Below are 72,089 nucleotides of genomic sequence, written 5' to 3'. Positions count from 1 at the left end.
AAAATTGATGATACCCTTTGACCCAGCAATACCAATATTACACCTATATCCTGAAGAAATCATAAAAAATGGGAAAAGTCCCACATGTTTGAAAAATATTCATAGCAGTTTTTTTGGCAAAGAATTGGAAATTGAGGAGATGCCCATCAATTGGAGAATGGTTGAACAAATTTTGTTATATGAATGTTATGGAGTACTATTGTTGTATAAGAAACCATGAATGGTTAGACTCTAGAGAAGCATGGAATGAATTACAGGAACTGATGCTGAGTGAAGGGAATAGAACCAAGAGAACAATGCACACATTAACAGCAGCATTGTGAGTTGATCAACCTTGATGAAAACAGCTTCTTTCTGCTGTCCAGAGAGTTAGGACAACCCTAGGAGACCTGTTATGGACAATGCTCTCCACATCCAGAAGAAGAAAAACAAAACAAAATAAAGAAAAACCTACAGAATCTGAATGAACACAAAATTCACTTTTTAAAAAATGATTATGTTTTTCTTTCCTATCTCATGGTTTTCTTTTTTTACCTTAGTCCTAATTCCTTATACAGAAAATAACTAATCTCTAAGCATGTTAAACATAAATGTATATGTACAATGTTTACCAGACCGCTGAGGGGAGGGCAGAAGGAAATTATCTTATATAAATATGCATATGCATATGGATGAATGTTGAAAAAAATTTCATAACATGTAATTGGAAAAATAATTTAAAATAAAATATATATTTAAAAAAGACAAAGAGGGCCAATGACATTACAGGGTGATGACTTGTGAGTTGTATTTAAGTAAGGCAACATTGACAAAGTTGTCAGTCTCTCTTTCAGAATCATTGGCAAGTCCAATGGCAACACAAAACTCAGAATGACAGCCAATTGCCCAGAATGCAGTGGATGATCTTGGAGTCTTCACTGAGTCTTGGTTGAAATTCCACCTTCCAAGAAGAAGGTTTTTCTATCTTCTTTAATTTTAGTGTCTTCCCTCTAAGATTACCTTCAATTTATCCTGTCTAAATTTTGATTACATGTAGTTGTTGGCATGTTGTGAGCTTCTTGAGACCAGGTAGGTACCGTTGTTTTTGTTTTAATTAAAAAAATTTTTCTTTATATCTCCAGTAATTAACACTGTCTGGCAGGTACTTAAACACATATTGACTGACTAATTAACTTAAAGTCAGAGTTCTTTTTTTCTTTACAGTCATTTTAATTGTATAAATAAGTTTTCTATTTAAAAAAACAATGTTAAAATTTGCTTTTACATGGAAACTTGGAAAAAACTTTAATGCAAAAAAAATTGTTTTATTGGTTCTCACTTTTCTTTGAATCAGTACATATAAGTCTTCCCCAGGTTCTCTGAAACTATACCTTTCATTATTTCTTAGAGCACAATAATATTCTTTTTTTTTTTTTTTTAGGTTTTTGCAAGGCAAATGGGGTTAAGTGGTTTGCCCAAGGCCACACAGCTAGGTAATTATTAAGTGTTTGAGACCAGATTTGAACCCAGGTACTCCTGATTCCAGGGCTGGTGCTTTATCCACTGCGTCACCTAGCCGCCCCGCACAATAATATTCTATCACATTCCTATACCATAATTTGTTCAGTCATTCCCAATTGATAGGCATCTTCTTAGTTTCCATTTCTTTTCCATTATAAAAAATATGGTACAAATATGCTTGGACATATAGATCTTTTTAAAAAATATTCTATGGATTTGGTCATCACATTAAACTTCTTACAAATTTGGTTTATATTTTACTACTTATTACATAAGGTAATACTATTTATAATTTTTCAATTTTCCTCTCTGTTGTTTGTTGTTCAATCATTTCCATCATGTCTGACACTTTTTGACTCCTTTTTGGGAAGTTCTTGACAAAGATACTGGAGTGGTTTGCTATTTTCTTCTCTTGATCATTTTACAGATGAGGAAACTGAAGCAAGCGGGGTTAAGTGACTTACCTAGGATCACATAACTAATAGGTATCTGAAGCCAGATTTGAACACAGGAAATTCCTGACCTTAGGCCTGGCTCTCTGTCTACTGGGTCACCTAACTGCCAACATCTCTATAACATCTTGAAAATTAGTTTATATTCTGAACAGGAATTGCCTCTAGCTTTCTACATAGAAAGAAGATCAAGTATTTGTTGATGAAATGTTTTCTGGACTCCTTGAGGCTCTAAAATGTAGCAAATGCTTTAATAGACTTGAAGTTTCACTTATGAATGAATAAATTTCCGCTACCAATTTAGCCAGGCACCTTTCTCTGCAACTTCTACTCTTTGGAAGTTGCCTCGGGGCTCCAGTGACCTACCCAAGGTCTAACAGCTAGGAAGCACTCAGAGTCCAGCTCTGTATCCATTACACCATACTGGCTCTCAGTAACTGCTTTCTATTAGTTAAACTCCTGTGCAAAAAAGGTGGGGATGAAGGTTGTTATTCAGTAATCCTTATATCAGTTGCCTTCTAATTCTTTTTCTTAAAAAAATTTATTTATTTAAGACAGTAGGGTTAAGTAACTTGCCCAAGGTCATACAGCTAGGGAATTATTAAGTATCCGAGGCTGGATTTGACCTCAGGTCCTCCTGACTCTAGGGCTGGTGCTCTATCCACTGTACCATCTAGCCGCCCCTTAATTCTTTTTCTAAAGAAAATATCAATTGGTCACAAATGGAAAATTTCTGTATCATTAAAAGTCTTTGGACTTCCTTCATTTCTTAACACTAAATAATACTTTCCCATTGCTTTAAAAAAAAAATCTCCCTTTTCTGTTTCCACCTTTGCACTGAAGTCCCAGAATCTCAGGAGTGAAGAGACTCAAGTAGGGATTCTCTCAATAGTATCCCCAACAAGTGTTCACCCAGCTTCCATTTAAAGACCTCAAAGAATGTAGAGGACACACCAGAGGTGCAATGCATAGAACTTTGGACCTGGAGTCAAGAAGTCCTAGGTTCAAATTTAACCTCAGATGTTTCCTAACCATAAAAACCCTGCAAAAGTCACTTCATCTGTTGGCCTCAGTTTCATTAACTGTAAAATGGGGATGATAATGACAGTATCTATCACCCCAGGATATTTGAGGATCAAATAAGATAATATTTGTAAAGTGCTTACTTGTAAAGTGTGTCAACTTCTAAGCCTGAGAACTGCAGAACCATTCCAAGTCTGCTCCCTTGGTTGGGCTCTGAGGCAACAGTGTTCTTTTTAAACCAAAAGCATTTCCTCCAAGTGTGATATCTGTTTTTCCAACTCTTTGGTTGAGCTCTAAGGGGTTTCCTGTATCTCAGGCAGTTTAGAAAGGGTAAAGGAAGGACCTTTTCCCTCAAACTATTTTTCCTTCAATCAGCTCTGCCAAGCAGCAAGGCTTTTCTTTCAATCTGCCCTGGGAAGCAGTTTTTCTTGCAAAAAACTCTTCCCAGGAGCAGGTGACAGTTCAAGCCTTCTTGTGAGCAGATCCTATGGTGACCCTTCTCTGAAGTTGATTTTTGCATCTAATTCCAAGGATCTTCCAAAGACACTTATATGTCTTATCCTTTAGAGAGCTGTTCTGGAGGAATCCTACTATTCCAAAGCAAGTATAATTCCATGTGAAATGAATCACTTCTATTTGATGGTAAGAAATCAAAATCTCTTTTTATGTCCCTCAAACTACAAGTAGGCAATGTCTGATAGTTCCTAAACAGTTCTAATTATTAGAGTTTCCCAGATATCAACATTGAAGTCCTTGTATTAGTCAAATGTAAACTAAATGCTTGGAAGCTGAGGGCCAGAGGGGAAAAATGACTTCTCCAAGGTCAAACCCAGAAGTGAATAGAACTAGGAGAATATTGTGCATTGTAAAAACAATATTGCATAATAATCAATTCTGAAAGTCTTAGCTACTATGATCAATATAATGATCCACAATTCCAAAGGACACATGATGAAAAATGCTGTTGACTCCAGTGAGAGAACTGATGAATAGATAGGATTTTTTCACTTAATTTTTTCAGATTTTTTGCAATATATCTAATATAGAAATATATTTTATATGACTTGACATGTATAATAGGTATCATCTTGTTTGTCTTTTCAAGGGATAGGAAAGGATCTGATGAAAGGGAGCGAATTTGTAATGCAAAATAAAAATCAATGTTAAAAAAGGACAATGCTAGATAATTTTGAAAGAAATATAAAGTTATTATAAATTTATTTTTTGGAAAACTTGAATAGTATGGGATGGAGGATTAGTTTCATATATGATCTTCATTTATGTTCTGCATAGAAATATGGTTTTTTTGGTGTTGAAGTTAAAAGAAGTTTTAGAAAGTGAAAAAAAAACAAAAGAATCAAAATTCAAATTCAAAAGAGAATAAATTCAAAGTTACATAGGGAGTAAGCATCAGTGAAAGGATTTGAATCCAGACCCTATGATTCTTGACTTGATGCTCTTTGTTTTGTATTGTGTTGCTTCCCAGACACAGTCTGTCATCAGGCCCATCCTTGATGTCTTTCCAGTTTGGAAGAAATTGCTAAAATTTATTCTGTTATTGTAGCCATGTATAACCAGGTTCATCTCCATGCCCATAGAAAGCAAGAAAAGAAGTAGTTCCAAATAACTATATTATTGTAGATTAGCCAGGCTGCCATGTTGATTTATGTAACTCTCTATTTTCATGGGTGTAACTTTCATTTCCATTCCTCTAGTTTCTGCCTGTACCTTTTCCAGGGAAAATAAAACAGAAAATAAACAGGAATAAAATGAAATACTTAGAACTGAAGGTGACAGGAATGTCACGAACTGTCATACTGAGCAGGGCTTTTAAAAACACAATTGATTTCTTGGAGGCATCCACAACAAAGCCACAGCAAGTTACCAGATAGGGCCAAAACACATTGAGAATGTAATCACTGAATAGGGGTTACCTTGCCTTGGAAAGGACTACCCATCTCTTTCTCGGGCAGTTGGGAATCATAGACCACAGCCATCTAGAATGCTAGATATGAGAGACCTGCTGGAAGCTAGCCAGAAAGGAAAAAGAGATGGTGGAGACAGTAAGGCTGGTTGCTGAGAAGGAATTCAAGAAAAATGATCCAGATGGCTCCTGATCCTGACTCAGCTAATGCATTTGCTTAACAAGTCAGATGGGGTACCATGAGATGGTTTTTTCCACCACTCTGTGACTGTGACATTGACTGGAAATGAATGCTACCTCTCCTCTGTCACTGGCTTTAGCAAGTCATTTAAAAGGTAAAAGGGGTGAACTCAGCTATTTCTTGGGGAGCTGCTGGATTGTATGGACACCAGATCTTATAATTGATTGGAATTGGAACTTTACTATCACATCTTTTTAAAACTTAAGCACACACACACACACAAATACAAATACACACACACACACAAATACAAATACACACACAGACACACAGACACCAATTAAATGTAAGTTCCCTGAGGATTTTGTTTTTGTTACTCTGGTACCTGTCACAAAGTAGGTGTTTGAAAAGTGACTGTTGACAGAAGGATAGATTTTACTGCAGCAAAGGTATATTAAGCCATAAAATGAGTGTGTTTCTGGTGAGTCAAATAGAATGGGGAAGGACATTTCAATGTCAATGGAAACAAGACACTAGCCATATCTGATGATGTTTGCTCTTCGTCCTCAAAGAAGACCATAACATCAGGGAGGTGATACCATGAGATGGTATCTATCTATGCTGAGTCACCAGCCTCACTTTCTCCTCCAGAGTCATCTGGGTACATTGACCAGATATGAATCAGGATGACTGGAGATGGTCCTGGATGCGAGGCAATCAGGGTTAAGTGACTTGCCCAAGGTCACACAACTAAGTTAACACTTAGTTAATGTCTGAGGTCAAATTTGAACTCAAGTCTTCCTGACTCCAGGGCTATAACTGCCCCAACTGCCAGGGAAATGAGGTATATTCTCTACTCACCCTACCTTTACACAAAACCCTTATCTCTTTGAAAGTGTTTTTATGACTAATTTACTTAAAATACCTGTTTTCTCCTGTCCTTTTCTCACTAAATCATAGTCAAAAGTCATCTCACAGTTTAGCCTAAGCCAAACTGGAGCATACATCTCCCTTTCAATTATCTTTGACGAATGGCTTAGAGATCTCACTTCTTCCTGAATAGTTTAGGGATTGAACTAAAAATCTGTTTCCCTAAAAACTTTTCCTGTATTTCTCCTGGATCTGCCTGCTAAGGTAGGGCAAAAGGACCCCATTGTAACTCATCCTATGATAGCCCAGATCACTAAAAAACTTGGTGTCTGATTTAGCCATTCATCAGATAGATGTTACAAGGATTAGAGGTGCAGCAGATTGAGTATCAGCTTTGAAGTCAGGAGAACCTAAGTTTAAATCTGACCTTAGACACTTGACAGGTACTAACTGTGTGACCTTGGGCAAGTCACTTAACCCTGATAGTTTCCCATCAAGAGCCATCTCCAATCATCCTGGAGGAGAAAGTGAGACTACCTTACTCAAATCCAAATCATGTGTGTGCCATGGTATCACCTCCCTGATGTCATGGTCTTCTTTGAGAACAAAGGACAAATAGCAACAACAACAATAAGGGATAGAAAACACTGGATATGGGATAGGAAAATCTGAGATCAAATGCTGCTTCAGATACTTATTAACTATGTGACCCTGGACAAGTCACTTAATCTCTCTTTACCTCAATTTCCTCATCTATAAAGTCGAGAAAATAATCGTACATATGTCCCATGATTATGATGGGGATCCAGTGAGATAATATTTGTAAAGTGCTTAAAGCATGTCATAAACGCTAGTTGTGAATATTGTCTTTGAATTTGACTAAAGGAGTCCTCCAAAGACTGATCTTCCCTAAGTGCACTGATAAGATCAGGTTCCTGAGCCTGGGATAGTGGTGGTGAAATAACAGATTCCATACCTTTTGCTCAGTACTCTAAGATCTAGGGAAGAAAAAGAGCCTTCAGAAATCTGCCATGTTGAATATGAAGCATTTGGCCTCCCTAAAGAGTCATACTGTGGAAATGTGTCTAACATAGTTGTACATGTATAACACGTCCCATATCAGGAAGGGGAAAGGAAGGGAGGGAGAAAAATGTGGAATTCAAAACAGTATAAAAAATGAATGTTGAAAACTAATTGGAAAAATAAATTGATAAGAAAAAAGAGGAACTTAGAATAGGGGGGAAAAAGCCATAAAGAAAAATGTATTCCCCCAGTAGACTGTGGACCTCATGAAAGTAGGGTCTGTCTTATTTTTCTATTTTTAATCTCAGAACTCAGACTCAGACTGGGCATATGAAGATTATTTGGTTAATATTTCTTGAAAAATTTCAGGGGGAGAGGGAGAAGAGAAGAACTTTTTTTAAAAAAAAGCTTGAGAACACTCAGATTTGTGAATCATTTCTCATTTTTTTATACCAACTCCCCTCAGATTCCATATTTGCTTTTGCTTACATAATATTATGTTTTAGACTTAACTGCATCTGGTCTTATTGCTCCACTAGACTGTAAACTAGAAGATGTCTCTGTCTCTCCAAATCCTTTTCTTTCTTCCAAGTTTTATCAGGCAATGCTCTGACACATGATCTCTAGTTCTAGCACTCCCCAGCCTTTGTTTGCAATTGTGCTCCCCCCCAGTTACTGTCTTTTCCTTTGCAAGATGACTGGAGATCACATCACAACTCACAAAATATGGAAATTGTTCTTTGAGGATTAGTACTAGGACTCATCATTCATTCAATCCAAAGGCACAAAGTATAAATGCAATGGACCGGCCTCAGCCTCTCCATCACCACTCACTTTCCCCACGTTCCCAGACCTTTTAGCAATTCAAACCTGAAGGTTGGAAATCCTCCTTGAGATTACCTAGAGATGTGTACCTAAGCATACTCCCACTGACTCATGCTTTAAATCATAACTCACTAATAAACAGTCACACCAAGCAACACTCCCTCACTTTCCACGTGGTCGTATTATCTAATCTCCCTTGATCATTCAAACTAAACACTAACTTTGCATCCTCCATACACTCAAGCTGTGTTCTCAACACATGCCATTATTAAAAAAAACACAAAAAACAAACCATGGGCCAGCTTCCAGATACTCCCACTCCACCTATTACCAGCATCAGGAAAATGTTCTGATGTTCTCTTCTTTCCTAGGGGTAAGAGGATTGGAACTGTTTGCTAGATTGCAAGAAGCTGAGGAACTTTATTTTTTTAACTTGTCAAAGAAATCTTCCAATCCTTTCAGTTCAAGGTCTTCTCTGAGAAACCTTCCCTGATTTTTTTTCCAGATGAAATTCAATTCAATAAACAGTTATTAAATGCTTACTATGTGCCAAAAATATGTGATAGGTAGGCACTATACTAAATAGATACAAATCAAACAGGTTCTACCTCCCCCTCCCCCAGAGCTTATTTTCTACTGGTGGGGAAACAACTCACACTTAGGTAAGTAAATAAAAAATATATATAGCCCTCCCTCTGGGCTTATTCTCCCAACTCCCACTCTTGGGCTGGCTGTTTATTGATCAGGATTCTAGGAGGTAACCCTCCAGGGATGGGGCTTCTAATATAGTTGCTCCTTATTATCAATCACCCCGTAAAACTCTTAGCTTTTAGAAAGGGGTATTTGCTGAGGAGGTGTTTCCTTTGGATATAACTCTCTGTCAGACCCCAAGGATAGGTACCTTTCTACAATCTATAGTTAACATTTCTCTCTGTCAAGAGGAGTCATAATGCCTGAAACTGCCTCATCCTCATCAGACCATCTTTTTGTTCTCCACTGCAATGTTTTCTATGTCATCAGTCACTACCCATTGAGCAGACTACAAATGATTCCTGTCTGATGAATATCCTGATCCCCTGGGCACTCCCTTCCATGAAGACCCATTTACTTAAAATTAGGAAACAACAAGCACAAAAGAAGCAGAGATGCCATATGCTGACAGACACATAGAAGTCAGTGGAAGAGAAGACATTAAAGGTGGCTAGGTGGTGCACTGGATAGAGCACTGGCCCTGGAGTCAGGAGTAACTGAGTTCAAATCTGGTCTTAGACACTTAATGATTACCTAGCTGTGTGGCCTTGGGCAAGCCACTTAACCCCATTGCCTTGCAAAAACCTTAAGAGAGAGAGAGAGAGAGAGAGAGAGAAGAGAAGACATTGCCGTTCTCCTCACCAGCAGTTCACTGTAACTACCACACTCACCTTCAGGAAGGAAAAGAAGCAAAAAGAGAGCTGACAGAGGAGCAGATCACTCCTTCATATGCCCATTCAGTTCTGGATTAGTAACTAAATGAATTATCAATCCTTCCAGCTCCTTACTCAACCAGAAGACTTTTGCCAACACACAATACCGTCCCTCAAACATTTGTGGCTAGAAGTGGAGTCACCAAGTCTCCATGTTTTAGATTTGAATAAGGTAAGGGATATCTGTATGTGCTTTGACTAGCCCACTAGGAAGGTCAAATCTGTTTTTTTGTTTGTTTGTTTTGTTGGGTTTTTTTTTTAGGCTTTTGTTTTGTTGTTTTGGAGGATTTTGGAGAGGCAATTGGTGTTTAGTGACTTGCCCAGGGTCACACAGTTAATGTCAAGTATCTGAATTCATGTCCTCTTGACTCCTGGGTTAGTGCTTTATCTACTGCACCATCAAGTCCCAAGGAAGGACAAATCTAAGCATGATCTAAGGGTTGGGTCCTCATTCACTAGTTTCCTCTTCCCTGCTAAACCCTCCATTGTCCCCTAACCCTCACTGATTATATATACAAAATAACTTCAGAGTAATTTTTATGGAGGAGGACTATAAATTAGGGAAATCAGGAAAGACATTGTAGAGAGTAGCTCTTTAACTGAGTCTTTCAGGAAGCTAGCAATTCCAAGAAATAGAGGTAAGCAAGGAAAGATCACAAGAATGGAAATAACCTGTGCAAAGGCATACAGGAAACATCATTGTTGCCTAGTTTGGTTAAAAAAAAAAACTAACATCATGGCAATTTCTGGCAAATAGAAGGAGAAGAAATAGAAGCAGTTGTCAGATTTTGTATTCCTGGATTAGATTGTTATTGCTTGTCCTTAATTCTCAAAGAAAATAATGACATCATGGAGATGCATGTGGTATTGGATTTGAGTGAGAGGGTGCTGTGCTAAGTCAACAGCCTCACTTTTTCCTTCTGGAGTTATTTGGGTTCAATGACCAGATTAGAATCAGGAGTTTGTCCTGGATGGGAGGCAATTCAGGCAATTCAGGTTGAGTGACTTGCCCAGTGTCACACAGCTACTAGGTGTCAAGTGTCTGAAGCTGGATTTGAACTTAGGTTCTCCAGACTTCAGGACCAGTTGTCTATCCACTGCTCCACCTAGCTGCCACTCAAAGATCACTACAAATGGCAACTACAGCCACGGAATTAAGAGATACCGACTCCTCGGAAGGAAAGTTAAGACAAATCTGGAAAGCTATTACAAAGCAGAAATATCACCTTGCTGACTAAAGGCTATCTAATCAAAGCTATAGTTTTTCCAGTAGAAATGGATGACTGTGAGAGTTGTTCTATAAGGAAAGCTAAGAACTTCAGAATGGATGCTTTCAAATGGTGGTGCTGGAGAAGACTTTTTGAGAGTCTCTTGGACAGCAAGATGAAACCAATCAATACTTAAAGAAATTAAGACTTTATTGGAGGGACAAATATTGAAACTGGTGATTAAATACTTTGGACATATAATGAAAAGATGGGATTCATTGGAAATACCCTGATGTTGGGAAAGATTGAAGTCAAAAGGAGAAGGGGAAGGCAGAGGATGAGATGGATAATTAGTGCCATGGAAAGAATGAACATGAGCTTGGATAGACTCCAGGAACCAGTGGAGGATAGAAGAGTCTGATGTGCTATGTTCCTTGAGATCATGAAGAATTGGACATGTTGGAATGCATGAACAACAAAGTTTCTTGAGCAGGGGGCTGGAATGATCAGACTTGGCTGTTATGAGGAAAATGCATTTGAAAGGGAAGAAATTGTAGGCTGGGAGATTAATTTGAAAGCTATTGTAATAATCATGGTCAGTGGTAATATGGATCTGAATTAGAGTGGTGGCTATGTAAATAGAGATAAGGGGATAGACACAAGAGATGTTGTGTAGGTAGAAAGGACAATGTTTGGCAACTGATTGCATATAAAGGGAAAGGAAGAAGGAAGGGTCAAGAATGAATTCAGTGTTGCAAACCTGAGTGACTGGAAGGAAGACAGTGCCAAAGACAGAGAACAGTCTGGGAGAAGGGGGAAGAAGGTTAGGAGGAAGGGTAAAGATAAGCGTGTTTTGATTACATTGAATATAAAATGCTTTGCAATACCCAAGTAAAGATGTCTAGTAGGCAATTGATTTGAGAGTGAAGAACGAGAGAGATAAAAAGCTTACTATGTAGATATGGTAATCACATGCATATAGATGATAGGGGGCTGACAAGAATGCTAAGAGAAAATGTAGTGAAAGAAGAGGCAGAGGCAACTAGGTGACACAGTGCATAATCAATTCTAAAGTTCTTAAGAGAGACCTTCAGAGACCTGGTATCCTTCTTCTGACCCCTTTGGGAGCACTTGCCCTGTATGAGTTCTCCATAAAATAGTCTTTTTGGCAAATGCATGTTTGGCATTCTAATAATATGGTCAGTTCATTGTAGTTGTGCTCTCTGTAGTGATGTTTGAATGCTTGGAAGTTTAGCTCAGGAAAGGACCTCAGTTTTCTCAGATAAAAATGTTATCTAGTGATATGTTCTCCATCTTGTAGTAAGTAATGTATTTTATTTTATATTTATCCCTCATTAGGTTGAAATCTTTTTGAATTCTAATACTGCTGACCAATGTGTTAGCTAGTGTGGGAGGCAAAGTTCTAATATCATCTAGGTTGAGGTTGGATTTGGGAATAAAAAGTCATGTCATTGAACATTTAACAAAGGAGGTTTTTACTTTGCCACAACACAGCAAAAATATACAACAAAATTTCAGTGGCACTTAGATTCTGTGGACATGGCCCCTTTATCTTCATCTGGAAATATGTCTGGTCAATCATTCATCAGAGTATGGAGAGTCACTTGGTCTTGGGAACTCACCAAGTCTGAAAGGTACAGATTCAGTGTGGTTGAGATTTTTTTAATATCCATAGATGACAGAAAGTTGCATCAGGGAAGTCAGAGTCAATCAGGTCCCAGGGGCAGCTTTGTCTTGGGCTGACCCCATGTTGACCAGATGAAGGATTGGAGGTGAGGCTGAGTCAGGGAAGCTGAGGCCAATTAGATTCTGAGGACAATTTGTCTTCTTTTAGTTAAAACCTTTAAGTTCCATGAGGGAAACACAGGTCCTATCCCAGTTAACCATCCCAGCTTTGTGACATCTTTAAATTTGATAAGCATATCATTTAGGCCTTTATCCAAATAATTGATTTAAAAAAATGTGGCAGGGTTAAACACAAATCACTGGAATATTCCATTAAAAACTTGGTTTCAAAACTGTATACCACAGAGCCATAGTATACTCACTGAGGCACCATAGGATATTTAAATTTTTTTTACCTAACTATTTAATAAATGGAAAAGTTAAGTTACCTAACTACTTAATAAATGGAAATGTTAATTTTTTTTACCTAACTACTTAATAAATGGAAATTTGATCAAAGGGTGCCATGAAAAATTACTGAGGCATAAGGGCACCATTAACTAAGAAAGTTGGGGAGTATCTTAACAAAAGATATTCTTCCAAGTTGACATGAAATCATTAATGAATATTCTTTTGAAGCTAGATAGACACATCTTTCTTCACAGAAAGGGAAGATTTGAAGAGGGAAAAATAGAGGGGAGGGGTGGAGAGAATTCAGTGAGATGTGTTAAGATCATAGTCTGGACATATCAGTTAATCTGGAGTGACTCATAGCATCCATTGTCTTAGATTGCAGAACCCTCTAAGGAACACCTGATGAAATCATAAGGTGATTTAGGAGAAGGGGAGGCAGGCTGTGACTATACTGAAGGCAAGAAATATTTTGTTAGCATGGCATTATTCTTCTTTTGAGGTTAGAGTATAATGATCTTGGAAAGCATATTCTCAGATCAGAAGGGGAGATATTGAGAGCTTAGATTGCTATGGGAGGCTGGAGATGGTTTTTGTGAGGGTGATGGGAGGGGGGGAGGGAGAGGATTGCTAGGTAACATTTGGAAGTCAAGGACAGGGCTGTATGATCCTGTGTACAAGCCCTGGGTAACCCATTCTTCCATCCCAAATATATTGTTCCTTGAGGATCTGACCCAGCTCATTTGGGGTGCAGGACTCTTATTTGAAGACCTCTATTCTAGGAGGTAGTTCAATTGGTTCTGAAGATGTCAAATCGGTCTGGAGCAACCAGTCACTCTCTTCCTAATTCTCTATTTGTCTTGGGTTTCAAGTCCCTGGAGCCTCTTTTATTCTGTGCTCTCCAAAGAATATTTTCTTGGTCAGAGAAGCACTTCCAGGCTCCCAGTTCTCAATGATAATCATTCCAAATGCACTGAAAGTCCCTATCTCTTTCTGTGATTATCTTCTTTCTCCAATATAGCACTTTCTGGATTTGTGTTCAGGTACTTGTCTTACAGGATCAGATGGACTTTTGTATTCAACAATCAGACATCAATAAACATTTACTAAGCATCTACTATGTGTCAGGCATTGTAAAGAGGCAAAAAATAGACTCTACCCTCACATAGTTTACAATCTAATGGGCAGACAATAAACTAATGTATACAAAGCAATTTATAGACCAGATAAATGGGAAATAATTAATAGAGGGGAAAGCACTGGAATTCAGAGGTATTGGGGAAGATTTTCTGTAGGAGGTGAGAGTTTAGTTGGAACTTAAAGGAAGCTCAGTAGGCTGAGCAGAGGAGGGAGAGGGCTCCAGGCAAGAGGACAGTCAGCAAAAATGACCTTTGCCATGCCCAGATGGAGTTCTTATATGTGGGACAGCCCACAGTGCCACTAGATGGAAGATTATGTGTTGGGAGTAAGCTGTAAGAAGACTGGAAAGGAGCTAGGTTATGAAAAGTTTGGATCATCCACCATTACTGATCCTTGCTTCCAGTCTCTTTATTTATCTTTCAAAAAAATCCAAGTTGGTCAGTGAGTTCCCTGTAAGTCCGCATTGGTCTCTATACATTTCCTTCTTTTCTTTCTCATTGGAATTGTGATGGGAGACTCACTACCTGTCAATACTGTGTATTTTCATTTTAGATAGCTCAGACTATTTAGGAAGATTTTCTGTATACTGAGTAGCTTCATAACTCCCACCTGTTCCTCTTCTGGGGCCAAGCAGATCAAATCAAATTCCTTCTCCACAGGAAGTCCCTTTAAATATTTGAAGATAGTGATCTCATGTTCCTTCCGACTTTCAAGTCTTTTTTTTTTCAGTACTTAGTATAGTGCCTGGCCCATAGTACATGTTTATCGAGGGTTCAGTGAATAGTATACCAGGGATTCAGTGAGACCTGAGTCCAGATTCAGCCTCAGAGCTGTATGATCCTGGGCAAGTCACTTAATCCTGTTTGCCTCAATTTCCTCATCTATCAAATGAGCTGGAGAAGGAAATGACAAACTAGTCCAGTATCTCTGTCAAGAAAGCCTTAAATGGGGTCAAAAAGAGTTGGACATAACTGAAATGTCTGAATAACAACAAAAATGTTTATTGATTGACCAGATTCTTTCAAACATGGATTTGCATCCTGAGATCTGTGATCTCATCCTTGTGGATATTCTTTCCAACAAAGAAAATCTCCACTCATTCATGCCTGTCCATCCTGTTTGGACTCTTGGCCACAAATTTCTGCTAAAATAAACCTTGGTGAACCCCATCTACTCTGCTGGGATCCTTTTTAGCAATAAATCAATCAATAAACCTTTATTAAGCACCAAATGCTTGAAATATTGACAACATAAATACAAAGAAACAATCTCTACTTTCCGGTAGTTTATTTTCTATCAGGAGATACAAAAATTATTTTGAAGACAATTTTGTTGTTGTTGTTCAGTTGTCCCCATTTGGTATTTTCTTTTTGTGTGTGCATATGTGTGTGTGTGTTTTAAATAAAGGAAAGATCTTATTTATTTTGAATTTTACAATTTTTCCCCTAATCATGCTTCCTTACCCCCACCTCCCACAGAAGGCATTCTGTTAGTGTTTGCATTGTTTCCATGGTATACATTGATCTAAGTTGAATGTGATGAAAGAGAAATCATATCCTTAAGGAAGAAAAATAAAGTCTAAGAGATAGCAAAATTACATAATAACTTAATGGGTTTTTTTTTAAATTAAAGGTAATAGTCTTTGGTCTTTGTTCAAACTCCACAATTCTTTCTCTGGATACAGATGGTGTTCTTCATCGCAAACTGCCCAAAATTGTGCCTGATTGTTGCACTGATGGAATGAGCAAGTCCATTAAGGCTGATCATCACCCCCATGTTGCTGTTAGGGTGGACAGTGTTCTTCTGGTTCTGCCCATCGAGCTCAGCATCAGTTAATGCGAATTCCCAACCCTTCTGGTTTCTAATAGAACAATAGTGTTCCATGACATATATACACCACAGTTTGTTAAGCCATTCCCCATCTGGAGGACATTTAATTAATTTCCAATTCTTTGCTACCACAAACAGAGCTGCTATGAATATTTTTGTACAAGGGATATTTTTACCCTTACTTATCATCTCTTCAGGGTATAGACCCAGTAGTGGTATTACTGGATCAAAGGGTATGCTCATTTTTGTTGCCCTTTGGGCATGATTCCAAATTGCTCTCCAGAAAGGTTGGATGAACTCATAGCTCCACCAACAATGCATTAGTGTCCCAGATTCCCTACATCCCTTCCAACATTGATCATTGTCCTTTCTGGTCATATTGGCCAGTCTGAGAGGTATGAGGTGGTACCTCAGAGATGCTTTAATTTGCAAGAAATGAGTCCTTTGTCAGAAACACTAGTTGTAAAAATTGTTTCCCAATTTACTACATTTCTTTTGATCTTGGTTACAGTGGCTTTGTCTGTGCAAAAGTTTTTTAATTTAATATGATCAAAATTGTCTAGTTTGTTTTTAATGATATTTTCCATCTCTTCCTTGGTCATAAACTGCTTCCCTTTCCATAGATCTGACAGATAAACTATTCCTTGGTCTCCTAGTTTGCTTATAATATTGTTTTTTATGTCTAAATCCTGTATCCATTTTGATCTTAACTTGGTATAGGGTGTGAGGTGTTCTAATCCAAGTTTCTTCCATACTAACTGCCCATTTTCCCAACTGTTTCTATTGACATTTGGGATACTAGAATATACGGAGCTCATTTTCAGCTGAGGAAACCAAGGCAAACAGGATTAAGTGCCTAGGATCACAAACCTGTTAAGTGTCTGAGACCAAATTGAATTCAGGTCTTCCTGATTTCAGGCCTCACACTCTATTCATTGTGCCACCAAGCTGCCCTCATGCAAAAAATAAATACAACTAAATAAAGGTAGCTTGGGGGGGTACTAGCAGTTGGGGGATCAGGAAAATTTCCATGTAGGAGAGTAGTTCTTGAGCTATGTATTGAAGAAAGAATTCTATAGCATAGAAGTAAGTGGGAGGGCATTTCAGACTTGGGGGACAGTCAGGGAAAGAGCTAGGGCAAGAGATGGGAGATGGAGAATTGTATATAAGGAACAGAAAAATGGCCTGTTTAGTTGGAGCAAACAGTGAGGGAAAGAGAATAAAATATGAGATTGAAAACATGGAATTGGGTGGGGGTCAGCCTATGAAGGGTTTTCAAAACTAAAACAGAGTTTCTGTTTTATTCATTTAGCAAAGGAGTGATATGGTTAGATTTATACTTTATACTTGATAGGAAGTAGAGGTAGTCTGAACTGGGAAGAGACTTGAGGAAGGGTGATAAGAGGTAATAAAGGTGGACAAAGGGATGGTGTCTATGTATGAGAAGAGATGAAATTGGGATGTAAAAGTCAGGAAAGTAGAAATAAGAGAATTTGTAAATGACTTTGGTATGTGAGATGAAGAAGAGTCAGGAGGCAAGGACAGCCCTCGGCTTATGTATGAGGGGACAGATTAGAAGAATAGAGGTACCTTCAACAGAAACACAAAAGTTCGAATGAGAGGTGGATTTGAGGAGGAGAGATCATTAGTTCTGTCTTGGACATATTGCATTTGAGATGTTTCTGGGACAACCAGTTTGACATGTCTGATGTTCAATACGAAACTGATGATGAAGAACTGAAGCTTGGAGAAGAGAGACTGGGGCTAAGAGACAGCAGACTTTTTATATATACATGATGTGTATAAATGCATGCCTGTTTCTATACATGTGTGTATACACACATGTGTAAATGCATGCATAACTATACTTACACATGTGTGTGAATATATGCATATCTATATTGTGTACATTTACATAAATGCAAGTAACTTTGCAACATTTTCCATTACTTTGACATTACTCTAGACATTGTGTGTGTGTGTGTGTGTGTGTGTGTGTGTGTGTGTGTGTATTTTCTAGTTCTTCATTCATTTTGTCTCAGTTCAAGTAAATCATTCCAGGCTTCTCTCTGCTTATCATATTCTTCATTTCTTACAACACAGTAATGTTCCATTATACCCAGGTAGTGGTGGTGGTGATGGTGAGATCCAGGGTATGGTCGTGTCTATGTGTAGCTAAGGAAGAGTTTCAGAGAAGCAGGTCATGGGAATTCAGGAATCTGAGGAATTGAAAGTTAGAGAGTTTGGCTGTTAGATACCAGGCAGTCCACAAACTTTCCATTGGTTATCCTTTAATCTGGATACATTATAGACCTGGTTCATTTTTTTTTTTCCAGTTAGACATTTCTCTGACAGTCAACAATGAAATATAGCACTTATTAATTACTTACTATGTACCCCACATACTAAGCAGTAAAGATATAAAAAATAACAAAAAACAGTCTAAGATCACTCTCTAATAAGAGACACTATGTAAATAATTAAATGCAAACAAGATCTAGGCAAGATCAAATGGAAATCATCTCAAAGAGAAGAAACTAGGGGTGGCTCGGTGGTGCAGTAGATAGGGCACTGGCCCTGGAGTCAGGAGTACCTAAGTTTAAATCTGGCCTCAGACACTTAATAATTACCTAGCTGTGTGGCCCTGGGTAAGCTACTTAACCCCATTTGCCTTGCAAAAACCTAAAAATTAAAAAAAAATTAAAAAAAAAGAGAAGAAACTAAGATAAAGGAGGATGGGGAGAGCTTCTTGCAGAAGGCAAGATTTCCATGGAGTTCTTAGAAGCCAGGAAGTAGAGACGAAGAAGGACCTTGCAGGCCTGGAGAACAGACAATTACATCAGTAGTAGTAGGAGATGGGGTAGCACTGAGCGGAGAGGTGAGAGTAAGGAGCAATGTAGAGTGAACCACACTGATTCCATTTTGCGACTCCATTCTACAGCTAGCTCAGTTCCTTTTGTATTCAATTATGGGTCTAATGCAATTTCTGACCTGTGAGAAAACTTTATTAGTTATTGGAACTGTGAGAAAATCTTACTGTATTGTCTGAACCTTGCCCTGTATGGCTGGAAAACTGGACCACCTCTTGCTGCTTAGACATCTTAATTAAAGATGTAGCTTATGCTGACCAGAGAGCCAGTCAGATCCGAAGATTGACACAAGATGTTTTCTCACAGTTATACAGCTTAAGCAACTCATATGTCTTATCTGAAAACAGGCCCCTATACTGGTCAACCAGTTGTTGTTTCCTTGTTCCTTTGATTGAATACAGACACTTTGGGGGAAGAAGAATGGGACATCTTGCTTTCTGATTTCAGGGAATTGCACCTGTTCTCTCTTCCCCCTTCTAACTTGAAAAGTACTTGCTCTTGTTTTCTTGATAGAAATCAGATGACCTAATCTTGTATTCTGATTTATATTCTATTAACTATTTTCTTTTAAAGTATAAAAGCCTGACATTTCCTGTTTTTGGGTCCAGTATTAAGCTGAGGGGGCCTGGTCCTGATTTGTTATGCAATTGGCATGCATTGCCTAATAAATTAATATGCTCAAGCTCAAACCTTTGTAATGCAGATTTTCCCCACCACAATAAGAAATTTGAAAAAGCAGGGAGAGCCCAAGTGAGGAAGGGCTTTTAAAAGGACTTAAAAGAGTCACTGTGGTTCACTCCATATTACACTTTACTCCCCTCTCCATACGGTGACTACCATCTCCTGACTGCAAGTGACTTCACTTGCCTGGAATGTTCTTCTACTTCATCTTCACCTCCTGGTTTCCAAGGACTCCAGAGAAGTCTCAGCTAAAGTCTTACCTCTGCAAGAAATGCTCCCTGTCCTCTTTTATCTTAGTTAAGTCTTCTTTTTGAGATTTTGTTTGTAAATAATTGTTTACATAGTGTCCTCTATTAGAGAGTGATCTTAGAGATCAAGGACTATTTTTGTTATTTTTTTATATCTTCACTGCTTAACACAAACAGGATTTTATATTTGATCCTGAATATGATAAGGAGCCACTGAATTTATTGGATAGAGATGAGGGAAGGATGATATGGACAGAGTTGTGTTTCCAGAAGACTGATTTGACAGATTATTGGAGAAATGGCCTGGATTGGGGAAAGACTTGAAACAGAAAAAAAAAAGCATTGTAATAGTACAGGGATGAAATGATAAAGGTCTTCACCAGGACATTGAATCAGAGGAGAGAAGGAGGTGTACAGGATAGATTTTATGAAGCTATAATTGACAGGAACTTGATGACTAATTGAATAGAGGGAGGAGAGAGAGAGAAAAGGGAGTTGAGAATAACACCTGAGGGGCTGCCACATTAAAGATTATGGGTTCAGGCCTCCAAAGCCTTCTATGACATTTCTATAAATTTCTCTTATTTACTGATTGCTAATCTTAACCTAAAAGATGTGTGCTTACTTCATTTTTCTTTTTAGGTTTTTTGGCAAGGCAAACGGGGTTAAGTGGCTTTCCCAAGGCCACACAGCTAGGTAATTATTAAGTGTCTGAGACTGGATTTGAATCCAGGCACTCCTGATTCCAAGGCCGGTGCTTTTATCCACTATGCCACCTAGCTGCCTCCTTACTTCATTTTAAAAATAAATTTCATTTATATCTTTTTTTATATCACCTCTTATCTCCCATCATATCTGTCCTCCTTTTGGTAAGCTATTCCTTTCAATAAAGAATAAAAATAAAATGGGGGAGGGGTGAAATTCACCCAAAGTAACTAAAATACTGAATAAGTCTGATGTTGTATACAGTGTTCTACCCACCAAATTCCTCACTTTCTCTTATCTCTTCTTTGGGGTGTCTACACTGACTTTAAATAAATAGTATACGTCTTGTTCTTTTTCTGCAATCTTCTCTGGTCTTACTCTCTATCTCCATAAAGTTAAATATCAGATAAATGACACAAGGAAGGAAACCTGGAGAGAAGCAAATGTCAATCTTTTAAAAGGTGGATTTAAGAAAGTGCAAACCAGTGAACAGAGCACTGATGTTTATTCTTCAGTGCAGAGAAAAGAGCCCCAGATTTAAGGACAGAAGAACTGGGTTCATATTCTTGCTCTTCCCCTCACTGCCATATGACGATATATCATTTTTTTCCCTCTCTGGGTCCGAGATTCCTTATTTATAAAATAAAGGAACTGCAGCTGGTCCCAGAACTCCTTTCTATGATCCTCTAATCTTAGGAAGATTCATGATTTCATGGATGTGAATCGTTTCTTGAAACCTCCTCAATAAGGTAGACCAGGGTGGAGAATGTCCAGCCCAAGGGTCCTAGAAAGCCATCAAAATTCTGGCCCACTGAAGGCAACTGCAGGTGGGACTCAGATTAGGGGTAAATTTATTAAATGTTTGATCAAATATACCAGGCTAATTTTTAAGTTGATTATTTTGTATGACCCTCAAATGATGGTATAAATATTCAAATGGTCCTTGGCAGGAAAAAACATTTCCCACCCCTGCTGTAGCAAGTGGAGTCTGGGTTTTGTTTGTTTTTTGGTAGGGTAGTTGTTGGGTCTGAAAAATCCATCACTTTTTTTTTTCCAGGTGTTTGCAAGGCAGATGGGGTTAAGTGGCTTGCCCAAGGCCACACAGCTAGGTAATTATTAAGTGTCTGAGACCGGATTTGAACCCAGGTACTCCTGACTCCAGAGCCAGTGCTTTATCCATTGCGCCACCTAGCCGCCCCAAAATCCACCACTCTTCAAAGGAGTTAATAGGAAGTTTTCCAAAGAAGAAAATGCAAGCTACCAACAACCATATGAAAGAATGTTCTAAGTCATTAATTAAATGAATACAAATGAAAAAATAATTTTCATATTAAATTGATGAGCAAAGATAAAAAGAGATGAAGGGAAGGAAATAAGCATTTATTTTTGCACCTTCTATGTGCCAGGCCCTTTACAAATATTATTTCAGCTGATCCTCACAATAACCCTTGGAGGTGGGTGCTTTTGTTAGCCACATTTTACAGATAAGGAAACTTAGGCAGACAGAGATGAAATGATTTGCCCAGGGTCATACAGTTAGTGTGTCCAAGGTTAGATTTGACCCAGTTCTATTCTGACTTAACTTCCATCTCACTCAAAAACTTCCGGGAAAGAGAGAAGAGCTCATCCAATCTGAACTTTTTGAATGTATGTTTAGTTTTAGTAAAGCATCTCTTGAATTATGGTCTCCTGATACTTTGTAGTTAGCCAGAAGATTACTTATCACCATACAACAAAGCCTCCAGGCTCTTTTGATTAGAAATAGAAGCACTGAGCCTCCATACATGGTTGAATTGAAAATAGGTCAAGAAATTCTTAATTAGGATTCTGGATTAACATACTTCCAATCCTCCTGTTATTCTTTAATACAATCAGTCTTTCTTTCACATCCCTACAACTGTTGCCTTTTTATTTTTTTTTTTTAGCACTTCTTATAAAGAGAGAGGTAGAAACAGAAAGAGAGAAGTCAATGCTTTGTAAATTAGTCTAGGGATTTATTTAATTTGGGGCAGGTACATGTGCCCATAGCTTGAACCCCTTTTGTTAATAGGCCCAAAATTTAATAGAGGAAGACTGATTTATAAATTAGAATATCAATTTCTTAATTTATAATGGAGCAACATGTAAATGGTATTTGGCACTGACCAGAATGTTTTTGATCAGAAATATAACAAGAAATTCTAGTGCTGGGGGCAAATTAACTTGGGGCAGAATTGGGGGGAAGTTTAGGACAGACCTCTGACCTTTTTGATCCTTTTATTTTGGACTTGTAGACTGAGTTGGAAGCTGGAAAAAGGACAGTTAGAGTATCTGCTCTATGGACCTTGTGTGTACACATACTTTTTGCCCATGATGAACTTTTTTTTTACAGAATCAAATGAGGATTTCATGCTTAAAACACACACACACACACACACACACACACACACACACACACACAGGTCAAGTCTTCTCCCAGAAATCAGGTGCACCCTGTACATAGACAAAGATCCGTAATCTTTGATCTTCTCCCATTTCCCAAGCTTTGGAAAGAAATTAGAAATTCTGGGAAAGTACACTGCTCCGAAAAAGGTGGGATTCCCCTTCATTGGGTGGCAGCCAGGGCTAAGTGCAAGACCATGGGAGGTCAAAGCGCATACATAGTACAGGACTACAGAGAACAGCAAATTTCTGCATGAGATTCTTCTTAATCTCTTGACTTGCCCCTGAGAAGGAGGTAGGAGCCTAGATTCTCCTTCTAGTCTTTACTTGGAGGCTCCCTCCCTGTTTTTAGGGTTGGGTTTTTTTTTTTTAAACAAGGCAATGGGGTTAAGTGATTTGCCCAAGGTCACACAGCTAGGTAATTATTAAATGTCTGAGATCGGATTTGAACTCAGGTCCTCCTGACTCCAGGGCCGGTGCTCTATCCACGGCGCCACCTAGCTACCTCCCTTCCCTGTTTTTAACCCTCTGACCTGTGGGTTGCTGAAGGAGATCTCCAGATTCCCCTTCATTTTTCCAGACCAGAATCTTAGAATCCCAGTCCCTAAGACCAGAGAGCAAAGGGACCAGGAGACTTTCAGGTTCCTGCTCCTTTCTCAGGGGTAAATTTTGCATACCAGAACTTAAATTTGCCTAGAATATCTTCACCACCTGTTTTCCAGTTGAATTTTTATTCATTCTATAAACCTCAGTTCAAATACTATGTCCTTCCAGAAGCCCTTTTCACCCAAAGGAGAAATAAGCTTCCCTGCAGACTTCATATAACAGTAGCTAGAGCACTGGCTCTGGGGGTCAGGCGGACCTGAGTTCAAATCCCATCTCAGACACTTAATAATTACCTAGCTGCGTGGCCTTGGGCAAGTCACTTAACTCCATTGCCTTGCAAAAACCTAAAAAATAAAGCAAAACAAAAAAAGCCTCTCAAGTGCATAGTGTATTATTGATTTCATCTCTGAAGAGTGCTGCACCCAAAGTAAGTCTAATAAAATTTCGTTAGATTCTATACATTTAGCCATAGGGCCATAAAGCCCTTTACAGTCAAACAGTACAGGAATTTTCATGTTTCTAGCTGTCAAAGCATATGATGGGATCTGAAAGAAATTTACTACCCTCAGTGCAGATTGCAAGCCAAACTTCTCAATGAAGAATCATGAGGTTTTCAAAAAGAAAACATCCTAAAGATTATTGGTTTGTGGTTGGCTCTTTGAGTCATGGGTCTGACTAACAAAAGAGCTGAAAAAGCCCCAAGGCATCTCTCCTTTAAAAGAGAGTGATAAACATTCCTTTTGAAGATCAAAACCTTCGGAGCTGAAGACAGCTCCAGTAGGTGGCAGCAGCTCATTGGAAAAGAAACCTAGCACCAGACGATAAATCAGGTTTGAGATGAAGCAGTAAGTAAGCAGCAAGGAGGATGGGGAGAAAGGCTGGGTGGGTTGCTAGGAGCCCAGACTGAGAGAGCTGTGAGAGGTCTTCCAGCTGTGATGCAATCCTAGGATCATGGGTAGTCTGAGATGCAGCCCCTCTCTCACTGGCAGCTTCAAATCCAGTGTCTCCTTTGCATATGAAAGGATTCTTCAATACCAATTTCTTTTCTCTTCTGTATAACCTAGTGTCCTTTGCTTTGAATCCCATGAAATGTATCTTCGTGCTCAGGAGACACATGGGAAGGGAAGGGGAAAGACAACTGTGACTAGAAGTGTGCTGGTAAATGATCAAGCTGCTCTCCAGGGGAAAAAGTAGGCATGATGCACTTTAAGTTTAATTTACAATTTTAGCATTTTCCCTATCATTTTCTTAAATCTACACCATCAACAAAACAATAAATTAAGCCTTGATTTGTAGCGTTTGCCAGTTTCCAAGATATAAATGCTCACAATGAAAATTTAACTAGCAACTCCCTGCAACTATACCAAAGGTACTATAATCTTAGGAGTAGCTAAGAGAGAAACAGCACTGAGAGAAGTCCTGGCCTACAGATTGTTTTATTATTGTATTATCTGTATTGGTGGTATCTTCTTGTTATTCGGTCATTTTTCAGTCTTATCTGACTGTCTGAGATCTCATTTGGGGTTTTCTTGGCAGAGATACAGGAATGGTTTCCCCCTTTCCTTTTTTTAGTTAATTTTACAGATGAGAAAACCGAGGAAAGAGGGTTAAGGGACTTGACCAGGATCACACAACTAGTCAGTGTCTGAGACCTGGTTTGAACTCAGACAGAGGAGTCTTTCTGACTCCAGGCTTAGTATTCTATCCATTGTAGTACCTCGCCGTTCATTGGTAGTTTCTTATGCTTCTACTAAACTGTGAACTCCACAATAGCAGGACTGTGTCTCATCTCAACTTTGTATTCCTTTCAGAGAACAACACAATGCTCTGCATACATTAGAAACTTAATAGAGACTTATTTATCAGTTCACCCAGAAGAGATCTGGCTTGGAGGGACCAGTTCAAAAAGAAAACCAGTCTTTAGCCTATGATTTTACATCGAGAAGTAGAGCTAAGACAGCTCTGAAAGCTCTCTCTTTTCAGTCATCCAAGGCTATGGAAGGAAAAGCAGGTGCTTTTCTGCGACAGTGGATTGCCTTATTCCACAAATATTTATTAAGGGACATACTATGTGCAATATACTTTTCTGGAAAGAAAAAATCAATTAATTGATAGCCAATAATTTTCGGGTGTGACTGCAATGAATGAATGAACAATTTTCAAGGCAGAAGGATGGCCAACTGATCACATTGTATTAACAGCTAGACTAGAATTTTGTCATAGAAATCTGTTACTTTTTTACTGCTTTGACATGTTAAGATCAGGTTTTTTTTTGTGTTATTGTGTGGATTTTGGTAACCCTAGAAGGCACCTGTCTATCACCACTAAGCCAAGAACAATGTGGGTGGGTACTGCCTAGCTGAATTCAGAGAAAGCTAGGACAGGCCACAAATAGCCACACTCATAAATACATTAGCCTAGCTATTCCTAAAGGATGATCGGAAGATTCCTGGGGCTCTCCATGGTCAGAACTAATAACACTAAGAAAATATTTGTCTATTAAATATATCTCCCTTTTCTAAATATATATCTGTGTAAAGTCAGATTTTCTTCATATACTTCCAACATAGCAACATATTGTAACAGATTGAATGTAGAATCAGATCTGAGGTGTCAGCTGTCTTCCTTTGATCTAGGCATTAAAAAAGATTTGCAAAAATGTATAAGACAAAAAAATTTTTTTAAATGTATAAGACAATGCCACTGCTCACTCATTTTTTGGAAAATATAATTATTTTTCATAAGAAAGCATCATTGTTATCATGCAATTAGATTTATTACCATTACCTTAAAATTAATCAATACATTTAAAAATTGTATCAGTTTTAATTTCTAGTGTAAAATCAATAGATAAACATGTAATATATATAATATTATATATTATATTTAATATAATAGGTAATATTAATATTTGGGATCTTTAGCAATCTTTAAGAGTGAAAAGTGATCCTGAGACCCAAAAAGCTTAAGAACCACCACATTAGCCCAGAGAATATCAAGTGCAGAAAACTGAGGGCTTTTTGCCAAACTCATTCAATTATCTTTTGTCAATCTTGTGATCAAACCCTTGGAGCCTGGTTCTGGGCCTTGGCTCTGGCCAATTCCCTTATTTTGACCCACACTCTAATAAAAGGCACAGCTGTGCTGCCAGCCCTTTAACTCCTTGGTTCCCTTTAACTCCTAATGTTCTGGTTATCAACCTTGTTCATTTCTCATAACAACTGAGCAGAAACTTTCCTGTTGGTACCATACCTCTCTACTCCCCTTGAGTGGGAAGGTTTCATATGTTGCCATGGAACTCATTCATAGCTATGATGGTATTTGAAGTTAAAACTCTAGTGGTGACAGTTTCTTTTGTCTACTTGTATTTATTATTTTCTGACCTTAGTCGAATGAGCATCAGAGATAGAAAGAACCAAGTTACATCCTTTTGAGCTTGGAAAGATGAAAAAAACCTTCCAATATCTCTTCAGCAACCAGAGGCAGTATCAGCAATAGCCAAATATGATGAGGAACTAGTCCTGGGGAGACCTCTTTGTCCTGGCCCAGCAGTGAAAACAACTCAGCAAATGAGACAGTGTATCTTGAGAGCAAGACTCTCAAGTCTTTTGGCTATGGTCCTTTCAGAAGGGAAATTGGAAGAAACTCCAAAAATGAAAAAAAAAAAAACCAGGAAGTAGCTCCCATCCCCTACTCATGTCAGGGTGATGGGTGATGTTTTGTACTAACCATTTTAAGTTGGAATATACTCTCTCTAGGGACTGAGTAGTTGTGTAGGGAAATGAGAGAGGGAGGATGAAGAAGAGAGGGCAAGGGTAGAGAGGGAGGGGGAGAGGGTGGGAGAGAGGATGGGAAGAGGGGGATGAGACAGGAGAGGAGGAGAAAGAGGAGAAGAGGGAAGGGAAGAGAAGGTGAGAAAAGAAGAGAAGAAACAATGCTTGACTTCAAGGAGCTTATATTTTACAGGAGCAATATAATATGAAATTCCGTGTTTTTTGTCTATAATTGGATTTACTTTAATTCTTCAGTGGATCCATGATCTCCTTGAATAGCTTCTCTTTAAGATTGCAGGCAGCAACTGATCCTTCTTTCCTTATCCTTTATCACTCTAATTCATATTCTTTTCAGATAGTGGCCAGTTAGTGTGCTGGAGAGGAATTCCTTGAGAAGAAGGAGGACACCTACTTGTACCAGAGACTGGGCTGAATGCTTAACAAATATTGATTCATTTCATCCTCTCTACAACCCTGTAAGGTAGAAAACTATTATTATTATTATTATTATTCCCATTGTACAGATGAAGCAAATGACACAGAGATTAAGTAGACTTGCTTAGGGTCATATGGTAAAATGTTTGCTACTGAATTTGCACTCATGTCTTCCTATCTTTAGACCCAGCACTATCCATTGCACCACCTAGCAACCACATAGAAAACAAGGTCTGTCTTTGTCCTTTCTTTATATTCCCAGTGTTGTTTAATTTAATAAATGCTTATTGATAGAGAAACAACAGTTTTGTTACTATTGCATTAAATTTAAGTATATATATATATGTATATATATATATATATTTTAAAAGATGCTCACATTATCATGGACAATTCTCCTTTCTGATCTTCTTTGTAAATTAAAATGCTCATATTTGATGCTCAAGTTCATAATAAAACTTAAAATTAGATAGGCCCCAACCAGCATAACACTTAACCTGCCTGTTTGTTATCTCTCTTTTCTAGTAAAAGATCAGCCCATGCCCTTTCTGATGGCATATTTCTTCACCTTTTACCTCAGTTTTTGGGCACAAGCCATAACTGGTCTTACAATCATGGAAATGGAAAGAACCTTTGAAATCATTTCCTCCAACCTTTTATTTTACAGAGGAGGAAACTTAGATCCAGAGAAACTGTGATTTCTACAAGTTCACCCAGTGACCTTGCAAGTGGGAGATGGTTATTTCTGCTATAAGCATGCTATCACCTCTCCCAGAGGCATCATGCCTATTTATCATTAATACTTTTTTTTGAGAAAAGGAACAGAAAGTACTGGAGATGGCAAACACCAAACAAAATTTTTAAAAAATGAAATTGATTATATTTGAACAGGCAGGAAATGATTTAGTGCTGATATTCAAGTCATTCCTCAATCAGCTGTATGTGAACAGTCAGATTTGTTAGAGCAAAGAGAAGTATTAATATGATAACTTGATGTAGCCTATTTATGCCCAGTCCACATTTTTGCAAATGATTTCTTTCAATGGAACCAAACTGTTCCATTAAAGAAAAGCTCATGGGAAAAATTGAGGTTATCTTGTAAAGGCATATGACTGTGAATCATTAAACTCCATAATTTCCAAAGATGACTCAAAAGACAATGGAGAGATGTGTGGTAGATCTTAAGAATTTCATTCATTGGTAATAAATTCAGTTGTCGTTCAGTTGTTTTCAATTGTGTCGACTCTTTGTGACCAAATTTGAGTTTTCTTGATAAAGAAACTGGAGTAGTTTGCTATTTCTTTCTCCGGTTTATTTTACAGATGAAAAGCTGAGGACAAGAGGGTTAAGTGTTTTACCCAGGGTCACATATCAAGAAAGTATCTGAGGCCAAATTTGAACTCAGGAAGTGAAATCTTCCTGTCTCCAGGCCTGGCATTCTATTCACTGTATCACCTATCTGCCCTAATAATAAATAAACAAACAAATGAATGAATAGATAGAGAAATAAATGAATGATATATTAGTTTATTGATAATTCCTAATAATATATCAGTGAGTATATTCTCCAAATCAATAAAGAACCAACAATAATTTAGAATCAGTCTCAGTGTTTGCATCTTTGTAAGTTAATTGTACATGGAAAAAATTCAATCAAAATGCTTGGAACTTGCTCTCTCCTCTGTTGACTCAGTAAGATCTTTTTGAATCTCAGTACTATAATGCAACACATTATCTTTCCCTCACAACTTTTTGAAATCCATAATTTTGATAAGCTAGTTTATGCCTTTATCTATATCACATTTAAAAATGTAGATTCTTGTGGTTGTCTTATAAGTTCATTGAGAGTAAAAACCTTAGCTTATTATTTTTTTACAGTTTTCTCTTCAGAGCCTTGCATAGTTTAGGGGCTTCTTAAATGTTTGATGAATAAATTATTGAAATAAAATGTTTATTGAATTAATTGATGAAATCAAATCAAATTTTATGAACATGTGGAAACATCCATTTTCATGTAGATTTGAATATTTTCAACCTTATGCTGTTTATGACTCTCTTAGAAAAATGAAAATGGATCCAATTGGCCCCAAATGATGCAAGGGAAAAAAAAAGTGTTCAAAGGATTATGGTAAATTCAATGTTGGATTGGAAGAGAGAAGGAAGTTTATAGTTTACTAGGATAAGTATAAGATAGAATAAGAATCACAATGGCAAGATCTAGATAGAGCATTCTAGAAATATTTGAGGAAGGAGAACTTCTTAATCTCACATCCAAAACCCCTTTTTCTGTTCTTTCCTTTGACCTTTCTGTTGCATGGCCAACTACCTTCTGAACACCTTCTCCTTCGTTGATTTAAGTAACACTGAACTTGAGTGGTTTTCCCCCAAGCACCCTAATGACTCATTCTGCCCCATTTGATGGCTTTTTAAATGTGGGCATCCCCCAATGTTCTTTCCCTAGCTCATTTTTTTTTAGCTGTCTTCTCTCCCTTAATGATCTCATTAGCTGTTTTGTCTTCAATTATCTCTATGAAGATGATCTATATAACCACAATGTCAAAAGAGGTGGACTCAACTTCAGGACTATCAGACACCTAGACTCCTGGATGCTCATAGCACTACCTTTCTTTTTTTTTAAATGTTATTTTATTTTTTTCAATTACATGCAAAGATAGTTTTCAACATGCATCTTTTGTAAACTTTTGAGTTTCATAATTTGCTACCTCCTTTCCTTACATCTCTCTTCCCCATGAAAGTGCGTATTCTGATCTAGGTTGTACATGTATAATCATGTTTAACATATTTCCATATTATTCATGTCGTGTAAAAGAATAATCAGAACTAAAGGTGGAAAAAAACATAAAATAAATTTTAATAAGTGAAAATAGCATGCTTTGGTCTGCATTCAGACTACATAGTATTTTCTCTGGATGTGAATGGCATTCTCCAACCCAAATCTTTTTACCACTTGTTTTCTCAGTCTTTGGTTAATTAATGTCCTTCACTTGAAACAACAACAACAACAACAAAACAAATAAACGATGAAGCAGGAAAAGAACCCAGTCTTATATTCGTGGGACCACATGCTGACTTTGATGAGAGTATCCAAAGTTTATCCCCTTACAGTATTGTCTCTAACCAATGAGAGAATCAAGTCAGGAGCAGGATTAAACTAAGAAAAGTAAGAGGCCAAGGCTGACTTAGGTCTTTTGAATATACCTCAATTCTGGTTATCCAACTGTAGGTAATCAAAGAAATTGCTGTCTTCTAATCATTTGGTTGGCAGACTGGAACCAGTTATGGCATGTTCTAAAGTTCCTCCAAATCACTTCTGGGACAGGTCATTACAACTCTCCTATCACAGATATACTAAGTAATCTCAGGAGGGAAGGAGCACTAATAATTAGAGGGATTAGGAAAGTTTCATGGAATATTGATAGTGACTCTCATGGGGTGATAAAGAGTGGGTTTGCAAGAGGGTGTCCATCTATTGGGGAATACTTCAACAAGTTATAGTATATGAATATAAGAGAACATGATTGTGCTGTAAGAAAAGATAAAGGGGATGGTATTAAAGAACCTTGAGAAGATTGGTATGAACTGATGCAGAGTGAATTGAATAGACTCAGAAAAATTTACACAGTAGCAGCAATATTATAAAGACAAATGACTTTGTAAAACTTAGATAAACAAAATGGCCAACCACAATTCCAGGGAGCTCAAGATAAAATATGCTACCTACCCTTTAATAGAGAGGTTGTGAAGTCAGAATACAAATTTAGACATTTGGAGAGAGCATGGGCAGGGAAGACATGATTTTTTTTTTTTAGAATTTATTTTGCTTGACTATGTTGTTGCTCTCAGTTGTGTTCAACTTTTTGTGACCTTTATTTGAGGTTTTCCTGTCAGAGATACTGGAATTATTTGACATTTCCTTTTCTAACTCATTCTGCAGATGAAGAAACTGAGACAAACAGGGTTAAGTGATTTGCTCAGGCACATAACTAATCTGAGGTTAGATTTGAACTCAGGAAGATAGGTCTTCCTGACTCTGGGCTTAGAGTTCTATTTGTTGTACCATATAACTACCCGTTGCTTGATGATACATGTTTGTAAAAGAGATTTTATTTTTTTGACTTTCTCAGTGTATGTGTAAGGCAAGGTAATGGTAGGAGGGTATTGAAAAGGGGAAAATGAGGATATGAAAATAAAATAGAATTTAATTTAAAAAAACTTCACCACAGAGATAGATGTCCTTGGGCAAAACCTTGAAGGAAGTTAGGAATTCTAAGAGACAAAGAGAGATAGGGAAGAAGACCTGGAAGAAAACTTGCATAAGGAGTCCCCAGGCAACTCAGCCTTGAGTACTCAGTCTAGGTAGGGGAGTAGAGAGAGAGAGAGAGACTTCCAAGGTCTGTCCTTTATCCCTGGAACAAGACTCTGGGGTTCTGACCACATTCAGATCCTGATTGCAGTCTAGCCCCCCCCCCAAAAAAAATAGAACAGCAGGCCCCATCCCCACAGCCCCGTGGCAGAGGGGTGTGCTTGTGATCATTCACAGACCAGGAGGGAAGACAGAACTTCACACACACAGAGATCCTTGTGTGTGTGGGGTGTCCCAATAATACTCAAAAGCTCAGGAAAGCACCCCAAAACCAGGCACAGGCTGAGAAAATGAGTAAACAAAGAAAAAAGAGGAACACCAATGAAAAATACATTGTCTATGATCCCAAGAAGGATCAAAATACTCAGTCAGAAGATGAGGAAATCCAAGGTCCTGCATCTAAAGACTCCAAGAAAAACAGGAATTGGGCTGAGGCTACAACAGAGCTCAAAAAAGATTTTGAAAATCAAGTGAGGGAGATAGAAGAAAAACTAGGAAAAGAAATGAGGGAGATGCAGGAAAAAACATGAAAAAGAAGTCAGCAGCTTAGTCAAGGAAATCCAAAAAAAAATGCTGAAGAAAATAGCATGTTAAAAACCAGCTTAGGCCAAATGGATAAAATAGCTCAAAAAGTTATTGAGGAGAAGAATGCTTTAAAAACAGAATTGGCCAGATGGAAAAAGAGATAAGAAAGCTCTCTGAGGAAAACAAATCCTTCAGATGTAGAATGGAACTGAAGGAGGCTGCTGAATTTATGAGAAATCAAGACACAATACTTCAAAACCAAAAGAATGAAAAATTAGAAGAAAATGTGAAATATCTCATTGAAAAAACAACTGATCTTGAAAACAAATTCAATTTGTTGACCTCATTTTGACCTCATTTTTAAAGAATTCCTACAGGAAAATTGCCCAGATATTCTAGAAGCAGAGGGCAAAATAGAAATTGAAAGAATCCACTGATCTCCCCTGGAAAGAGAGAAAAAAAACAACCCCCAGGAATATTATAGCCAAATTCCAGAATTCTCAAGTCAAAGAGAAAATATTACAAACAGCCAAGAGGACACATTTCAAATATCATGGAGCTGCAGTCAGGATCACACAGGACTTAACAGCAACTACATTAAAGGCTTGTAGGGCTTGGAATATAATATTCCGGAATACAAACGAGCTTGGAATGCAACTGAGAATCAACTACCCAGCAAAACTGAATGTCCTCTTCCAGGGAAAAAGATGGACTTTCAATGAACCAGGGGAATTTCAAATGTTCCTGTTGGAATGATCAGAACTGAACAGAAAGTTTGATCTTCAGGTACAGGATTCAGGTGAAGCATAGAGAGTGGAGGAGAAGAGTAAAATATGACGGACTTAATGATGATGAACTACGTGTATTCCGGCATAGAAAAATGATACTGATAATACTCATAGGAAACATCTCATTTAATAGAGCAGGTAGAAGGAGCTTTTATGGATGAAGCACAGGAGAAAGCTGAGTTTGAATATATAATATATTATAAAAATGGAGTCAATGGCTAAAAAAGAAATGTAATGGGAGTAAGAGAAAGGAGAGGTAATAGACTAAGATATTTCATATAATAAGATTTATTTTTATTACAATGAGCTATTGCAATGATATGGAAGGGAGGAAGGTGAGGGGGATTGAGGGAACCTTTGCTCTCATCAGAGGTGGCTGAGAGGAAACAGCATATATACTTAAAGGGGTATAGACATCTAGAATAAGAAGGAGAAAAGAGGGCCAGGGGTACGGGGGAGGATATGAGTGATGGAGGAGAGGGTGGACTTCGGGGGAGAGTGGTCAGATATAACACATTTTCTTTTTTACTTCTTGCAAGGGGCTGGGATTGGATGGCTTGTCTGGGACCACAGAACTGGGTGGTTGCTGGGCCTTAGCGGTGGTAGGTGGGCTCTGAGCCTCTTGGCCACAGGGCTGGTGATCAGTCTGCTGTGCCACTCAGCTACCCTACAGCACATTTAAGAAGAGGGACAGAGTGAAAGGAGAGAGAAAATATAGTGTATGGTAGTGGGGAAGTACGAATGGAGGGAATTGCAATCAGCAATGGCAATAGTGGAAAATTATGGAAGTAGCTTTTGTGATGGGCTTATCCTAATGAATGTGATCCACCCATGACAGAGCTAGTGGTGTTGGAACACAGACTGAAGCACATTTATTATTTTTATTGTTGTTATTTTTGGGGGGGTTGTGGGGGCAGATAGGGTTGAGTGGCTTGCCTTGGGTCACACAGCTAGGTGTCTGAGGCTGGATTTGGACCTGGGTGCTCCTGACTCCAAGACTGGTGCTCTGTCCACTGTGCCACCTGGCCATCCCTATCATTATTATTATTATTATTATTATTATCATTTCATTTTGGGTTTTTTTTTTGTTTTTGCAGGGCAGTGGAGTTGGGGTGGCTTGCCCAGGGTTGCACAGCTTGATTGTTGGTTGTCTGGGGCCAGATTTGGGCTCAGGTGCTCCTGACTCCAGGGTTGGTGCTCCGTCCAATGTGCCAATTAGCTGCCCCTATTATTATTATTATTTTTTTTAATTTTAATTTTTTCCTCTTTCCTGTATTGCTCACGAGAGTCTATATTTTTTTGGGGGAAGGGGTATTATGTTTACTCTTAAACAAGAATATTTTAATAATGTATAAAAACATCATTTGTACAAAAATAAAATAAATATAAAATGCAAAAAAAAAGAAAACCTGCACAGGAACAGGAAATGTATATCATATTATAGAAAAGAGCAAGTAAGTCAGTTTGGCTGGAAAATAGAATGTGTGAAAGGATGTAACAAGAAAGAAGTCTGGAAAGGACAGAATGAATCCATCTTGGGAAGGGCTTTGAATGTTAGACTGAGACATTTGAATTTTACCAAAAAATCAGTAGGGAACCACTGGAGATATGAAAGGGAAAATAATGATGGTTAACTTTGTGTCTTGAGAATATTATTTGGGTAAGTAGATAGAAGATGAGAAGGAAGAGGGGTAGAGTGAAGAGTGGGGGAAACCAGGCAAGAGCCTATAGCACTGGTCCAGGTAAAGAAACTGAATTAGATTGTGGCTATGTGAATGAATGAAGAGAAAGAGATAGATACAAGAGTTAATGATTGGACATAGAATCAGGGTTACATATTTAACAAGACACTCTGAAAGGGAAAATATATTTAAGACACATTTTAAAGTTTAATCGGCATTGCTAATTTTTTTCTCCATCTTTTTCTTAAATCTAGATAATCAAAAAATAAATAAATAAACCAAAACACCCCAATACACCAAGCCCAGATTTGTAGTATTTGCTGACTTCCAAGGTCTAAATGCTCAAAGTGAAAATTTAACAATTATTTCTTTCTCTTAAAAGTCCCTAAGTCCAGTACACAAAGGATACTCAATTGATTGAACATGGGGAATGAGGAAGAAGGAAAAGAGAGAGATGCTTCTGATGAAGCTGGATGATTAAAAGAATGATAGTCCCATCAATCAAAGTAGAGAAGCTTGGTAAAAGGATGAATTTTGAGAAAATGACATGAATTTTGCTTTGGATATGTTAAGCTTGAGATGACTAGAATTATCAATTCCACACTTATAATAGCTCTCATATCCCCATTCTCTTCACTCACACCACAGTTATCGTGATTTAAACCCTTATTAACTCTCACTTGGACTGTAGCAATAACCTCTTTTTTTAAAAATTTAAAAAAAAATTTTCAATTATATGAAAAGATAATTTTCAACATTCTTTTTTTGTTATTTTTGCAAGGCAATGGGATTAAGTGACTTGCTCAAAATCAAACAACTTAGGTAATTATTATTATTATTATTATTATTATTATTATTATTATTATTTTAGCTTTTTTTTTTGCAAGGCAATGGGGTTAAGTGGCTTGTCCAAGGCCACACAGCTAGGTAATTATTAAGTGTCTGCAACTTAGGTAATTATTAAATGTCTGTGGCCCTATTTGAATCAAGTCCTTCTGACTCCCTGGCTGGCACTCTATCCACTGCACCATCTAACTGCCCCCCAACATTCATTTTTATAGTTTTTCTCCTCCTAACCTTTCCTTCCCCACCCTAGGACAGCAAGTAATCTGATAAATGTTATACATATACAATCATGTTTCACATATTTCCATATTAGTCACGCTGTGAAAGAAGAATCAAAACAAAAGCCAAAAATCACAAGAAGGAAATAACAAAAAAAATTTTAAAGGGTGAAACTAGTATGCTTTGATTTTCATTCAGATTTCACAGTTCTTTCTCTGGATGTGGATGACATTTTCTGTTGAAAGGTTTTTTGAACTGTCTTTGATCCCTGTATTGCTGAGAAGGGCTAAGTCTATTGTCACACAATGTTGTTATTAAGGTGCACAATGTTCTTTTGGTTCTGTTCACTTTACTCAGTATTCGTTCATATAAGTCTTTCCAAATTTTTCTGAAATCAAGCTGCTCATCATTGCTTTTTTTTAGGTTTTTTTTTGGCAAGGCAAATGGGGTTAAGTGGCTTGCCCAAGGCCACACAGTTAGGCTGGATTTGAACTCAGGTACTCCTGACTCCAGGGCCGGTGCTCTATCCACTGCGCCACCTAGCCGCCCCCTACTCATCATTTCTTGCAGAACAATAATATTCCATTACATTCATATATCACAACTTGTTCAGCTGTTCCCCAGTTGATGGGCATCCCCTCAATTTCCAATTCTTGTGGTAATTGGACTCACTGCCTCCAGTCTCTCCTTTCTTCCAGTACATTCTCTACACAGTTGCAAAATTGTCCAGGTGTCTATATGAGTCTAACAAGATACAGCAGGAAGAGCTAGAAAGAGAAATCCCATTCAAAGTAATCTCAGACAATATGAAATACCTGGGAGTCTATTTGACAAGACAAACTCAGAAACTTTTTGAAAACAATTATAAAACACTTCTCACACAAATTAAATCAGATTTAAATAACTGGGCAAATATCAACTGCTCATGGATAGGTAGAGCTAATATAATAAAAATGACAATTCTACCAAAACTAAACTACCTATTTAGTGCCCTACCAATCAAAATTCCAAAAGATTACTTTAATGATTTAGAAAAAATTGTAAATAAATTCATATGGAGAAATAAAAAGTCAAGAATTTCCAGGAAGTTAATGAAAAAAAAAGTGCAAAAGAAGGGAGCTTAGCCCTACCTGATATAAAATTATATTATAAAACATCAGTCATCAAAACTGTTTGGTATTGGCTAAGAAATAGAGTGGTGGACCAGTAGAGTAGACTAGGTGCAATAGCAGGAAACGATTATAGTAATCTGCTGTTTGTTAAACCCAAAGAGTCCAGTTATTGGGATAAAAACTCTCTCTTTGATAAAAACTGATGGGAAAATTGGAAGTTAGTATGGAAGACCAGCACCTCACACCCTTTACCAATATAAGATCCAAATGGATACAGGATCTAGACATTAAAAACAATACTATAAGCAAATCAGAAGATCAAGGACTAGTTTACCTGTCAGATGTATGGAAAGGGGAGCAGTTTATGAATAAGGAAGAGATGGAGAACATCACCAAAAACCAACTAGATGATTTCAATTGCATTAAATTAAAAAGCTTTTGCATGGATAAAACTACTGTAACCAAGATCAAAAGAAATGTAGTAAATTGGGAAACAATCTTTACAACTAATGATTCTGACAAAGGACTCATTTCTAAAATATACAGAGAACTGAGTTATTTTTTTTTTAAAAAAGCCATTCCCCAATTGACAAATGGTCAAAGGATATGCAAAGGCAATTTACAGATGAGGAGATCAAAGTAATCCATAGCCATATGAAAAAATGCTCTAAATCATTAATGATTAGAGAAATGCAAATTAAAGCTTCTCTGAGGTACCACCTCACACCTCTCAGACTGGCCAATATGACCAGAAAGGATAATGATCATTGTTGGAAGGGTTGTGGGAAATCTGGGACACTATTGCACTGTTGGTGGAACTGTGAACTCATCCAAGGTTTCTGGAGAGAAATTACACTATAATTAAACTACACCCAAAGGGCAACAAAAATGAGCATATCCTTTGATCCAGCAATACAACTACTGGGTCTAGACCCTGAAGAGATGATAAAAAAAAGGGTAAGAACATTACTTGTACAAAAATATTCATAGCAGCCCTGTTTGTAGTGGCAAAGAATTGGAAATCAAGTAAATGTCCTTCAATTGGGGAATGGCTTAGCAAACTGTGGTATATGTATGTCATGGAACACTATTGTTCTATTAGAAACCAGGAGGGACAGGAATTCAGGGAAACCTGGAGGGATTTGCATGAATTGATGCTGAGTGAGGTGAGTAGAAGCAGGAAAAACACTGTATACCCTAAAAGTAACATGGGGGTGATGGTCAACCTTGATGGACTTGCTTCCATCAGTGCAACAATCAGGGACAGTTTTGGGCTGTCTGCAATGGAGAATACCATCTGTATCCAGAGAAAGAGCTGTGGAGTTTGAACAAAGTTCAAGGACCATTCCCGTTAATTTAGAAAAAAAAAACAGATTATCTTATTGTCTGATCGTGTTATCTCTTATACTTTTTGTTTCTTCCTTAAGGATGTGATTTCTCTCTCATCACGCTCAATTTGGATCAATATACAACATGGAAACAAAGTAAAGACTGACAGATTGCTTTCAGTGGAGGGGGTGGGGGGAGGGAAGTAAGATGGGGGAAAATTGTAAAACTCAAATAAAATCTTTAATAAAAGAAAAAAATTGTACAGGTGTGACCACTTCACTCTCTTCTCAAGATGCTTTGAGCCCTGCCCCATTACCTTTCAGATAATATGCAAATTCTCATTTGTCATTTAGAGTCCCATACTCTCAGGCTTCAGTCTATCTTTTTTTGTTGTTTTTTTTTAAATAAAATTTTATTTTATTTTTCTAATTACATTCAATGTTTTTCAACATTCTTTCATTTGCAAATTGTTGGATCATCATATAGATTATGTCCATAGGCTCTTTTCTGAACATTCTCTTCTTCTATTCTATTTCACTTAGAATTATCAGCTCTCATAAACTTGATTATCATCTCTATGCTGATGATTTTCAGATATCTTCTTCTAGCCCCAGGTTCTTTCTTGAACTCTAGGTTCATGCCTCCAACTGTCTACTGGACACCTCAAACTGGATGTTCTCAGAAGACCTTAAATTCAATGTATCCAAAACAGAACTCATTCTCTTTCCTGAAAAAAGTGCCCTCTTTCTAACTTTCCTATTACTATTTTTTTTTAGATTTTTGCAAGGCAAATGGGGTTAAGTGACTTGCCCAAGGCCATACAGCTAGGTAATTATTAAGTGTCTCAGACCAGATTTGAACCCAGGTACTCCTGACTCCAGAGCCAATGCTTTATCCACCACGCCACCTAGCCACCCCTAACTTTCCTATTACTATTGAGGGTATTGCCACTTCAGTTCACAACCAAGGTGACATAGAATAAGAAGGTGGTGGGTGATCCATGTTTGGTGTTTGGAAAGGCATAAATAGCAATAGGACAAGAAGGAAAGAGTATTTGGGAATAGTAAAGCATTTGACTAATTTGATCAACCATGATTCAGGGCTATGAAAGGAAGAAAGGAAGAAGAGAAAAGAACATAAATTAGAAGAGCAGGGAAGAGAGGAGTAATCAGAGTTTCTAGAGAAGATGTGAGTCATTTCTCTACTCAATAAATTGAAGTGATTCCCTATTTTCTCTAGGATCAAATAAAAACTCCTCTGTTGGACCCCAACCTACCTTCCTCTCTTCTCTAGCCAAACTTACCTTCTCAGAGCTTTTCACACATGCACCCTATATCCTATTTTTGTGATTTTTGTGTTGGTTGTCATTCATCCCAGAATGCATTTCTGCTTCACTGAATCCATAGATTCCTTCATCACAAGTGCCATCCTAAATATGAACTCTCCCTTAATCCCCCCAGCTACTGCTGTCCTCCCTCCTTAACTACATTGTATTTACTTTATGCTTTTTCTTTTAATCATCTATGTTCATGTGGTATATGTATATGAATATATGTTCATAGTGTATATATGTATATATACACACACACATATTTACATATATGTATTTTTTTCATACTGTCTTCCTAAAATAGAATGTAAGGCAGGAACTGTTTCATTTTTATCTTTGTGTCTCAAACACTTAATACACAGTAGGTGATTTATAAATGCCTGCTGATTGTTTAATTGATAAGGAATGAGACAGAGTTAGAAATGGAAGGACAGGAGGTTATAATCAGGAAGAGGAATTTCAGATGTAGCCTGAGTCCCCCAGACCCAATGGTATGGGACTCTCTTTTCCCTGGTGGAGATTGATGAGCTGCAACTATGTGAGGGAGAGCAGAAGAGAGGAGAAATCTGCTTCTCTTTGAGCTTGAGAATCTTTTCAAATTTCTTCCAGTTTCTGGTTTTTAGCTTTGAGAAAGAAGATGGAAGAGGCCAACCCTTCTTTGGATTGCTGAAGGAAAACACTCAGGGAAGAAACCTACATGAGAGGATCTGGTAATGTCCATCACATCACATCCCTACCCTCAACTTGCTGCACTAGAGACCTCAGGGAACTTCTCTCTCTCTAGGTTGAGCTAAGTTTCCCCACTCCCATTCACTCTGCATTGTCTGGTGTATATTCTCCTCTATAAACTTTCTCTGATTTCTGCTTGCTATGGACTTAAATAAATGGATCTATTGACTACCTGCTATGTGTATTCATTATGGAATTGATATTATGGCAAAGGAGTCAAGCTTCTGATAAAAGCTTGGGGCCCTGCTCCCCTGAATTAAGGAAACAGAGATCAGAAGTTAGATTGAATCTGAAAACACCCCCCCCCACTAATAATATTTAAGTATATAAAGAGATGTCATTTTAGCCTGGAATCCCCTCTCTGAGGAGAGCAGAGTGGAAGTGTCTGGCCTCAACCTCTTTTCTTCTTTACCGGTAGTAAATTAAAGTCTCCTTTGGAGGAGGACAGAGTGGAAAAGAGGCTAGAAATGTCTATTCTGCCTTCCTTTGAACCTCATGCTACATATGGAAGACATTCATCTATACTCAAGAGTTCTAAATTATGGAAGCATCTCAGTTATAAGGGGATGATGAGATCAAGGAGATGATCATTCCTATGGATGACTATAGTAGTGCCAAGATGCAGATCATGAGAACCAAGAGGTTGATGAACTGGGAGCAGAGGTGGTTAAGAGGTTCAAGGGGTCATTTGTCCATTTAAGCCTCAGTATGAAGGCAAGCTTTAGGCTGAAGAAAAAGACTGTGACTTTGAGAAAGGAAAAACATTAATCTGGAGGTTGGTAAGTCATTATAACCAAGATCTGGAGACAATGATCTAGATGGATAAAGCTGGTGGTATGCTGGTAAATGTTTAACTCCCCCCCAAAAAATTGTAACCAGGAAACACTTTTAAACTTAATCTGCATTATTAATATCTTCATTATCACTTTTTTAAGACTAGGTGTTCAACAATAAATCAAGCCCAATTTCTAAATTTCTGGGGCTTAAATGTTCCCAGTAAAAATTTGGATATACCCTGAAAGTGACAATGAATTACAAAAGCAGGTCACCTCCTCCTCCTGACCCAGTGGGCTAAGAAGATATGCAAGAAACTGCCTTGCATTGAAGAAGCTGCCTAGGAAAGCAGTTCAGACACACAAGTCATATGTAGTTGATACAAGTATAATAAAGACACTAAAACTTAGCCATAATCACTTAAATAGCAATAATAATAATAACAACAACAACACTCATGTCTATGGCACTTTCAGGTTTAAAAAGTGCTTTCCTTATAATGACTTTGTGAGGTGGATTGTCATAGACCTAATTCAAGTCTTTCCTAGGATAATTATGACCTATGTGACCTTGGGTAAGTCACCTAACTTCCCTAAGTCTCATTGTCTGTAAAATGATTAGATTAAATGAGCTTGGAGGTCCTTTGCAGTTATGTCTATATCCTGTGCCTATTTTAAAGAGGAGGACCTGGTGTCTAGTGTTCATTCCTTTACCCTCCCCATTCCCACTCCACCATTTTCTCCTATGTTTTTTCCTTTTGTTCTCATCATTCCTATAAAAGGAGAGTGGGTAGGAGCTAGGGTTCCTTGTTTCAGATTAGGTACAGAGTCATAAAGAGAGGTCATGATTTACTCAGGCTGATACAGCAAGAAATGGGGTGACCTGAATGAAGTCTACTGCTGGGCAAGCCCCGTTGGCTTTCCAGAAGACTTGAAGAGTCCTTATTGGTTCCAGCAGGTGGCGCTATGCTCCTGCCTGTGTCCGAGTTGCCAGTTTGTCCTGCTCCTTTTGGGATGACTGTATTGTATCTTCTGAATTTTGGAGGCTGCTACTGTCTCCTTAAATTGTCCTCTAAGAAGTCCAACCTAGAAGGCAGTAGCTAGGTTCCACTGGATTATAAAGATTCATGGTTTCATAACTTCATAGAATGTCTAAGCTTATCTCTGAACTTCACGAATCTGGATTTTCATTGTGTGGGCATCCCCTCCATTGGTGCAGATCCCAGCTCCTCGATCTAAGTGATGATCACTAAGAACAGACTAAAAATGCCATCATCCCATAGTCGGCCTGGGGAAGTCAGAATTTAGTGAGCTATGCCCTAGGGACAACAGTTTCAATCTGTCTTCTGGTTCATATACAAAGCCTTTCCAACTCTGTAGAATCTTTCAGGGCTTGTCCTGTTCCAGAATATCCTTTGAAAGTTGATGAAATGCTCCCCTCTCCTCTCTTTGAGAAGATGGGAGACTATGAGTGTGAAACATGGCTCATACAATCAGAGTCTAAGGTTTCTCTAAGCTCTCCATCCTCCTCCTTTCTTTTGTTGTTGTTGAATCATTTTTCAGTCATGTCCAACTCTTTAAGATCCCATTTGAGGTTTTTTTTGGGGAAAGAGCCTATAGCGATTTGCCATTTGCTTCTGCTCATTTTATAGATGAGGCAAAGAGTTAAATGATTTGACCAGGGTCACAGAACAAGGAAGTATCTGAGGCTGGATTTGCATTCAGGTCTTCCTGTCAGGATTAAGTGCTCTATCCAATGTGACATCTAGCTACATCATATAACATAACATAACATAATATAATCATATAATATAATGTTTGTTGTAATTTAGGGGAGGACTGGAGATAGGAATAAGTTATTCTTTTACCAGATTTTTATTATTTACCTTTGTTGAGTCATTTTTCAGTTGTGTACAATTCTTCATGACCCTATTTGGAGTTTTCTTAGCAAAAATACTGGAATAGATTGTCATTTCTTTCTCTAGCTCATTTAACAGATGAAGAAACTTAACTGACTTGCCCGGTGTCACATAGCTAGTCAAAATCTGAGATCATATTTGAACCTGGCTTGAGATACAGTACTCTAACAGCTATACCACTTGGTCATCTCAATAAAAACAATATTTTAAAAAATAGAATACCCTTTAAGAATTCATGGTCATGGGGCAGCTAGGTGGCACAGTGGATAGAGCACCGGCCCTGGAGTCAGGAGGACCTGAGTTCAAATTTGACCTCAGACACTTAATATTTGCCTAGCTGTGTGACCTTGGGCAAGTCACTTACCCCTGTTGCCTTAAATAAATAAAAAATAAATTAAAGAAATAATTCATGGTCCCCTTTGCTCCAAGAGGACACATTTAAGGGGAATGTTGGGAAGGCTTCTATTCTGATTCCTTCATTTTACAAATCAAAAACCTGAAATCTAGAGAATTTGGAAGTTGCCTAAGATCGTAGGGATTTATGGTAAATGTGTGCAGGTTGTCACTTTTGGAAAATGTGTGGGCATGCCCTAAAGAATCAATCTTTGTTGGGCATGTACAATGTGACAGGTGAAACAGGGGAAAGATGTTCAAATCTGGTCTCAGATACTAACTAGCTATGTGACCCAGGGCAGCTAGGTGGTACAGTGAATAGAGTCCTGAGATCAGGAGAACCTGAGTTCAAATCCAGCCTCAGAAATTTGACACTTACCAGCCCGGTGACCTTGGATAAGTCACCTAACCATGATTGTCTTGCATCCAAGGCCATCTTTAGTTATCTTGTTTCATATCTCACCACTGGATCCAAATGATTCTGGAGCAGAAAGTGGGACTGGTGTCTTAGCACAGCACCCCCCACTCAAATCCATGTGTTTGTCATGGCATCACCTGATGTCATGGTCTTCCTTGAGGAATGAAGAGCTAATATCATTATCAATCATCAATGTGACCTAGGGTAAGTCCTCTATTTGCTTCATTTCCTCATCTGTAAAATGGAAACACACTGGAGAAGAAAATGGCAAACCACTCCAGCATCTTATACCCATGGTTCCAGCACAACTGAACAGCAATCATATGTTAAGCATTATGCTAAATACTGGGGATGCAAATAGAGGCAAAAGACAGTCCATGTCTCAAGGAGCAAAAATTCTAATGGGGAGACAACATGCAAAGAAATATATGCAAAGTAGGGTATACAAAGGAAATAGGAAATAATTCATAGATGAAAGGCACTGAAGTTGAGGAGTTAAGAAAGGATTTTAGTTGGGACTGAAAAAAGTCAAGGACGTCAGTGGTAGAAGCAGTTCAGGAAATGTTCATTCTTTTGGGGTTGTTGTTCAAAGGCCTGAGGCTATGGTGCAATGGTTAGGCATAACTAACTCACCTTGGGGTTGGAAAAAGTTTGCCATATGCTTAACATTCATTGCTGGTAGAAGCAGTTCAGGAAACGTTCATTCTTTTGGGGTTGTTGTTCAAAGGCCTGAGGCTATGGTGCAATGGTTAGGCATAACTAACTCACCTTGGGGTTGGAAAAAGTTTGCCATATGCTTAACATTCATTGCTGTACTGGATACTGAATATCATCCTGGATTAGTAGTATTATCCCCATTTCCTAAAGAAAAAAACTGAGCCTCAAAGGGTAAATCACTTGTGCAAATTCCCATCAATTCTAAGTTAAAAAGGACAGAACTCATCCTGGTTTTTGCAAGGCAAATGGGGTTAAATGGCTTGCCCAAGGCCACACAGCTAGGTAATTATTAAGTGTCTGAGACTGGATTTGAACCCAGGTACTCCTGACTCCGAGGCCGGTGCTTTATCTACTGCACCACCTAGCTGCTCCTCTAGAGCTCTTTCCATCAGTTATCCTACTTCTCTCTCCCTGAGACTTTCCCTTGTCCCTTCTGAGGGATTCCCGGCTCAGAGATACCTTCATCATTATCTCCAAACACAACTGTACAGAGCACTAGTTTGATGGTAGGAGTTTAGGGAAGATGCCATCCTTGGTCTTATGGGGTTCACAATTCATTAACGGGGTAGGTAAAAGATAAGAAATCATAATAACACACTGTATTATATGATAATATATTAGAGAAAATGGAAAAAGGCTATATAATATCCAAAGAGGGAAGTCATTACTGCCTAGGGAATGGGGAGGAGGGAGGTGAAAGACTTTCTGGAAAAGGTAACATTTGAGTTGGATTTTAAAGAATGAAGTGAGGCAGCTAGGTGGCACAGTGGACAGAGCCAACTGCCCTGGAGTCAGGAGTCCAGTCTTAGACACTTGATACTTACTGTGTGACCCCAGACAAGTAATTTAATTCCTTTACCTTGAAAACAAATAAGCAAAAAGAATGATTGACGAACCAACAAGTGGACATTCCATGTCTAGTATGAGTAAAGGCTAGAATTCTGAAGAGTATAAGACCTTTTTAAGGGAGAATAATCTGGTTTGGATGAAGGATAAAGAATTTAAAGGGGATAGACTCTCAGGATCATAAGATTGATAGCTGGAAGAGACCATAGAGATAGCCCATTTCAACTTCTGAATTTTACATATAGGAAAACTGAGATCCCAAGAGTATTAGTGACTTTCTCAAGTGCAAACAATTAGTAAGTGACAAAGTCAGAATTTAGACCCAGGTCTTCTGGGTACAAAGCCAGAAAGTAGAGAGAAAGCAGAAGGGAACCACATCACAGAGCGCATTGATGGCCAGGCAGAGGAATCTGAATTTTAATCTTGGATAATAGAAAGTCACTGAAGATTTTTGAGCAAAGGAATGGCATGAGAAAGAATAATCTGACACTTTTTGAAAGATGAATTTGAGGAGGAAGAGAGAAAAATCAGGAAGACCCTACCTATTAGGATGCTGTCGCAATGGTTAAATAAGGCAAGTGTGAATAAGGATAATGGCCCAAGGAACAAAGTTGGGATGGGCAGAGGGATGTAGCAGGGAACTGATGGAAGAGATAGATGTTGCAGAGAAGGAAAAGACAGGGGCTAAAGCATGATCAGCAATCCAAGAACCAAGGTGAGCTGGCCTGGGTGTCTCAGGAATCAGGCTCACCTGGTATAACTTTGGTTTATATTCAACTTGACAACATCTATTAATCATCTCTGGTATAAGAGACACTTTGGGGTCTCGAGACATGACCCGTGGAACCAACAGTACCACTAGGCCCTTCAAAAGGAATTTAATGCCCCAAACTAGCTTTGCCATGTTGCTCTATGGAATCCCCTGGCTCCAGGCCCTCATCCAAATCTCTTTCTTGTAAAGTTCACCAATAGCTCTTTTCAGGCTTGGTAGTAATTAGAGTTCTTCTCCAAGGGAAGTGGAGATCTTACCTAAAAATTTCCATTCTCCATTCTCTCACACACACTGGGTCTATCAACCTCCCTGACTCAGCTTCCCCCTGGGCGTTGTGAAGGACCAAGGGTGGGGACCAGGTTGGGGAAGGGCAAGAACTCTCTGCCTGATCCAGAATTATTCTTAGATTATATTCGGACTCCTCTATTAACAGAAAGGCTGGAAAATATAACCAAGGTTTGATTATATCCACTTGAAGGTTAATCACTGAACCAGACTGTCAGAACTTCAAGGGACCTCAGAGCGCATGGAGCCAATCCATACTTTGACAAAATTCCCCTCTATAATATCCCTAACAAGCAGTTATCCAGCTTCCTTTGAATACCTCCAGTGGCAGGGAGTAAACTACCTACTCTACTTTCCATTTACTACTAACCCATCCCTTTTCTTCCAGATTGACTACCACTTGTCTCTTTGAGATTTAATGATTTGGAACTTTGTCATATGATGGCAGACATTCCAGCTACATGAGGAATAAGAACGCAGATTGAACTTGAATATGAGCCCATCTGCATGGACAAGTTCACACAGGTTCTAGATGAGGAAGACCTACAAGAATGAACCTGTAGAGATCTGAAAGCTGAGATTGCAGTGTGATGTGTAGAGGTCTGTTTCCTTCTCATTTGCCATTTGATGAATAAATCAGATGTCTTTAAGGTCCTTTCAGACTCTAGCATTCTCTTCTGAGAGTCCTCTTAATTGTGACATTCTGTGTCTTAATGCCCTTCCAGTTCTAACATTTCATGTTCTATGACCCCTCTAGTTCTGATGTTCTAAGGCTCCTCCAGCTCTGACATCCAACTCTGACATTCTATGTTGTTCTAAGGTCTCTCCCAGTTCTGACATTCCATATTCTAAGATCCTTCTAGCTCTGACCTTCCATGTTCTGAGATCTTTTCCAGTTCTGATATCTCACATACTAAGGTCCCATCAGTTCTGAGGGGCTCTCCAAGCTCTGACATTCCATGAACCATCATCATGTAAAGGAACAAACAATGAAACATTTTAGGACTCTAATCATCTTAATGATCAATTGTGACTTCAGAGGACTGCAGAGAACATGCTTCCCGAGGTGGTACACTATAGGTGTGAAGTAAGGCCTACCTTGTCAGACAGGACAGATTAAATTGTTTTTCTTGAGTGGGCAGAATGATGATCTGATGATATTTGTCTTTCATTCTCAAAGAAGACCATGACCTCAGGGAAGTGATGCCATGAGAAGCTCACAAATTAGATTTGAGTGAGGGGGTGCTGTACTAAGTCACCAGCCTCACTTTCTCCTCCAGAACCATCTGAGTCCAATGGTCAGACATGAATCATGGCCCTGGATGCAAGACAATCAGAGTTAAGTGACTTACCCAAAGTCACGCAGCTAGTGTCAGAGGCTAGATTCAAACTACTTGACTCCAAGGCCAGTGCTCTATCCACTGTGCCATCTAACTTCCTGGGCAGATTCCAGGGGATGGAAAACAAGGTAAGGGTTGGGAGGGGGAGTCACTGAGAAGTAAGTGTTAGAAAAATGAGACATTTAAAAGGGGGGGAAAAAGCTTACCCTAGCAGTTCTCCAGGTAAACCACTAAAAAGAAGTATCAGGATTGTAGATCTCACTCTCATGAAATATGGAGAGCAGGAATAATTCATAATTTGGCGGTGATATCATGTCCTGAGAGCAATGTTTGCATTTTGTCACAGCTGGATCCCAAGTCTCTATTCAAAAAGTATAAATTGGTCGATTTCTATCAAAGAAGATAAAAGGATTTCAGGGAAGTTTCTCCATATTGCAAGTAATCAGAAAGCATGAAACAGGCCTTTAAAACAACCACAAAATGCCTTAAAGTGAAAACCAGGGTAGAAAGGGAATGTCACCTCTAAAGAAGCAGCTGCTTGTTCTCCAGGGAAAGAAATCCTAGAGCCCTGGGACTTGTCAGCTTTGACCATTCAGTAAGAAGAGAAGAAGAAGAGAAGAGCAGGGCTGTTTCTGAGGGGCCTGGAGGGAGCTGTATGATGACCTAATAACAAATCAGAGAGATCTGCTGGTCCTCTCAGGATGTGGATCTGAGATGGGATGGAAGACCTTCCAAGATATGTCAAACAAATCAAGGCTCAGTCACATGCACACAGAGAAGCTCTCTCTCTCTCTCTCTGTCTCTCTGTCTCTCTCTGTGACTGTCTCTGTCATACACATACACACACACACACACACACACACACCAGAATCCAAAATCCAAGCTCCATTATACAGTGCAGTATGAAAACAAATTATAAAATAATACCAAAAGAAGCAAGTCTGTTACTATTTATCCAACTTCTTTATGTAAATTAATAATATTAATAGCACCAAGGCAGCTAGTTTTTCAAACAGACATATACAAACAGGTGAACATTTCATATGTACACAGTCATTAAGTTATTAATTAGGTTCTTTATAAAACTTCTCTCTACATTAGTGTCTGGGGTCCCGGGGCAGGATCTGTCCCTGGGTAGTTGCAGTTACAGCCCAGTTGGGGGCTGGTCAGTCTGGCTGGGGGACCTCTTTCCTTTGAAGAGAGGGCCCAGTTTTGGGAGTGCTGGGGAGCAGCAAGTGCATTCAGTAGTCTCTGCAGTGTTCACTCCTTGTCTTTTAGAGGTCTTGGGGGCCTAGAGACCAGATGACCCCTAGAGTGACCTGGTTACAGGTGGGCCCGATTCACATTCTTGACTTGGGCCAGTGGAGTTCTCCTCAGTAAACCACAAGGAGCAGGATGTGGGCCTCTAGGCAGTATCACATACTCCTAGAGGATGCTGGCCAGTTCTGTAGAGTCCGTGTCAGAGCAGCCCGAGCTTCCTGCTTCTTCCCTGTATAGTCAAGAGAAGACAATGAGGTGGGAAATCATAGAAAATGCCCCAGTGCCCCTGGCCCTAACTCTCCTTCTAAGAGCTATGTCCTTGGCCATGAGGACTAGCCACCTTACTATACTACCCAGGCTGACCCCAGACAGTGAGACCAAGAGAAGAACATCATTTGAATCCAGTTATCTTGATTCTAATTCCAAAGTCATTTTTTGTTTTGCCATCTACACCAATATTTGACAAATATTTATTTTTAATTTTTGTTCATGTCTTGTTTTTACATCATCTCCATCTCTTTAATATATCCTTCACCAGAAGGATTGTTGTCATTGTTCAGTTATTTCAATCATGTCCTCAGCAAGTGGAGGATCCACATGCCTTTATCTGGCACTGGAGGCCTGGTACAATTGGACATTGCTCTCCATCTCCAGCCTAGGATCCTCCTCTCCCATCTCCACATTCTCTATTCCAGCTAGACCCAATTTATTTTTATCCATGCAAAGCCCAGGGCTTTAATGCCTCAATCTTCTTTGTTTACTCGGTTCTTACACCTAGAATGTCCTCCCACCCTTCTTCATCTGTTGCTTTCCAGGCATTCCTCCGAGTCCAATTAAAGTGTTATCTCCTCCAGGAAGTCTACCTGGATTTCTCTTGGCACTTCAGGACTGTCTCTCTTACACCTCTCCTATCCTTCAATAACCTCCCTAATGTACTTTAATATGTAATACTGGACAGTACAATTAGCTCTCTGGTGGCTTATTCACACTAAGTTGTGATCTCCATGAGGCCCATACCTAAATTTGGTATCTCTCCAATACTCAGCAAAGAGTCAATAAAGTATCAGCTTTTGTGGAGCATAGGAAGACTTGAACTGATACAAATGGAAATGAGCAGAACTGGGAAATTAGGAGTAGGCAACCTCCTGTCTGTGGGGCCATATTGGTCTAGTGTTGCCAAGGGAATTGCAGGTGGAACTTGAAGTTTGATAAATCTAGGTGCTTTTTAGAGATGAATTAATTAAATATTTGATCTGTGAAAGGTGTTATAACTATCCCAGTGGTTCTTTTTTTTATTTTTTTTTATTTTTTTTTGCAAGGCAATGGGGTTAAGTGACTTGGCCAAGGCCACACAGCTAGGCAATTATTAAGTGTCTGAGGCCGGATTTGAACTCAGGTCTTCCTGACTCCAGGGCTGGTGCTCTATCCACTGTGCCACCTAGCTGCCCCTATCCCAGTGATTCTTAGCAAAAAAAAAAAAAAAGTTCTTCACTCCTCTTATATAAATGACTATAAAAATCAGTTTGAACAAGTTTAGTCCTGAAGAAGAAAGATGAAACTGTACCCCCCACCTTCTTTGTAGAGGTAGGGAAGGAACAATGTATATGAAATACTGCATAGATTATCAGAGTTAGTTGATGTATTGGTTAGGTTTTTTTTTTAAGTATTGGTTAGTTTTTCTAACTTCTTTTTATTTCCCTCTCTGTTTTTTTTAATTTTTTGTTAACAAGTCTTCTAGGGCAGCTAGGTGGCACAGAGGATAGAGTGTCCGGTCTAGGGTCAGGAAGACATTTACTAGCTGTGTGACCCTGGGCAGGTCACTCTACCCTGTTTGCCTGAGTTTCCTAATCTTTAAAGAGCTGAAGAAGGAAATGGCAAACCACTCTAATATCTTTGCTAAGAAAGTCCCAAATCAGATCATGAAGTTTGGACATGACTGAAATGATTAACAATGACAACAAGGTTTCTCTTTCTGGTGAAGGATATATTAAAGAAATGGAGGTGGGGCGGCTAGGTGCTGCAGTGGATAGGGCACCAGCCTTGGGGTCAGGAGTACCTGAGTTCAAATCCGACCTCAGACACTTAATAATTACCTAGCTGTGTGGCCTTGGGCAAGCCATTTTAACCCTGTTGCCTTGCAAAAAAAAAAAAAAGAAATGGAGGTGATGTAAAAACAAGACATCAACAAAAATTTAAAATAAATATTTGTCAAATTATTGGTGTGAATGGCAAAACAAAAAAATGACTTTGGAATTGGAATCAAGATAACTGGGTTCAAATGATGCTATTGCTCTTAAAAGCTGTGTAACCAGGAACAAGTCATTTTCTCTTTTTTTTGAATTTTCTCATCCGTAAAATGGAATAAGAATCTTTACAACTACCAACCCCCTAAGGATTTTGTGAGGAAAGCAGCTTTGGAAACTTAAAGTACCAGAACAATGAACATTGTTCTTTTGTTTATACTTGTCTTCTAGCTACCCTGACCCTCCCTGCTCACCCAGCTGCCCATGGCTGCCCATGGTCAACCTGCCACCCAATATAGGCTTCTTACCTAATCACTTGCAGGGCCTTCTTATTTTCCCGACGTTTCTCTTCATCAATGGGATACAGCTTGAAGAGAAACAGCCCCAAGAGGATGAGCCCAATGGGAACAACAGTTACCAGAATCTTCAGAGTGAACTTGACAGTCTCTGGCTGGGAGCAGCCCCTGGTCAGATAGCCTGCAAAACTGGGGAAGGGAAAGGAAGGGAACAAAAAGAAGGCAGGGGAAAGGTTAATGCTGAGAACTCTTCTCTTCTCAGTCCCACTTCCAAACTCCCCTCCCCAAGGAAAGGAACCTGACAGGGCAGGGAGAGAGCCTTAAGCCAGTCACCCCAGGGACTCACTCACTCAAGGCTGAGAGTAGAGATGCCCAGGGAGACTCCAGAGGCAAATTTGGTGAAGAAGACATAGAAGGAAAAAAAAATGGGTTCATGTCCCCTGGCATTGGGTTGCTTCAGATGGAAGTCATCAATCACATCAGGCAGCATGGACCTGCAAGGACAATGACAGACCATGGTAAGAACAGAGACTGCTGGATATTAACATGAGGTTTACAAATAACTTTTCTAGCAACAACTCTAACATTTCCATGCATCAGAGCATGAAATCTGAGAGTTAGGGTGTGAGGTCCAAGCTTACACAGCCAGTAAATGAATGGGTCACTTCTTGAATTCCAGTTCTTACTTTACCCACCATCTAACCTAACATCACCCCCCCCAACCTTTGCAGGGTCCTCATTTTACATGGGGGGGGGTCAATTAGAGGGGAACATAGGTTTAGAGTTGGAAGGGACCTCAGCGGGTTATGAACTATCTCCCCCTTCCCATTTCAAGATAAGATAACAAAAGCTCATGGGGATGGATAGATCAGTCACTGGTATATAGATTTAGATTTGGAAGAACACTTCGAGAGCATCCAGTCTAAACTCCTATCTTATTGAGGGGAAACAAGATACAGAAAATGTTTCAGGGATTTGTGGAAGGCCACACAATTATATTAACTGACCCTCTTGCAAAGCATCCCTGGAATTCTCACTCACCAAGGCAGAAGAAAGGCAGCAGCCACACTGACGCCAGCAGCCACTGCCACCACGTAGGTGACAATCAAGTTACTCTCCATCAGGGCAACCAAGATGAGGAAGGGAACAGCTGACTGTGGGGGTGGGGATGAGTCCGGGGTCAGTAGGTACAGCTCACTCCTCCACCCTACTCCGAGGCCCTCCCCTACTTCCTCCCCAATTTGGTATATTTTGCTCTCCAGGCCTGTATTCCCTTGCCCAGTCCTGGCACTGAGGTCCTACATGTCCTTTAAATCCTTTAAATCCATCACCTTCCCCAGGCAGCCTGCTCTGCTCCCCTTTGTCTACCTGGGGCTTCCATCACTACCCCTCTCACTTACCGAGATGCCAACATATACAGCCATCTTCTTCCCAAAACGAGTTAGGAACCATTGCCAGATGGGGATGGTGAGGGTGGCTGACAGCTGGGGATGGAGGAAAGAGAAGTGCAGGATGAGCCAAGGGCAGCTCTTGAGCCAGAAAGGCAGATTCAACAGGCCCACATGCACTCTTGGCTAAGGAAGGAAGGTTGGGAAAGAGCTGCGACCTCCACTGGTTTGGGAGAAGGGGGTCCAGGTTCACTTTTCTGTAGCACTTCAGAATTTCTTGTGAGAGGTAATGCAGGAACCATCTTATAGATGAGAAAACTGAGGCCCATCAAGAAAGGGACTGAATTAAAGCTATAACGTCAATAGATGTCAGAGCCAGAATTCAAAGACAGTTCTCTCCTGACAGCATCTAGTACTCAGATTTGCCTACAAACTCTTTGAAGAATATGACTCTTCCAAAAGAAACAGTTTGGAGTCAGGGGAAAGAATAAAGTCATGTATCATCAATTGTATAATCTAGTAAATTAAGTCAAGAATATGTATTTGTCCTGTGGGTTCCTTCTCTACCTTCCACCAAGAGGATCCATCTCCACAGCCAAACTAGAATATTGGGGTCCAATGTATGAAGGCATTGCCTAGAGCATAGTCCCGGGATAGCAAGACCCAGGCTACCCAACTAGCTCTGACACTCACTAACTGTGTGACCTTGGGATGTTACCCCCTCCTCTTAGCCTCTATTTCTCTGGTCGTGACACACCTAGACACGTGACCTCATAGGGTTATTAATGAGGAAAACAAAAATAAAGCATTTCATAAAGTACTATAGAAACAAGAGGAATTACATAGACATATCTGAGTGCCTATGCCTGGGTCTCTACTCCTCTCAAATCACTGGCTCTAGAACACAGATGGGAACACGAACACACACACACACACACACACACACACACATACACACACACAGACACAGAGACAGACACAAACACACACACACACACACACACACACACACACACACACACAGAGTGTGGTTTCTTATTCCCACCTCTGCCTGTCTGCTAGATGCAGGAATAAAGAATTCCCTGTTCTCTCCCTCTCTGGGCCCCTGGCCCCCTCCCCTTGCAGGCCTGCCCACCAGCCACAGCCAAGTCTCCTCCCCAGCCCCCTCCCCCAGAGTCCTGGTCTGGCTCTCTCTGTAGCACCCCTGGATGTAGGACCCACCATGATGGCCAGGAGCAGATTCTGAAACTCATTTCGGAAGCCCAGGGTATAGGTGCAGAACAAGGCGAAGTTTCCTTCTACCAGCTGGTATGGGAGAGAAGGATACTTTCAGTAGCCAGTCCTTCCTCTCCCAATGCTACCCGGTCCCCCCAAGCTCTGAACCTCTCGAACTCCAACACTCCTTGTCCCTCGAGTGGAGCTTGGGGGGCCTGCTGCTCTAGTCACTCTTCCCTTCCTCCCTGCCTCCTTCCCTCCCTCCCTACTTCCCTTCCCTTCTTCCTCCCTCTCTCCCTCCTCCCATGATCTTACCATAAAGGCTAGAGAGGTGAACAAGAAGCCTGCGATGAGTTTGATATAGGGGCCATGGTTCATGACCAGACGGAGCCCTCGGAAAAAAGAAGGGGGCTGCTCCTGTTTCTTCTCACAAGGCTCTAGGGCACAAAGAGGGAATGGAAGTTATTGGTGAGGGGGGCCATAAACAACAAGCCCTCAAATCTGGCCTAAGACACTTAATAATTACCTTAGCTATGTGACCTTGGGCAAGTCACTTAACCCATTGCCTTGCAAACAAAACAAAATAAAACAATCCCCAGGAGTTCCCTCTCCACATCCATAAGGCAAAGACCTCAGGCCCCCATTCAGTCAACCCTAAGCCCAGATGGCCTCCAGTCAAGTTCTACCAATACCTGCCCTTGAGCCTGAGGGTACAAGGCCCTTGGTTTAGGGGGAAGGAGGGAGGACAACCACTTCGGCACTCACCCATACCTCTAGCAAAACCTGCCAGGGTCATGCCCAGGACAAGAGGAAAGTGTTAGGAGAGCCAACTCTAAAGCTCAAATCTGCTCTCCAAGTTTTGGAAGCCTAGAAGTCCTGGGAAAAGAGTAATAAGACTAGACTACAGGCTCAATCCTTGGGAAAGAAATAAGAATCTCCTTTGGGTGACAATGGGAGAGGGGATGAAGAAGAGGATCTCCTAAGATTCTAACACTCTGGGGCTAGAAAGATCATAAAATTTAAAGTTAAAAATGATCTTATATGATTTAATCCAATTGCCTCATTTTACAGATGAGGAAACTAAGGCCCAGGGGAGAAGCCCAGAATCAGAAAGTTAATTACAAAAACAGATTTATATCTTAGATACCACTTACTCTACCTCTGAGATATGAGAGAGAGAGAGAGAGAAAGAGAGAGAGAGAGAGAGAGAGAGAGAGAGAGAGAGAGAGAGAGAGAGAGGAGAAGAGGAGAGTCTAGCCCAAGGTCACAAAAGAGTTAGTTAATGGCAGGACTGGGACTGGGTCATTAATCTTAATGAGTTCAAACCCCAGACATCCAGTGATCAAGGGCTCCAGGCATCACATTTTCCTCCCTCATCCCTGCTTGGTATCTCTTCCCCTCTCTCCCTTCTCCTCTTCCCAACCCCCTCACCTCGGTGCTCCTGCACACCCAAGGACAAGATGACAGCACAGAGGACATAGATGGAGGCGATGACGCCAGCAGCCAGCATGTAGGCATTTTTCTGTGGAGGAGAGGAAACATGGTAGAGGAGGTAAAACAGGCCTGGAGCAGATCAATCCCCTTTGAGCTATGCAAAGTTTGTTAAATTAGAGGTAGAGTTTAGAGGAAAGATAAAAGGGAAAGGTTCTATAGAAGGGCCAGTGGACTAGGAAATGATGGAACTGGAAAAAAATGAAAGATGGAGGGGTAAAGAAAGAGGTGAAGGGGATAGGGAGAGAGGAAGGAGGGAGAGGGGGGAAGAAGGAGGGAGAGAAGGAGGACAAAAGGGAGGGAGAGGAAAGTGAGAGGGAGGAAAGAAGAGAAAGGAGGGAAAGGAGGAGAGAGGTGGATGAGGGGGAGAGAGAGAAGAAAGGAGGGAAAGGAGGAGAGTGAAAAGGAGGAAAGGAGGAGGGAAAGAGAAAAAAAGAGGAGAAAAACAGGAAGGGAATGGGCAGAAGGAGGAAGGGCAGAAAAAAATGAGGGGAAAGGGAGAGGAAGAATCAGGAGAATTTGAGCAATTGTTTGAACAATAGGCTGCTACTTCAGCAGAACCATAATATTCTAGCTTTCTAGAAGAAATTAAATAATTGAAAGAAATTATAGGAACCACCAAGAGCAATTTAATGACGACTCCCCTCTCATTTGGAACCAGAGGCCATGCTAATCCTACTCTCAGATCTGACCAAAGTTCTCAGCCTGGAGCATCCCTGGTCAAGCTAGACCTCTTCTGTCATTGGTGAGTTCTTCTATTATGGGTATCTCCTTTGTGATGACTTCATCACCATGAGTCTGCCTCCCCGAATTTCTTCCCAAACCTCCCCTGGTTTGTGTCTCCCCAATCCCTCTCAGATTGTCACTAGCTCCTTGAGGGCAGGGACTGACTTTAAGACAAGTTTTCCTTTTCTTTTTGGTTGGCAGCAGGACAGTATAGAAGAATGAGTATTTCATTTGGAGGGAGAAGACCTTGGTTCAAATTTCAGATGTATTTTTTTCAAAGAATCACAGTTGGGATGTTACTGAAAAATATATAAAACTCTGAGACCTTGGAAAAGATCATTTGATCTCACTGGCCCCCTGAGAAGGATGATAGGGTTGAATTAGATGATCTGTAAGATCCCTTTTGGCTCTAAAGCCCATGAGTCTATTTTCCCAGTTCTTTTCCCAGTGATACTGGGCAGCTGGCATTTCACTACTCTGGTGAACTAGGGCAGCTAGTGCACAGAAGGTCAGACCCAGAGTAAAGAAGACTCATTTTTCTGAGTTCAAATCTGACTTTAGACCCTTTCTAGCTATGTGACCCTAGGCAAGTCATTTACCCTGCTTGCCTCAGTTTCCTCATCTGTCAAATAAGCTGGAGAAGTAAATGGCAAACCATTCCAGTGGCCAAGAAAACCCCAAATGGGGCCATAGAGAGTTGGACACAACTGAAAGGACCAAACAATAACACAGGGTTTTTGATTATTATCAGTTCCATTGAAATCCCTGATACATGGAATCCCTTGGATCCTGAGGGAGTCTGAGGTCGGGGTGGGGGATAGGTCTCACCGTGTCACTCAGGGAGTTGGTAGCCTGTGTTTGATTCACCTCCTCTATGATCATGTCGGGATCTTGAATACAAGGAGTGTCCACTTTGCCCACAATTTGCCCTTGAATGGCAGTGCCCAACACTGTACCAAGCACTTCCACAGTCATCCCTGATGGTAAAATAAAAAACAAAGGTGGTAATTGAGGCCCATCCTGGAAAAAGGGAACCCATAGGGCAAAGAGCAAGACTAAGACTTTTCCAGAGTTCATATTCCCCACCCCACCCTAGGGAAAAACAGGGAGCTGGTTCAATGGACTTGGGAGGGGCAGCTTAGAGTCCTTTGGGAAGGGGCACTGAGGTGCATCAAGGGACCTTGAGCTTAGGGATTTGAGGTTCAGCAAGGAGACAAAGGACTTACGGTATGCTGTGGCTGAATCCCTTTCACTCTGTTCTGTGCTGATAAACATGGTCAGTGCTGAGTATGGGACATGGAAACACTGAAAGAGAGAACCTGAGGTCAGTCAATGTCCCAAGGAGAAGAATTCTAATCCCTCTTTCAGGCAAGAAGACTTTTGGTACCAATCACATGCCCCCTTAGGCCCTCCTTTATCCAGGCTAAACATCCCCAGTCTTTGTATGGCACAATATGAAGCACTCTTCTCTCCCTGATTCTCTTCCTAGCTTGTCAATACCCTTCCTGAGATGACTCCAAAAACTGGCCCCAGTACTCCTGATGTAATCCGACTCCCATCAAGATGCCGTCTAGCCAGGGGAACAGGAGGGCAGCACACCAGAGGAGATAGGCCCTCGATTCTCTCAGAGGTCTGTCATATACCAAATATAAGGGAGCTTCTCCAAACAAGACAGCTTGGGTAGCAGAAAGAGCACAGGGTTTGAAACCCCATTATGTGGATTTTAATTTAATCTCTGCTATTGTCTAATCTGTGTGATTTGAGGGTCAGTTTCTCCTTCTCTCTGTGTCTCAGTTTCTCCTTCTGAAAAATGAAAGTTTTTGGCCCAGAAGATCTTTAAGAGATCTTCTAACTCTGACACCCTTACCCACCTAAGTGAAAGAATCCCAGAGGGCAGGGCGAAAGGGATTCTGGAATTCAGGTCACTCTGACTTACCGTCACCAATGTCTCAAAGAGGCAATAGAAGACCAGGTACCACAAAGCCTGGTTCCTTGGAAAGTCTGGCACGAACCAAATGAGAAAATAGGCAATCACAGCCAGTGGAGTAGAGAAGATTATCCTTGGGGGAAGAAGCAGGGAAGTCAGTAAGAGGAGTGAGTGAGGGAAGAGAAAAGACCCCAAATCTCTTCTCCTATTCCATTCACCTCCCTGTAAACTCAGCACTGTAGATCCCTATCCTTTGTTCTATCCCTAGAGAAAAATCAGAAGAGTAGAGGGTCTCCCTCGCTCCCCCCCATGCTGAGGTAGAAGGGGATATTTTTCCCTCTAAAACCATAAATCCCAGAATCCAAGTCCTAAGCAGTAGTAGAAAGTACACCTGATTAGATCAAGATCAAGGGTCAAGGCTGTGTGACATAAGAAATTCAATTTACCAGTGTGGGCCTCAGTTTCCCTATCTGTAAAAAGAAGAAGGTTGAACTAACAACTTCTTATGCTTCTTTCCAGCTCTAAATCCTATTATACACTTGACTGGAGGATGGAATGGGGTTTAAGGCTGGCTCATAATCCTGGCGGGGTGGGGGTGGGGGGTGGAGGGGGATGGGGAAGAATTTGGGTATTAGAAAAAAACAAAAAGCTGGCTTTATATAGTGCTTGAAATTTTACAAAGCACTTTTCTCATAACAACCCTGTGAAGCAGCATGGCATAGAGGGAAGAACCCTAGATTTGGTGTCAGAAAGCTGACACCTCTCTCTCTCTCTCTCTCTCTCTCTCTCTCTCTCTCTCTCTCTCTCTCTCTCTCTCTCTCTCCTTATCTCACTGTGATATCCCTGACAGACTTCCCCCAGTGAGAAGCCCCAGGGAATATAGGATTCCTTAAGCTGAGATAATAGGTGCTGGGAGAGAAGGTCCAGACAGTCTGGTTTCTTAGAGAACTTTATGAGAGGAAAGATGCCTCCTAGCAGAGCTGCAAATGGGGAAGATGTCTTCCAAGTTGGATCCTGCTCACTTGATTCTTCATTTCCTAAATAAATAAAATTGAAAGACCAGCCCCGCTCTCCCCCAGTGAGCTGGAAGGATAGGAGGGTAGTCAGCCTAGACCTCCTGGAGCAGGGAAGCCAAGGTGCAGAAGACTTGTCTCACTTGTGGGTCCTACCGAATTCCTCTGGTTCTCAGGGTTTCGGGCCGACCCTGCCCTTCTGGAGAAAGTTGGAGCTTTTTGGGTTGGGAGCATCTTACCACAAGGAAACCTCAACCCAGTATGGTAAAAAAAAAAAACAGCTGAGGTTGGGCAGTGGGGCAAGGAGGAAAGCAAATTAAGGGACTGCCATCTTCTCAGCTTGCCTGCCAACCAAGGAAATTCAGTTGTAGACAGAAACTCAGAGAACTTGTGGAGTCCCTAAGAATAGGTTTGGAGAATTTCAATGGTCTACAGGCAGGCTCTCATCTTAGCATCATTCTAGATGTTGTAACTATGTGGTGATAAATCACTTCTCTCAGAGCCTGCTCCCCCACCTGTCAAATCCCTGGCTTTAAAAATCATAGTTAGGTGTTCCCATTCTAGCGCGACCTCCTCCTTGTGGCTTCCTCTCCTGATTGGTGAACTCCTAGCTGGAATCAGCAATTTGTGTGGGGCCTCAGGAGGGTCAACTCACTGTTTGCACTTCACCTCCTGGCCAGCTGGATACCCTATCCTTTCTTCCTACCTTGCAGTTTTCCTTTAAGTGTTCTTTCCCCCTTGAGAATGGAAGCTCCCAGAGGGCAGGGATTGCTTTGTTTGCTTGTATCTGCCAGTGTTTGACTCATACCAGGATTGACTTATATATCTCTTTCCTCATTTTACTGATAAGAAGGCACTGAGTGGAGATGGATCTGGACTCAAAGTCATACAGGAGATAAAGAGCAGAGCCAGAATGCAAATGGACTCCAAGCCTAGTGGCTCTTCCCAAAACTTTCCCCAGAGGATTGCTCAATCTGACAATTATGAGTTTTTATTTCTACAATCCTATCACCACTGCTTCAACTACTACCGCTATTACCACCACCACTACCACCATTACTATGACAACTACTACCAGCACCACCACTACCACCACCACCACCGTGACTACTGTTATGCATTGGCTAGATGCTGAGGATACAGACAAAAAGCAAACAGTTCCTGTCCTCAGTGAGTTTATATTCTAACTGGGAAGACACCATGGACACAACATCACCTCAAGATAATCCAGAGGAAGAGAAGGGGCACATGGGTGGGGGAGGGGAGCGCAGCAAAGCCCTGCCAACCTGGAAGCACCAGACTCCAGTCTTAGTGTGGGGAGGAAGAGAGAAGGTGACCTAGGTCCAGGGAAACCTCTAGAAAGAGCTTATAGTTCAGGGAGGAACCAGTCCATCTTTAGGTTTCCTGAGGCTAGAGGGCCAATAAGGAATATTTCTCAATACTCTACCCAGGAGGAGAGCTTGCCAGGACAGAGCCCTGCAGGCAGTCCCCAGGCTTCTTCCTGGGCATGGGCTGAGGCTGGCACTCATTCCCTCTACCCACTCTGCCCCCACCCCCTTTTGTCAGCATCACCCTGACTCCTTCCAGGGATGTGGAGAGAGCCTAGAGTGAGCAGAAGCCTCTGGCTGGTTGGCCGGCTTTCCTCAGCCACCGAGGCAGAGGAGTTTGACCGCGAGTAACCCCTGACCTCGCCCAGCTTGGGGACCAGCCCCCCAGACACACCCTGCCTCACCATTGGCTGGGCTGGGTGGGGAGATGCCTAGGGGCCAGAGCCACACCTCTTCTTTGAGTCACTGCCAACCCAACCCAGCTTGGAGTTGGCTTCGCAGTCTCCCTCCTCCAGTGCCCCCTCCCCAGCTCCAGCCCTGGCCCAGACCAGGCCTGGACAAATCAGGGGATCATGAGATTTCTTAAGAAGGATGCAGATTGCTGAGTCCAATCCTTTTTCTCTTAGAGAGAAGAAAAGTAGGATTGCCACAAGAGAAATGACTTGTCTAAGGTCCCACCATCAGAAGGTGGAGGAAGTAGCATTTTTCAGCCCCAAATCAGTTCTCCTAACTGCCCCTTCCAGTCCCAGGCCAGGCCAGAGCCCAGGAGGACATGAAGTCCGGGTGGAGGGGGCAGCGGAAGCAGGTGAAGAATGACCACTATAAGAAAAATAAACGCCCCCAAAGTGTGCTCATCCTGGGGGGATCTGGATCAAAGACTTGGCCTGAGGACCTGGCTCTGAGATGGGGTAACTGCCTGGGAAAGGAAGCCAGGCAAGGGGAGGGAAGGGCTGGCCAAACCTTTGAAGGCAGGAGACCTAGGTGGGGGGTCCCAGGGGTGAACAGGCCCAAACAAACAAGAGGCACACCCTGCTCCCCACCAAGCTCCAGGCAGGATGTCCTGGAGGGAACCTTTCCCGCTCCCCCCCCCCCCCAGTCCAGACAGCAGTCTGTTCATTCAGGATCATAGGATTCTAAACCTTAAAAGGACTAAAATTTAACGTAGTCTAAACCCCTCTCTTTTAGAGAGAAGGAAACCAAGGCTCAAGAAGGGGAAAATGTTTTGTCCAAGGTTATAAAGTTGGTAAATAGATAAAATTTGAACCCAGGACGCTGATGTCAAATCTAGGGATCCTTTTACTTCTTTGCATCTGTCCAGGCCATCTCCTGCTGCAGTCTGTTTTCTGCCACTTCCCTTCTTCATTTCTCAAACAATCAGACAAGGAATTAAAGCCCTTTCAGAAAAATCCTGGGGGCTGGAGAAAACCTGAAGACTGCTTAACCAGCCCTTCACCCACAGGCACCAACCCTGACTGCCCACAGCTTTGTTGTATACTGGTCAAAAGCAAAAAAGGGCCAGTGAAGAGGGGAAGAATGCAAACAGAACTCCTAAGTCTAAGAAGAAAGCTTTGCAAAGTAGGTATTCCTCTCCCCTCCCACACTTCACAGTAAGCTAAGGGATTCTGGGACTTGGAGGCTATCACTTATGGGGCCCAGGAATGCCCTAGGAATATGAAAGGGAAGACTTTGAATTTCAACATTATTTGGGGCAGAGGAGACTTCCCCAGCTGATACTGGGTTACACGCCTACAGGCTTAGACTGCTAGCCAAGTAAGCAAGAAAGAGAAATTGGAGGGTCTAAGCCCTAGGCACTGTGCCCAGTCTGCTTGGAAGAGGACATCTTGGCTGGGCTCCTATGCCAACCACAGGGGAATGACCAGGAGCTCCCTGTGAATAAGCAGAGGTGAGGCAAAGGGATCAAGAGTACAGGTCCTAGGCCTGGTTACAACATCACCAAGCTGCTTACCTAAAACCCAGATCAGCCCTAGACCCAGCTCCTACGTCATGCTTCCCCCTGGGACACTTGGAACTTTGGAGCTTGGTCCATCAGCACAGGTAACAAGTACACAGGCTGTCCAACAAGGTTGGGGGGGGGGGAGAAGGACATCAGTTTAAATAATGGGGGAAGGGAACAGGGAAGAGGGTTGTCTTCTTACCAGGGCATCAGACGTCCCAAGCGACTCCAGGAAGATTTGCTGATGCAAAATCCTACCAAGGGGTCAGTGATGGCATCCCAGGCACGACCCACAAACAGAATGATGGAAGCAGAGAAGGGGTCCACCTAGCACAAGTTTGAGGAAGAGATGATGAGAAAGGAAAGATCTGAGTTCCAGTGATCATCCTAAGCCTCAGGGTCCTCCTTATATCCAATAATCAAAAGGCAATTACATTACTAGTGTAATGGATCTCAGAGAGGACATATATTAGGTCTAGACCTTTTTGGTCTAGTCTTTTTCATTTGTGTCCCACACTTCATGACCCCATTTGGGATTTTCTTGCAAAAGAAACTGAAGTACTTTATCTTTTCCTTCTTTAGCTCATCTGAAAGATAAGGAACCTGAGGCAAAAAGGGTGAAGTAACTTGTCCAGGGTCACACAGCAATGTCTGAGACTAGATTTGAATTCAGGTCTTCCTGACTCTTGGTCTGGTGCTCTATCAACTGCATCACTTAGCTGCCCCACTAGAGCTACTACTAAAAAAATGATTGTTGAATAAGAATAGGATCAGTGTGGGAAGAGTTCTTAAAGGTCCCCTCATGTATCCCCATAATTTTACAACTAAGGCCCAGAGAGCTTAGGTGACTTGACTAAAGTGGCAGAGCTAAGTTTCAATTCCAGGTCCTGTAACTCCAAATTCAATTTAGTTAACAAACATGTTTTGAAGAGTCTATATGATATATGTTGAAAGAAGAAAGAAAAAAAGAAAGTGATAGAAAGAAAAAGAAAGAAAAAGGAAGGAAGGAAGGTAGAAAGAAAGAAATAGAAAGAGATAGACAACAAAGAGAAAGAAAGAAAGAAAGAAACAGAAAGGAAGGAAGGAAGAAAGAAAGAAAGAAAGAAAGAAAGAAAGAAAGAAAGAAAGAAAGAAAGAAAGAAAGAAAGAAAGAGAAAGAAAGAATCCTTGCCTTTGAAAGTATTATTCTAGGGAAATCTATCCTCTCTAATATCAATCATCATATTCAAGGGTATACTTATAAATGTTTAATAACCAGTTCTGAGGTTTAATTTACATTACTAACATTTTCTCTATCTTTCTTAAACCTAGACTATCAACAAGCCAATGAATCAAGACCTGATTTTTGGCATTTACCAATTTTCAACGTTTAAAAGCTCATCTTGGAAATTTAACAAAATCTCCAAAAACAATTTGAGCTGGCTCCAATACAGTCCCACCAGCTCTTACTGATACAGAGCTTTATGGTTAGAAATCACCTTCACAGAAGTTAATTTTCATGTGATCCAAACAATTTTATATGTTAGTGAAGAGAATGGACCTGGGGTTCAGTGGGTTTAGAAAATACTCACTGAAGAAATTTCCTATGGCCATGCATACTGACTTGACTCTGTAACCAACAATCCTAGGAAATAACCCTGGATCTGCCCAACCTGAAGCTGTTAGCATGGTTCTCTTTCTCCACTCTGTCCTGTGAGATATACTTGTCCCAAACAAGAACAAATATTAACCCCGTTTTTCAAAGACACCCTCACGGACACAAAATCATGAAAGAAGATTGGGTAACTACAGTGTTAAATTTGCTGAATTCATATCCTAATTCTGCCACTGATTATGTGACCCTAGGCAAGTCATTTCTGGACTTCAAAGGTTCATCTGTAAAATTAGTGGGGGTGGCATCCAAGATTCTTTCCATCTTTAAATCTATGCTTCTCTGATCTGCCCACACACAAACCTAACGATGCTTTCTGATTCTCCTAACATTTTACATAACATTACTTTAATGACTCTTTGGAATTTTATGGTTAGCAAAGCATTTTCCTCACACCAGCCAGGAGAGGTGGGTGGCATGAAAGGTAGGTATTTCTTTAGAGAGATGGGGGAAGTGGAAGAGAAGGGAATAAACATTAATATGATGCTTTCTATGTCCTAAGCATTTTACAGATATCTCATTTTAGCCTCACAACAACCCTAGGAAGTAGATCCTTTTATTCCCGTTTTGCAATTAAGGAAATTGAGGCATACAGAGGTTAAGTGACTTGCTCACTGTCACATATCTAATAAGTGTCTGATATGAACTCAAATCTTCTTGACCTGAGGCATGATGTACCACCCATATGCCTAAATAGGCATAGGGATGCTTTCCTTTATGCTCCAGAGCCTTCCCAACTGGTTTCTCTACTCCAAAGCAGTACAGCCTATGAAATGTGTCACCTTTCCTCAAGAACTTGGAACTCATCAACTCCCCTACTAAAAAGCCTTCCATAGCTCCTCATTGTTTGCTTGTCAAGGTCCTTTATGACTGACCTTAGGCACGATGGAGGACTAGGGATCTTGTCTATTATACTCCAGAGACTTTCCAACTGGTTTCTCTACTCCAAAACAGTGTAATCCTTCTTAAAAAAGAACTTGGAACTCATCAACTCCCCTACTTAAAAACCTTCAATAGCTCCCCATTGCCTGGTAGTCAAGGTCCTCTATGATTTGTTCCCACCTTAATTCTCTTTCCAAGAGAATACAAAGCACATAGGCCATAGAACTTATTGAGAAAAGCTTCATGACAATATTAACTATACCTTGTACTTCAGCCAGGCTGACTGGTCCTCATTGTCTGAGCACATATACCACACAAAGTCCCTAACTCCAGGTTTTGGCTCTTATGCTTAACTCCTTCTTTATCATCCTCTAAGATCACATCCAGCCTTCAAAGGCCAACACACACACACACATACACACCAGTCCCAGTTTTTCCAGGAAGCCCTCCCAGGAAGCTCACAGTAATCACTTCCTTCTCTGTCCTTTTATAACTCAGATAGTCAGGACTTAACCTTAGTGGGATGTACAGGACAGAATCCTGGCCTGAAATCAGGAATTCTGGTTTCAAGCTTTGGTTAGCTAGGTGACCTTAGGTAAGTCACTTCTTTCTCTAAGCCTGAGTTTCTTCATCTGGAGAATGGGAAAAAAAATAATACTTTTCTATCACCTTCATTATAAGGCTGAAAACCTTAAAAATGAATACTTAAGAAAACCCTGTTATAGGAATGAGAGCTTTTATTGGCTATAATTATTTATTTTCTCTTTCCCATCTGCACTGTTCCTTCATAATTAGTAATCATTTCTTATACTTCACTGACTGTATGAGAGAATTTCTGGTATGGGGATTCACTCCATGGGTGTAGAGAGTCTCTCCATCACCAATGTGGGGATTCCCTCCCCCCAGCAGTCACCCATCACTATATTGCCTGGGATAACAGAAGTACATGAAGGAGCCAGTTATGGAGGTTAAATTTTACAAAACTAGTGGGAGTTTGGAGGGAGGTGGGTATTGGGATTTGAAATCAGGTCTTTACAATTGCAAAGGACCCATGACGAAAAATGCTATTTGCCTCCAGAGCTGATGATCTCAGAATGGAGAGAGAAGTATACCTTTTCCACTTTCTTTATATTTCTTTCTTTTTTGTGTTTCTTTTTTGCAACAAGGCTGATTTAGAATTATGTTTTTCATGACTTGATATCATATTGTTTGCCTTCACTGTCGATGGAGGAGGAGTGGGAAAGAGAGAGTACTACTCTTTCTTTCTAGCCTCCTTTAGCATTAGCCCATTGGGGGCAGCTAGGTGACTCAGTGGCTACAGCATCAGACCTGGAGTCAGAAGGACCTCTTTTCCTGAGTTCAAATCTGATCTCAGAAACTTATTAGTTGTGTGACCCTGTTTGCCTCACTTCCACTTTTAGAATCCTTTCTTGTTTTCAGTCATTGACTCTTCAGGATCCATTTAGGGTTTTCTTGCCAAAGATACCAGAAGTGGCCTGCCACTTTCTTCTCCAACTCATTTGACAGATGAAGAAACTGAGACAAACAGGGCTAAGTGACTTGCCCAAGTAAATCTCTGAGGGCAGATTTGAACTCAGAAAGATCAGTCTTCTTGACTCCAGGTCAGAGCACTACTTAGCTGTCCAATGAGTCTTTAGTTTTTTTCCAAAAACTCATTTCTAATGCCACCACCTCCTACAGGAGATCTTCTCTGTTTTCTCCACCAGCTTACTAGTACTTTCCCCTAAAATAAGCTTGTATATATCTGGCATTTACTTTATATCAAATTGGTTGTCTCCCCAGATAGGATAGAGCTTCTAGAGATCAAAGACTGCTTCTGTTTTGCCTTTGTATACTCAAGGGGTAGCACAGTGCCTACCTTATTTGAAGGTGCTTAAGAAATCTGATAGTCATAGTAGAAAGAACAGCAGACTGGGAGGCAGAAATCTTAGGGGATGGGGAGGGGTGGGCATCCTGGATCTAACCCTTAAGCTGGGTGACCTCTGAGCCAAGTATTTTTCCTCCTGAAATCTCAACTTTCTTTACTTTTAGAATTAGACTAATAATTCTATCCAAGGTCTATAAAAATTAAATCACCACAGCAAATGGAGTTGTCTGCCTCTCTCTCACTCCTAGTCCTCATCAAAGAGATTTCTGGTCAAAGCTTAGCCTGGCCTTTCTCAATATTCATGTAAATATTTGATTGCCTCTTTCCTTCCTGACTTCTCTCCTTCCTTCCTTCCTTCCTTCCTTCCTTTTCTTTTAAAAAATCTTAATAGTATCTTATTTCAACATTTATTCTTGTAAAGTTCTTTGAGTTCCAAATTTTTCTCCCTCCCTCCCCAAGATGGTAAACAATCTGATAGCAGTTATACAAGCACAATCATGTTAAACATATTTCCATATTAATCATGTTGTGGAGGAACTATTCTTAATTTGCTCATTCCCCCTTCTCTCTGTCTCTGCCTCAGTTTCCCGTTTGCAACAGAGACCCAAAAGTCATTGAGAAGAAAGCACTTTTAGGCATAAGTTATGTGCCCCTTCTACTGGGTTTCTGAAGTAGAGAGGTCTCTGTGGCTTCCTCAGCTGGGAAAAAGGGTCAGATACCTCCCAAGCAATGTCTCATTACCTTCTGGGGAAATCAATTCAGTGTCACATTCTGTCTTTCCTCAGAACAGGCGAAGTATTCCCAGAAGAGGCAGTGCCCCCTGCCAGAAGTATGGAGGATGGGCTAGGTTGGGCCTGGCACCAGATGCCTCCTAGATGGGCTCAGACACTGCTGCCCTCTCAGAATTTCAGTGTTCTAGTTCCCAGCCTCCTCCCCCATCTCCAGTGGGGGGAAAGGGGTCAACCCTCCCCATCAGCTAACAGCCACTCCTGAAAGCCCTATGCCAAGGCCCCTGCTTGCCCCTAAGCCAGGGACACAGTGTGCCCATCTCTTTTTGGAACAAATCGATCAACCACTACCAACAGGCAGGCTCCCCTCTGCTGACCCCCTCCTTGACAGGCCCACAATTATCCCTATATCCTTCACTCCCTGCTTCTTTCAACAATTACAATGGAATGGGAGAAACTATTCTTAATTTTCTTCTCCTCTCTCCACCTCCAGCCCCATCTTCATCTGTATGCCTTTGGAACAAATATAATCTAGGGCTTCTCTCAATTATTTTTGAGGGGATAGGATCTTCCAATGGTCAAACATCTAGGACTCAGACAGATCTGTGTTTGAATCCTACCTCAAATACTAATTAGCTAGGTGACTAGCTAAATCCTCCTCAGCCTCAGTTTCCCTTTCTCAGCTCTAACAACCTTTGTTCTCAGGTTTTTCCCAGCTCTTACACCTTTGCTCTCAGATCTTTTCCAGCTCTAACATCCTGTGCTCATAGGTCTTTCCCAGATCTAATATCTTGTGTTCTCAGGTCTTTCCCCCATTCTGACACCCTTTGTTCTCAAGTCTTTCCCAGCTCTAACATCCTATATGCTCTAAGGTTCCTCCCAGTTCCAACACCCTGGACTCTCAGGTCCTTCAGAGGAAAGGAGTAAGGAAATGGAAAGATGAGGGCAAGTCCATTCCCTTGGCACCCATAATACTCAGGACCACCCTAGAATCAGCAACACTCACCTGAGCCACATCCAACAAATAGATTTGAAGGAAGAAGCCCAGAGCACACCCAGTGATCTGGTAGGGAGCACCCCCAACAGCATAGCAGAGTTTACTGCAGATGGTCAGCTTCTTGGACCCATCCTTCTGTAGGGAAAGGAAGCAGTTCAATGGGGTTTGTCCAGCAAGTCCTCATCAGAGCTCAAGTTCCCAGGCCAGCAAGGAAGTTTTGCAGGGTCCCTCCCATAGCTCAACAGGTACCCTGGTTTTTCATTACCTCCCTTCTCCCATACAGGCAGGACACTCTTCACTTTGAGAAGAGACAAAGACAGAAATGTTCACTTCTTGATACTGGGAGCAGGGAAATGAAGAATGGCAAAAAAAAAAAAAAAAAAAAAAAAAGGAAAAGAGGTAGGAAGGAAAGATCTGTGACTTTTGCTTATCCTGACTCCTTAATTTAGCGGGCTTCAATTTTAGGATTAACCTAAGGGTTTTACTCCCCACCCCACCCCCCAACCCATGTCCTACCTCCAGACCAAAGACAGCAGAGAGGACACTAGGGCATAAGGGAAACAGAGCAGGGAGCAGGTTCCAACAGCCCAACCAGTCCTTGCCTGGTTCTGCCACAACTTGAAAATCCTCTCCAAGGCATTTGGGACCTGGGCCCAATCCCACCTCCAGGCACCCACCCAGGGCCAAGTCCCACTCTCCCTTATCTTTAGATCTATTTCTAAGGGCTGAGGGGAAGCCAGGTTCAGGACTTCAGCCCTCTAGGCCTAGGTCTAGAGCTGCTTCCTTCCATCTGGTGGGTCAAGGTCTCTTTAGTGGGTCCTACAGTACTAGTAAGTACTAGCTCCTAGTAAGAGGTAGGGATAGGGCTGATGCCCAAGAAAGCAAATCCAGTCCAGGCCTCCAAGAACCTCTAGGCCCTAGGAACTTCACTGGGAGTTGGGGAGCGGGGGGAGTTTCCCGGAATCTGGAAGGAGAATGTTCTCTAGTCCATCTGAAGTGGTCATTAAGAATTGTTCCTAATGATAGGAGCTCTAACTCAACCTCACAAGCTTCCTTGAGGTCTCTTGATTGCCCTCAGAAGATTAAACTTCTCCACTGGGAATTCTTTAAGGGCAAAAGGTTTGGTCTCATTTAAAGTATGACTGTCCACTCTCTTCAGTGGGTATTTAATACTTACTGAATTGAATGACATTAGTCTTCCTGCTTTAACCTTCCCCCCCCCCCCCCCAGAGGACTCAAAGGCTGAAAACCCAAACCCTGAATTCTGTAGCCAGCTCAACCACCAACTCTAATTCTGGTCTGTGGGTAGCTTCCTTCCTATCCCTGCCCTATTCCAATCTGTAAATTGACAGAATGCTCTCCAATTTTGACTATCTTGAGGGCAGAGGTGACTTGACTAAACTCCTTCCCAAGGCTTGCTACACAGTAGGCACTTAACACGAAATGATATTTCTATGTCTCTTCCAGCCCCGAGTCTGAAAGGGGGTGGGTGAGTGGGTGGGTGAGTGGGGGGGGGTGGAATGGCATGTTGAGGCAGGACCGTAGGGGCAGAAAAGTAGGATTACTCATCGTGGGTGGATTAATAGCTGAGGTGGGAGCCCCTTCAGAGGAGCAATTAATAAAATTAAAAGGTAAAGACAGTCATCTCAGAATTCCAGGCTCAGCTTCCCCAGCCAGGCCTCCCAAGCAGTTGGGGGCAAGAGAGTAGTCCTCCCCAAGACCCCCTTCCCCAGCAGTTATTAGAAGGGGGGGAAGGGGCTGAAGAGGGCCGCAGGGGGCAAGCAAGAGACAGATGCCCGGCCTAGCCCAACCCCATGCACAGGAGTCTGCTTCTAAAATTAATTCGAGAAGCCCCAGGAATGGGCGGGGATGGGGAGTGGTGGGGACACCACCCAGACCCTGTAGGAGAGGAAGACAGGAGGCTGGAGGAGGCAACTCCGGGTCTGGGCAGAACCCCCGGGGGACCCCACGACTTTCCCAGGACCCAGATGGGAGCCAGAGCAGCCTCTGAGCAGCCTCAGCCCCTCTCGGGCGACACGCAGAGCTGAGCCTTCCCCTCCAGCTCCTCTCCATCCTTTGCAGCACGTCTCCTTTAAGAACGGTGCCCCTGTCCTTATCAATGAACTTGAGGGTCTAGTCAGGCTGAGAAGCCGGGTCCGGGAGCCTGGATTCGGGCTCCTAGCCGCCCCTTGGGTGGCTCCGGGGCTTCGGAAACCGAGAAGCCGGGCCGGATGAAGGAGCGGAGTCCTAGCACCACGTGGAGCTGGCAGCCGGCGGGCCACGCTACCCAAGGAGGGAGAGGAAGGGGCGGGCGGCCGGGGGGGGGGGGGAGGCTGTCGGCTGCAGCCCCCCGCCCCACCTGAGCTGGAGCTCAACCTGTGCCCCCCACCCCGATGCCCCTGGAGCCGCACCCTCTCCCCCCCAGTGCCCCGCGCAGTCCCGAGCCCCCGCCGGCCCCTTCCTTTGGGGGCAGGACTCTCGTCGCCCTCCCCGCCCCCAACTCTTGTCCTCACTCCGCCTGCCCAGTGGCCCCGTTAATCGTCCGACCCCTTCCCCCACGCAGTCCGCTGGAAAGCGGACTCTCGGCATCCTTGACCTCCCAGGCGGGACCTGCCCTTCTCCCCATCCCGCCCATAACCTCTCCATCAGGGCGCCCCCACCCCGAGCCCTCATCCTCCAGAGCCCCCCTCCTTACCCCCCCTCCACAGCCCCCTCCCCTGCCCCCATCCCCTCTCCCCTACATTTCTTCCGCGCCGCCCCGCAGACCCTCCCCCGGCCCCACAGCCGCCGCCACCACCTGCTCCCCTTTTTCGAACCAAGCCGATCCCTGCTCCTCTCGCTGCTCCGCACGGCCCCGGCCCCGCAGCCCGGTCCCCCGGACCCGGCTGGCCCCGGGCCTCTGGGCTCCCCCAGACTCGTGTCCTCTTTGCGGCCCCCGCTGCCCCCTCGCCCCCTCCTCACCTGAGGCCGGCCTTTCTCCTGGCCTCGCAGGATCCCGGCGGGGAGCAGCCCGGCGGCGGAGCCGCTCTCCGCGCCCTCGCCTTTGGCCATGGCCCCGGTCGGAGCGGCGCTGGGGCGCGGGGGCCGCGCTCGGCTGGGGCCGCGGGACGCGAGGCGGGCGGCGGAGCCGGCAAAGCGCTGTCTGCCCGCCGCGGCTTGGGCTTGCCAGCCCGTGTGCGCGAGTGCGACTGACCGCTCGTCTTCCCCGGTTTTCCTCCGACTTTCCCTCCTCCTTTCTTAATGACTTGCCTCGCAGGCCCGCCCCCTGCCAATCAACGAGTCCTGCCCCCCGCCCCGCCTCGGACTGTGGCCCCACTTTCGGCGATGCCCGGGGCTCCCGGATTTCCTCCGATGCCCACAGAGCCTGGGCAAACGCTTAGCACCCCTGCTACTTCCTGGGCCCTTTGTCCTTCCTTCCTC

The 72,089-nt window shown here is 41.2% G+C and overlaps 1 protein-coding gene across 1 annotated transcript; it reads right to left on the bottom strand.

The window, feature by feature from the left end:
- Positions 1 to 48,618: 48,618 nt before the first annotated feature.
- MFSD2A (MFSD2 lysolipid transporter A, lysophospholipid) lies at positions 48,619 to 71,864 on the bottom strand. The gene is made up of 14 exons (XM_074217627.1): positions 71,631 to 71,864; positions 68,679 to 68,804; positions 62,726 to 62,850; positions 58,238 to 58,361; positions 57,528 to 57,606; positions 57,130 to 57,278; positions 55,516 to 55,606; positions 54,400 to 54,521; positions 54,091 to 54,174; positions 52,882 to 52,965; positions 52,523 to 52,635; positions 51,832 to 51,975; positions 51,494 to 51,670; positions 48,619 to 49,171 (listed from the first exon to the last, which is right to left on the bottom strand). The coding sequence occupies exons 1-14, from the start codon at positions 71,718 to 71,720 to the stop codon at positions 49,108 to 49,110; spliced, it is 1,572 nt and encodes a 523-aa protein (XP_074073728.1). The 5' UTR covers positions 71,721 to 71,864; the 3' UTR covers positions 48,619 to 49,107.
- Between the last annotated feature and the right edge of the window lie 225 nt (positions 71,865 to 72,089).

This window comes from Macrotis lagotis, chromosome 1 (genome assembly GCF_037893015.1).
Source record: "Macrotis lagotis isolate mMagLag1 chromosome 1, bilby.v1.9.chrom.fasta, whole genome shotgun sequence".
Lineage (NCBI taxonomy): Eukaryota > Metazoa > Chordata > Mammalia > Peramelemorphia > Peramelidae > Macrotis > Macrotis lagotis.
This window is presented reverse-complemented; position numbering and strand designations above follow the sequence as displayed.

Excerpts from the sequence above, each read along its gene's own strand:
- MFSD2A (XM_074217627.1), bottom strand. The coding sequence starts at position 71,720 with ATGGCCAAAGGCGAGGGCGCGGAGAGCGGCTCCGCCGCCGGGCTGCTC. Across the intron at positions 54,175-54,399 it reads TCACCTCTCTAGCCTTTATG|CTGGTAGAAGGAAACTTCGC; the intron begins GTAAGATCATGG and ends CTCCCATACCAG. Across the intron at positions 52,636-52,881 it reads CTGTATATGTTGGCATCTCG|TCAGCTGTTCCCTTCCTCAT; the intron begins GTAAGTGAGAGG and ends CCACCCCCACAG.